Source organism: Eurosta solidaginis, chromosome 5 (assembly GCF_040869045.1).
Source record: "Eurosta solidaginis isolate ZX-2024a chromosome 5, ASM4086904v1, whole genome shotgun sequence".
NCBI lineage: Eukaryota > Metazoa > Arthropoda > Insecta > Diptera > Tephritidae > Eurosta > Eurosta solidaginis.
In genome coordinates, this window is record NC_090323.1 from 237,878,673 (window position 1) to 237,950,761 (window position 72,089).

The window sequence follows — 72,089 nt, forward strand, 5'->3', positions numbered from 1 at the left end:
TAATTCACAGTAAAAAGCGGGGGTGCTTGATATTGAATGTTACAATCATTCTATTGGCAACTATCTGAGAGGAAAGGTATGAAATGTAGTCAAATGCACCCCACGTTTTTTACTCTGAATTAAATTATTCTGTTAATAACTTAAATTTTATTATAATTTTATTTTGAGGTGATTAACTATAAACGATTGTTTGACCTTCTACTATTGTTATATAAACTCTTTTTAATTGAAATTTATTTTCTACTTTTTAGTTCGGTTTGCTATAAAAGCGTGTTTTTTTTAGTTTTTTTTAACTATTATTTATTTTTAATTTTTTAGTTAAAATAATTTTAATAGTTTTAGTCGAGAGTGATGAAACCTCGAAATGCCACGGTCCATGGATGAATCCAACCCCACGGCACCGAAAAGGGCCAAGACGCAGGAAGGCTGTACGCGGTCTTTCGTCGAAATTGCCAAGGGTCGGCAGATCAAACCTATGGCCATTCAAAGTGGTAATAAGGCCAATTGACCTTATGGCCGGTGATCTTATGTCACCACACCATCATATTAATGCATTGTCATCGAGCCTTGATATGTGTGCAAAGTTTCAATCAAACTTATGGCCATTCAAAGTGGTAATAAGGCCAATTGACCTTATGGACGTTGACCTTATGTCAACACACCATCATATTAATGCATTGTCATAGAGCCTTGATATGTGTGCAAAGTTTCAATCAAACTTATGGCCATCCAAAGTGGTAATAAGGCCAATTGACCTTATGGCCGTTGACCTTATGTCAACACACCATCATATTAATGCATTGTCATAGAGCCTTGATATGTGTGCAAAGTTTCAATCAAACCTATGGCCATTCAAAGTGGTAATAAGGCCAATTGACCTTATGGCCGTTGACCTTATGTCAACACACCATCATATTAATGCATTGTCATCGAGCCTTGATATGTGTGCAAAGTTTCAATCAAACTTATGGCCATTCAAAGTGGTAATAAGGCCAATTGACCTTATGGCCGGTGATCTTATGTCACCACACCATCATATTAATGCATTGTCATCGAGCCTTGATACGTGTGCAAAGTTTCAATCAAACTTATGGCCATTCAAAGTGGTAATAAGTCCAATTGACCTTATGGCCGGTGATCTTATGTCACCACACCATCATATTAATGCATTGTCATCGAGCCTTGATATGTGTGCAAAGTTTCAATCAAACTTATGGCCATTCAAAGTGGTTATAAGGCCAATTGACCTTATGGACGTTGACCTTATGTCAACACACCATCATATTAATGCATTGTCATCGGTTCTTGATACGTATGCAAAGTTTCAAATTAATCAGACTTCTAGAAACCGGTGAAAATTAAGCTCAAAAATTCCGCTACATACAGGCCAAGCTAATAAAAGCGTGTTAAAAAGGAAACAAAACACTTACAACAAAAAAGCGTATGGACGAAATATTGGAAATACTTCACATTTTTGGTGTCAAAAGAAAGTGAACAAAATAACATTCCACTAATATTATTTTTCGCATTTCTCTGTGTTACACAGACTGTGTAGGTTCTCCCATAGATGCTCGATGGGTTGAGGTCCACTGACTGCAGGGGGTGATCTTACTGCTTAGGGCCCTTGCTCTATAACAGTTCTATGGCAAATTTCGCAGTGTTTTTAGATCATTGTCCTGCTGAAACACCCATGATTTATCCAAACTCAATTTTTCGGCACTTGGACTCAACCCAATCTTTAAAATGTTCAAATTGTTTAATTTATTCATGGAACTGGATATAATATTGGGTTTCGCCAAGTGAGCTAGTTATTGTTCCAAATATTTTTATTGATTTTTTCTTCCCTGACACTTAAAGTTTGGTTGCTACAAGTATAAAGCTAAAAATACATTCCAAAATAATATGTGCTAATACTGTGTTTTAAGGCGGCTCTTGGGGCCCTCGGGTCATCAAACCTGGTTGGGCAGTGTAGGGAGAGCGCCATGATTCTGGCGAGCCGGCAGCTCGCTACTCTGATATGGGTGCCGGGGCATCGAAACATACAGGGTAACGAGATGGTGGATGAGCTGGCATGGCGTGGAGCGGCTCTTGATGTCTCAGGAGCGAAGGAGGTCCTTGCACCCCTGGGACTCACCAAGGGTAGCATTTCCCAGCACTGGTTGAGCGAGGCCAAAAATGTATGGAAGCCGTGGCGGTCTTGTAGAGTTTCCAAGAGCTTGTGGCCATTATATAACGAAAAACGATCTATAGCTGTCCTTAAGATGAGCAGAAGGGATATATCCAGAGTAGTTGCGGTGCTCACGAGGCATTGGACAATTGGAGTACATGCGGCACGGATGGGACTGGAACACAATACCTCCTGTCGCAGCTGCAAGGGTCCGAAGGCGGAGGAAACGGTTGAGTATCCGCTGTACGAATACCCAGCATACTGTCGAAGCAGAATAAAGTTTATTGGAAAGCCTTTTTTCGAAACCCTCCCAGAACTGAAAGATGTTGGAGTCAATTGGGACTCGCCAATCCAACCAACTATTTTTTTAGCAAAGTTTAATCGTTTTATTTGGTTGGGTTTGAATATGAGAAGTTTTTTTCGGTGGAACTTGCCCATGTAGACCGTTTGCATATAACTCCCGCCACACCTTATGTTTCTGAAATATTTTTCCGCACTTTCTGAAAAATTTTTTATAACACTTCCCACAACTGACCTTATTTCAGCACTTCTTGGACTGCCTAATTTGCAGAAAATTTCTAGTTTTCCTTACTTTTTATACTCAGTTGAGCAGAGCCCACAGAGTATATTAACTTTGATTGGATAACGGTTGGTTGTACAGGTATAAAGGAATCGAGATAGATATCATCAGGATCGAAAAAAAATTTGATTGAGCCATGTCCGTCCGTCCGTCCGTTAACACGATAACTTGAGTAAATTTTGAGGTATCTTGATGACATTTGGTATGAAGGTTCCTGAGCACTCATCTCAGATCGCTATTTAAAATGAACGATATCGGACAATAACCACGCCCACTTTTTCGATATCGAAAATTTCGAAAAATCGAAAAACTGCGATAATTCATTACCAAAGACGGACAAAGCGATGAAAATTGGTAGGTGAGTTGAACTTATGACGCCAAATAGAAAATTAGTAAAATTTTGGACAATGGGCGTGGCACAGCCCACTTTTAAAAGAAGGTAAATTAAAAATTTTGCAAGCTGTAATTTGGCAGCCGTTGAAGATATCATGATGAAATTTGGCAGGAACGTTACTCCTATTACTATATGTATGCTTAATAAAAATTAGCAAAATCGGAGAACGACCACGCCCACTTAAAAAAAATTTTTTTTTTAAGAAAAATTTTGACAAAAAATTTAATATCTTTACAGTATATAAGTAAATTATGTCAACATACAACTCCAGTAATGATATGGTGCAACAAAATACAAAAATAAAAGAAAATTTCAAAATGGGCGTGGCTCCGCCCTTTTTCTTTTAATTTGTCTAGGATACTTTTAATGCCATAAGTCGAACAAAAATTTACCAATCCTTGTGAAATTTGGTAAGGACATAGCTTCTATGACGGTAACTGTTTTCTGTGAAAATGGGTGAAATAGGTTGAAACCACGCCCAGTTTTCAGTCGACCGTATGTCCTTCCGCTCGGCCGTTAACACGATAACTTGAGCAAAAATCGATATATCTTTACTAAACTCAGTTCACGTACTTATCCGAACTCACTTTTTCGATATCGAAAATTACGAAAAATGAAAAAAATGCCATAATTCTATACCAAATACGAAAAAACGAATGAAACATGGAATTTGGATTGGTTTATTGACGCAAAATATAACTTTAGAAAAAACTGTGTAAAATGGGTGTGACACCTACTATATTAATTAGAAGAAAATGAAAAAGTTCTGCAGGGCGAAATAAAAACCCTTGAAATCTTGGCAGGAATACTGTTCGTGGTATTACATATATAGATAAATTAGCGGTATCCAATAGATGAAGTTCTGGGCCACCCTGGTCCACATTTTGGTCGATATCTGGAAAACGCCTTCACATATACAACTAAGGGCCACTCCCTTTTAAAAAGGCTCACTAACACCTTTCATTTGATACCCATATCGTACAAACAAATTCTAGAGTCAACCCTGATCCACCTTTATTGCGATATCCCTAAATGGCGTCCACCTATAGAACTATGGCCCACTCCCTCATAAAATACTCTTTAATGCCTTTCATTTGATACCCATGTCATACAAACACATTCCAGTGTTTCCCTCGGTTCATTTTCCTACACGGTTATTTTCCCTTATGTTGTCACCATAGCTCTCAACTGAGTATGTAATGTTCGGTTACACCGAACTTAACCTTCCTTACTTGTTTTCTTTCTAATTATTATTGTTGTCACTTTAATAATATTAATATCACTAATTTGGTGCAAATTTTTTCCTCCGTAATGATATTTTATCACAATTCCGCGGAAAATATTCTTTCGCCAATATAACCAAAGATCGCGACTACCAAAACACTTCAAACGGTTCATTTAAGTCGCTTGCCAACCAAAGTCGGCATCTATGCTAGGGTTGTAATGATTTCTTTCCTTGCAAACACATGAACCCCAATTTTTACACTCTCTTTTGACACCAAATATATGAAGTATTTCTGATTTTTCAACCATAGCCTTAATTGTTGTAAGAGTTTTGTTTTTGTTTTTCCAATAATTAAACAGAATTACATTTCTAAAAATATAAAATCTTCTATTGTGTCACTTAGGAAAACCTTAAAAGGAGCCAATATTTTTACATTAGATATGTGTACACTTTCTTCTGACACTCATTGTATGTGAGGCGTAACTGCCCCTTCAGCTGACACTTGAGTTAATAATAACACAGTGTTATAAAAAAAGACAAAAGTATTAGTGCCGGGGAAGTGTTGCTATTTTGCTCGTTCTGGGTAAAAAATTTTCTAAACGTTTTGAGGTACGAGTAAAGACCTGGAGGACCTTTTTAAAATGTCGAACTTTTTATTGTTAACAATAGAAATCCAACGATGGTTCTAAATTAACGAAAAAGGTCGTGTCTGCTGCTTATTCACAAATAAGTAGATACTAAAGGCTGCCAGATTGCTGCAGTGTCTTTCAGATGGAAATTGTAGCCATGAAGAAAGCTCAAAGTACTTCAACAAAGATTGTCGTGGAAATACAGAGAAGCTTGGGAGAGACTACGCGGAAGCCAGAACATACATCTTTACTTGGTTTCCGGTCATAAAGGAATATAAGGTAACGAAAAGGCCGATGAGTTGGCAAAGGAGGGTGCATAACTTTATGAATCAAAAGGAGATATGATCCATTAAGCTGGAAAGTCGTGAGCAGAGGGGTGGGGCTATCATGTTCAAATCCAACATTAGACTCACAAAGTAGCTTACATCAATATGTAGCTTACATCTCTAAAAGAGAAGACCTAAGGCTCACTAACTAAACACTGCCTCCTGGTGTAACATGCTTAAGAGTTAGATCTCGTTAGTAACAGCAGTTTCTGTCCTGAGCTCGCTAGGTAAGGGCTCACTACTAGCGGCGGCAGAGTTCACCCCTATTTTCCGGCAGCAATCGTGTAGGCAACAGACTCTTAGTCTCTACCACCGTTTGCCAGCACAGAATATATATGTTTGCGTCATCCGCCCAATGCAGCTCCTGCTTTGGACGGTGCCACTTTCCTAGATGTTCTGGTCTCCGCGACGGCAACCCCCCGACGGGCTTCATTGCGCCATGTTGACAGGCCGCAAACCCTAATTGCGAGAGCGGAAATGGAGGCGGTCTTGCGTTTATCATATACCACTCAGTGCAATATCATATATTTGATCTCGACATCGGCCGCATGGAGAGTGTCTTAGAACGTCACGGCCTATCTGTCCGAGAAGACATCTACATCCCTCCTGCCACCTGTTGCCCCAGTGGATACCGCCCTGATATCAGAGCCTTACTCACTGGCGATAATCGCATTATTTTCGGCGACTTCAATGCTCATCACGATCTATGGCATTCAAACCTGCAGGCGGACACCAGGGGTAAACTGTTGGCGGATCAAATAGAAGAAACTACGTTCTGCACAATAAACGGAGTCGTCCCCACTCGTATGGTAGAAAGCGGTCACAGTTCGCCAGATATATCAATCGTGAGCGCAGGACTCGTAAACGACCACCTGCCTATACTTATTTCGCTCGAGCGTACTGCCGACTTCATCGTCACCGAAAAACGCACTTTGATAAACTTTAAAAAAGGAAAGTGGGATGAGTACAAACCCTTTACAGACAGTCGCTTTGCTGCCCTCACTATTCCGACTGATGCGCGCCAAGGGGAGCGTGCTTTCCGTAAAGTCATTGGATCCGCCTCGGCTCGCTGTATTCCCGCCGAAAGAATTCCCGAAATTCGGCCTCATTTTCTGGCGGAGGACGCAAATTTAGCGAGAGAACGTGACCTTATAAGATAGCTCGATCCCGGCGATCCCCAAATAAGGGATATAAACCAACGCATCCGATTGCTTGTGGATGAACACAAGGGGGCGAAATGGGAGGAGCACCTAAGTAGTTGTAACCTCTCTGCCGGTGTTGGTAAGCTTTGGTCCACCGTAAAGTCCCTATCGAATCCCTATATAGGAAAAGAGCGTTTCAAATATTTAGCACATGTCTTCAACCTGTCCCTTTCCACCTCTGTTATTCCCGAAAAATGGAAATTGGCCAAGGTGGTCCCGCTACTAAAGCCTGGGAAACCAGCTAACATAGAATATCCATATCGCCCGATATCTCTCCTATAGCCAGTAGCCAAGACACTTGAAGACATTTTGCTCCCCTATTTCAAAGCAAATTTGCAACTAGCCTGTCATCAGCATGACTATGCCATTAGCACCCAGATAAATAGCGGTTTAAATCAAAACCCTCACCATAGAACAGTACTCGTTGCGCTAGGCCAGCAAAAGCTTTTGATACGGTCAACCATTCCACCTTACTGCAAGTCCTGGAAGGGTCTACCCTTCCCCCAAGTCTTAAAAGGTGGACCGCAAATTATCTGGATGGTCGGCAGGCATCAGTGCAATAGAAATGAAACATCAAAACCAAGAAGAATTAAACAGGGGGTGCCACAGGGTGGTGTCCTATCCCCACTTTCGTTTAACTTCTACATATCAAAGTTACCTTCGCCACCAGAAGGAGTTACTATCGTTTCCTACGCCGATGACTGCACAATAATGGCCACAGGCCCAGACCCACAGGTCGATGAGCTTTGCAACAAAATCAAGGGCTACCTCCCTGATCTCTCCAGTTTTCACTCCTCGCGAAACCTAACATTATCACCGACTAAATCATCGGCGACCTTGTTTACAACATGGACGTCCCAGATGTCGATCATTTTGAACGTCCACGTCAATGGCACTACGCTACCGACTGTCTTACACTCCAAAATCTTGGGTGGGACGTTTGTTTGGATCTACATTTTGGTGAGCATGCAGCCGTAATATTCAGAGCCGTAATAAAATCCTCAAAACTTTTGCTGGCAGTACTTGGGGAAAAGATAAAGAAACGCTCATTACCACTTACAAAGCAATTGGCCAGCCGATTGCATGATACGCGTCCCTGATATGGTCGCCAAGCCTTAAGACTACTCACTGGAAGAATCTACAGGCCTGCCAAAATACTGCCCTCAGAACCGCCACGGCTTGTCTTCTTATGTCCCCATTAGGGGGAGAAATGAAATGCTAACCAAACAGTTCCTGTTGAATACCCGGAAACCTGGCCATCCCAATAGACATCTGTTTTATCAGCTAACACCGCCCAGGAGCTTAAGGGGTCATCTCCGTAAGCATTATGAGGCAATGCGGCACCTGAGGCACAGCCGTATGAAGTCAAAAAACACAAGCAGGTCCTCAGTGAACTCGACAAACAGGTCGGACCTTTATGCCAGGAATTTCCGGTTGAATCCTGTACTCAAAGAACAATACCCAAAACTTGCAGAAGAGGAACGTACACTCCCTAGGGAAGCGCGAGCCACTCAAGCTCAACTTCGATCTGGATACTGTAAGAGGTTAAACTCTTACCTATTTGGAATCAACCCCGACATACAAAACATATGTCCTGCTCGTAACGTATCCCCGCATGACACCAATCATCTCTTAAACTGTATTGTGGAACCAACGCCTCTAACACCTCTCTCATTATGGTCCCATCCCTGTTGAAACAGCAAGTTTCCTTGGAATTAGAGGATATTGATGACAATTTGTGATCGGTGCATTGGATGGGGCGTAGCACTGCTACAACAACAACAACAAGAGCGGCGGCGGCAGAGTTGCAGGTCTCGAGGCAGCTGTTAAGCTATTCCCATGAAAACTTCTAATATTTGCCAAAGGGACGGAGTTATCTTTAACGTAAGTCCTGGCAGGGCCGCAGAAAGCCGAGCCGGTCCCCTGGGACAGTTCGCGTTTACGGGCCCCACTAAGAAATAAACTCAATCCAGTAAAAACAAGTAAGGAAGGTTAAGTTCGGGTGTAACCGAACATTACATACTCAGTTGAGAACTATGGTGACAACATAAGGGAAAATAACCATGTAGGATTATGAACCGAGGGAAACCCTGGAATGTGTTTGTATGACATGTGTATCAAATGAAAGGCACTAAAGAGTATTTTATGAGGGAGTGGGCCATAGTTCTATAGGTGGACGCCTTTTCGAGATATCGCCATAAAGGTGGACCCGGGGTGACTCTAGAATGTGTTTATAGGATATGGTTATCAAATTAAAGGTATTAATGAGAGTTTTAAAAGGGAGTGGTGGTAGTTGTATATGTGAAGTCGTTTTCCAGATATCGACTAAAATGTGGACCAGGGTGACCCAGAACATCATCTGTTGGATACCGCTAATTTATTTATATATGTAATACCTGCCAAGATTTCAAGGGTTTTTTATTTCGCCCTGCAGAACTTTTTCATTTTCTTCTACTTAATATGGTAGGTGTCACACCCATTTTACAAAGTTTTTTTCTAAAGATATATTTTGCGTCAATAAACCAGTCCAATTACCATGTTTCCTTCCTTTTTTCGTATTTGGAATAGAAATAGAATTATGGCATTTTTTTTTCATTTTTCGTAATTTGCGATATCGAAAAAGTGGGCGTGGTCATAGTCGGATTTCGTTCATTTTTTATACGAAGATAAAATGCGTTCAGATAAGTACGTGAACTGAGTTTAGTAAAGATATATCGATTTTTGCTCAAGTTATCGTGTTAACGGCCGAGCGGAAGGACAGACGGACGACTGTGTATAAAAACTGGGCGTGGCTTCAACCGATTTCGCCCATTTTCACAGAAAACAGTTAACGTCATAAAATCTATGCCCCTACCAAATTTCAAAAGGATTGGTAAATTTTTGTTCGACTTATGGCATTAAAAGTATCCTAGACAAACTAAATGAAAAAGGGCGGAGCCACGCCCATTTTGAAATTTTCTTTATTTTTTGTATTTTGTTGCACCATATCATTAATAGAGTTGAATGTTGACATAATTTACTTATATACTGTAAAGATATTAAATTTTTTGTTAAAATTTTACTAAAAAAAAAAAAATTTTTAAAGTGGGCGTGGTCCTTCTCCGATTTTGCTAATTTTTATTAAGCGTACATATAGTAATAGGAGTAACGTTCCTGCCAAATTTCATCATGATATCTTCAACGACTGCCAAATTACAGCTTGCAAAATTTTTTATTTACCTTCTTTTAAAAGTGGGCGGTGCCACGCCCATTGTCCAAAATTTTACTAATTTTCTATTTTGCGTCATAAGTTCAACTCACCTACCAAGTTTAATCGCTTTATCTGTCTTTGGTAATGAATTATTGCACTTTTTCCGTTTTTCGGAATTTTCGATATCGAAAAAGTGGGCGTGGTTATAGTCCGATATCGTTCATTTTAAATAGCGATCTGAGATGAGTGCTCAGGAATCTACATACCAAACTTCATCAAGATACCTCAATATTTACTCAAGTTGTCGTGTTAACGGACGGACGGACGAACGGACATACCTCAATCAAATTTTTTTTCGATACTGATGATTTTGATATATGGAAGTCTATATTGTCACGGATATTAGCATCCCTAAGCTATACCATCACTAAGGCGATGCTAAGCGATGTTTACGTCAATAATCAAATCATGTATACACATATATAAGGCAGCCGAGAGATGTCACACACAGATGCATTTACTTATACGCCTATGTGTGTGCGAGAGACTGTAAACTACAAACTCACATACATCTGAGAGACGCTGAAAAGTAGAAAATTGTAAACAAGTAGAAACTATATGAGAACTATAAACACTCGAAATAGTTGGTAAGTTTTGGAAATAGAAGAGCCTAGATGTATGCAGCGTAAACTATAAAAGCGGCACAAGCGAGTAAAATGTAATTCAGTTTGATTTGAGTTGTCAAGCAGTTGCGATTAAGACGATATCTAGCGAGCAATAGCAGTATCATTTTGAATAGTAGAGTTTCATTGAGCTATCAATCAGTGTGGTTATTAAGCAAGCTATTCGTTGCACAGTTTGTTATTGTGAAGTACTTTAATAAAGGCCATTTTGCATTATTACAAATTTGAGTTATTTATTCAACAGTTTAGTGATTCGAACTTAGCAGAGGATTGCAAATAAGAGGATTTGCAAGCAAATTCGTTACAATTATCAAACTGAATTACATTTTACTCGCTTGTGCCGCTTTTATAGTTTACGCTGCATACAGCTAGGCTCTTCTATTTCCAGAACTTACCAACTATTTCGAGTGTTTATAGTTCTCATATAGTTTCTACTTGTTTACAATTTTCTACTTTTCAGCGTCTCTCAGATGTATGTGAGTTTGTAGTTTACAGTCTCTCGCACACACATAGGCGTATAAGTAAATGCATCTGTGTGTGACATCTCTCGGCTGCCTTATATATGTGTATACATGATTTGATTATTGACGTAAACATCGCTTAGCATCGCCTTAGTGATGGTATAGCTTAGGGATGCTAATATCTGTGACAATATCTATCTCGATTCCTTTACACCTGTACAACCAACCGTTATCCAACCAAACTTAATATACTATGTGAGCTCTGCTCAACTGAGTATAAAAATACTTGATTCCTTTCTTATATCAGCCTAATTGTTTAAACAAAAGTAACATTTTTACCATGTGTGTGATTGTTCGGTGTCAACTCTGCGCGCTAATTGCTTTTGAGTGAGGGATGATGCGACACATACATATATATGTACATAGCATTCGCTGCGTTATTTAACTTCGGGGGAAGGTTTATAGGCATGTATGAATGTACATATGTATGTATTTTCATATCATATCAGCTTGACATATGTATGTACATACATGTTTATGCGTTGTTGCCAAGTTAATGCAACATAAATGGTTAAGAAGGCATACATCTATTGAAAAATACTCTTTCGTTAAAAATATTGAACATTTCCTTAAAATTCTTAAACAAAAGTTAAATTTTTTGGTATTTTGCATGTATCACTACTATCACTACATATTTTAAAACAAAGTCGACTTTGCTGTCCCATGTCCCTTTGAATGCTTAAACCTTTAAAACTACGCAACGGATTTTCATGCGCTTTTTTTTAATAGAATGATTGAAGTTTGTAGATTGTATAATAACATCCATTAAATAGTGGAGAAATACTGTTATTTTTGAAGTTTCTAATGTGATGTATATATGTACATATGTATGTATATAAGAGAAAGTGGTGTTAGTTACATTATTTATAACTCAAGAACGGATGAACAGATTTGGCTGAAAATTGGTGGAGGGGTAGCTTAGAACCAGGAGACAGACATAGGATACTTTTTATCCCGTCCAGGATAAGGTATTGAGATCAAAACGTGGACCTGGGTAATCCTGGGATATGTTTGTTCAATGTGGGCATCAAATGGAAGCTGTTTATGAGTACTTTGATACGGGGTATTTTTCGTACCCGCTGGTGACTAGGGTCTCGAGATATAGGCCAAAATGTGGACCCGGGTACTCATAGAATGTGTTTATAGACTATGGATAACAAATGAAAGCTGTTGATGAGTGCTTTAAAGTAATTTTCATTGTGATATTCGATTTAGTCGCAAAACTGATAAATATCCATAGGACATACGTCCTATTCGATTTGCCTGAAATTTGGTATATAAATTTGCCTATATTAGTATTTACGATCCTTTTTTCGGGGAAGTAGACCAGAGACGGGCTGGGAATGAGATTAGGACTAGGATAGGGACTGAGACTCGGAGTGGGACTAGAACTCGGAATGGGACTGGAACAAAATACATACCACCCTCTGGGACTGGCAATAAAGGATGAAGAAGATTGGGAAAAAGGAAAGGAAAAGAGGGAAGGATAAGGAGACTGAGAAAGAGATATAGTGAGACGAAAATAGAGATAGATGAAGCGAAAAAGACGGAGGGAGGAGTGAATAAAATGATTAAGAAGAAATGAAGAGGGGAGGGCAGAATTAGAGAGAAAAAGCTTATTAAAATGTATGCAGATAGACCAAATTTAGGGCAGAACAACGTCTGACGGGTCTGCTAGTTTCATATAAAATAAGATTTACTGGAGCACTTACATAAATGAAATGTTAGATTTCATTGTTTGACCTATGCTTCAATACCTTTCAAATCCGTTACTGTTTCTGAACTCAGATTCAAAAGCTTGATTTCATCAATAGCTCTCTTGAGAATTTCCCATCTCTGAGGGCTTGCGCTAAAGATATAATACAATTTCTGCATAATACCGAAAAATGGGATGACTTCTGCACAACATTCAGCAGGGGGTGTCACTTTTTTTTGTATTGACTGTAATGAAGTATATAATACTAATCTACCTAGTAATTTCTTATAACACAACGGAGTTTTACTAATTTTTAATTTTTCTTGGTTTTTTACGTTCTAGGATGGGAACTTTTTTTTAAATATATGTAATAAATATATGTAAAACCTTCCGGGCCCCAGGGCAATTGCCCTGGCTGCCCCCCCCCCCCCCCTCTCCTGGGCCCTGCGTCCTGGTACCTAGTTGGGTTTGGAAATTGGTCCTGATTAGTTTGTTTATAGCCGTAAATATTTCGTTGATAATTTTTTATTAGTTGAGTATAGATAACCTTTTATTGAAAACTTAAATATTTAATAAATTGCCTTTGATTATAATGGAAATGAAATGGTGCTATCTTATACACAAATAAATTATTTTGTTATAAAACGAACGTGGAAATTATTTAAATATACAACCCATCTACATACCAACATACATATACATATGTATCTATGTATGTGTATATGCATGCATGAATGCTTTTGCCTCGGCTGAAATAGGTCGGAACTATCAAATCTAGCAAATTATTATATTTAAAGACACATTCCCCCGCTACACGCAAAAAGTTTAGTAATTTACCAAAATTTTTGCTTTTAAATAAATACAATAATTTTCAACGTTTCTTACCACCACAGCATTTCTCCATGTACAATTTGCTATAACGACTGCGAAATGGATGAGGTCACAACACGTTCGTGCACGTTGTAAGAGTAACAAAGTTTTAATGATGACGATGAGAAGCTTAATGATGGCGATAAAGCTCACACTAGACAAACTCCAAATTACTAATACAAGAAGCAGCAGAGATGATTGCACACATTGCCAACAGCTAACGGGCATATCTACATACATACAAACAAAATAGTACTACTTCCACACAATAATGCCATACCAACTGTGGCTACACTCCATAATGATGGTAATTATCCCTCGTTTTTCCAACAATTTCGGCAATTTGCAATGCGTTGCGAAAAAACAGCTAAAGTAAAGAGTAAAGTTTACAACTCAACCCTCTGTCAGTCAACGCCCTACGCCTGCATCGTCATTGCGGCTGCAAATGTTTTACTGCTGCTATTCAACCACGCCTACTCAATAAGAATTCATGTTTGTCGACATTTTAACCGCAACAAGCACGCCCAGCAAAATTGTGCGCTCGCTCTGACACATTGAATGTTAGAAAGAGAGAGCACTACTTGTATTCTCCATCTTTGAAATAAACGTTTGCTTACGCTGGCATACGTGCGCGCGTGTGTTTATGTGAGAGAGCGAAATCAAACAGAGAGCAAACAACGGTAGAGCGCTCATGCAATTGTTAGTTTACTAGTGGTGTAAGATGCGGCATGCGGTTGAATGTGTGTGTGTGTGTGTGTGTGTGATGCGTTTCAGCCGTGGTCGTTGAAGAGTATAGACATCGCAGCAATCAGTCGCTGATTACATTCAATTATCACATTGAGGTATATGATTCGCATACATTGAGCCCTATCGCACAGTTGGTAACGTACACTCGTCAAAGTAAATTGTATAAATGTGTAGAGCGCAGAAATTTCTTGTCTTTATTGTAGGATACGAAAAATAAATAAAAACACTAATTGATCAATTATAAAGTGATAAGAACAAGATTGCGAAAAAAGAAATATATTTAAGAATTCGAATTGAAAAAATAAAAAGAATCTATGTGTGTTAATAGTAAGAAAAAAATTGTGCTGAAAAATTAACCAAGTGTTGGTGAATACAAAAAAAAAAAAAAAAACTAAATTGAGCTCGAAATTTTTAATTAAAACGAGATTTAGTAAGCAACAAAAAAAACATAAAAATGTCGAGCGTTCAAGTGTCGCAGCCGCCTACTTTAACACAGCAGCAACATCAACAACAACAACAACAACAGCAGCAACAACAACAAATTTCACATTTTCTCAATCATATTGCTGCGGCACAACAACAACAACAACAACTAAACTCCTCACCCCAACGCAACGATTATCATAACGATAATAACACAAGCTCAATCCTTTCGCCACTTTCACCTGCACGCTCAAGTTCAAGTCATTCATCAAACTCACCGCGTTCAACAACGGACTCACCATCTAATGGCTATACCAACAGTGCTAGTCCTTCCCAAACTGAAAGTCCTCAAGCTGTCTTACATTTACCACCCACCGCATCAAGTGCTGGTTTGCCGCTTATCGTCCCTCCAATACCCACATTACCGCACCTAACATCCTCGGCAGCGTCAAACAGTTTGCGTGATCAACGCATATTTCCACCGTCCGTTACACAAGCAACATTGCCACCGCCTCCAACAGCATCACAAACAATTTCAGCGCCGCCACGTTTGTATGACGCGTTCACATCAAATGCATTACCCGTCGGACATCCCGCTTTGGTTAATAGTTGCTATCCCATGCCTCACTTGCCACTAACAAATGTTATGTTAGCACAACAAAATGGCACCACAACGCCACCAGTCCCCACCGCGGCAACTCAGAGCCAACCGAAAAAATCTTTTTGTATTGATGCGTTGTTGGCTAAAAATCAAAATAATAATGAAACTTTGGATAATAGTGGGGCGAAAACATTTTCAGAGGATCGTTTAGCGGCTTTGCATTATGCGCGTGAAAATGTGGAGCTGAATCAAGCAATTGCCGCCGGCATAAGTGAACAGGAGGCGTTGCAGCGAATAAGAGAATCCGGCGATTATGGCACACCAAGTCCCGATGGCATGTCGAGGTGAGTAGGTTGGGATATTTTATTTACGTCAGGGATTTGTAAAAAAAATTTTATCAGTAGGGTCTGAATAGAGTTCTCTAATAAGCAAAATGGCTTGACATATTTACCCACATTGTTAGGACATAGTTTTCAAAGCCATAGATGTCCAAGATATTGGGTTCGAAGCCAACAGCAACTTATTAGCTTCAAAAAGGTTTTGTAGATCTTTCCGAACAAATCCTTTTTCCATCTACCATGGAAGTCAACTAACGATAGGGCAAAGTAACAGTTTCGACGGCACATTTTTCGATACTACGCCTGCGCATCAGGTCTCTCTCCAATTAACTAGCTAAACGGCGGCAGCCGATGGGAATATTTATTTTTTTGCACTGGCTCAGCTTTTACCCGTGGAAACATGGCTGAGAGGCAATTTAAAAATCGTTAAAATTGTGGGTGCCAATCCTCGAATAACACCTTTTTTCTGATGAAGACCACGTAAACTTTTTAAAGACATTGATTTCAGGGCATGTATCTGAAATATCCAGAGTCTTTCAAGAGGAGGTACAGTTGCCCGGCTAATTGATTTCTCGTAATGGAAGAGGTTGATATCACTGCCCAGCTATTAAAGCGATTAAAATACTCCCGTGGAAGGAACTCCTGTCATAAGATGAGACTTAAATCCACAACCAGCAGTCAGGTTATTACCAGAAAGTATCGGAGAGTACCGAACTCAATCGTGCATTGGACTGTCCATATCCGGAAAACTCATTAGGCCTTCGGAGAGTATTTGTGCATTTAAAACCACAACAACAACCACTACCATTTAGGAAGCACGATAGCCTGGTCAAGTCAGAACGATTACACAGCATTGAGACGTTTACTGCTGTGGCTATGGAGGAGGAGTGTAATTCGGAGTTGTGGTGTTTGGTTTTGTAGTGGGAAATAATTTTTTCTGTTAAGTGCTTTTGTTCACGGTTGTGAACGAGCGTTTCGCCACGATCCCTATAATGACTAGGTTTTTCAATTTTTCAGTACAACATTTACTTATACCTGAGCAACAATAGACGATGCGGGCCAAGGGACGATTGCCACCAACATGCTTGACCACTCCATCAAAATCGTGCTTGACCACTCCAACCAAATCGATCACTTCGGAGCGGACATGTATAGCCTAGTGGGTCCTGAATGTTTGTCTCAGACTTCTGCCTTGTTTCAGCCAAGATACGCAACCGACTCTGTGCACTGAAAGAGCTGCAGGCAGTAACCCAATGCAAGTTTGAAGTTAAAAAGCTGATCTGGAAACAGACAGCTGATGATTACTCCACTCCGGCCCTACAGATCACAGCCATCTTTTATCTAGACGGCAGAGTGTGCTTGAGTTGTGAAGAGAACACTTTTTCTTATTGCTATGTAGCGAGGGAGAGAGTGGCGGAAACCACGGACGGAGAGTGGGCAGTGACTACATGAGAGTTCTTTTCACGGTCTTTTTCAAAATTTTGGCCAATCGAAAGTCTGCTTCGTGATAGATTTACAAGGTCTGAAGATATGCGCGTACTGAGAGAGGCAATTCATAACTTACTTGGCGGATCGACTTGTTCCCTTCCGACTGTGAATGGCATCTGCTAAGACAGATTAGTCAGCTCAGACGCTTTTCATGGTAGAAATATATACGAAAGTTTTTCGAAACCACTGCCGAAAGGCGACACCGTTAACAGATATTTTCTAAAGTATTTTGATGTTAGTAGTTCCGTCATTTCAGTGGGAGATCTTTGATTAAAGTCCAGCATGTCAAAGCTACACACCGCGACCACAATTTATAGCTCAAAACTACACCTTTTTTTTCAAAAAAAAAAAAAAAAAATTGACAGAGGTGGGACTTATAAAAAGAACCGGGAGAATTAAAAGAGTTTAGAACAGAATTGATCTTATACAGAGCTTTTATTAAAAGCAGACATTGCTTGAACATTCTCTTTGAGTCTTGCCATCAGTCACCCCTAGTTACGTATTTCTGTGTTTTGTTCTGGGCTATGTTGATATCTTGCGGTCTCTGTGGTGGGTGTAAGCGTGCTCTGTCTACCACAACGAAGGTCATGGGCTCAAATCTCGGGCAAAGCAATATTAACATGTAAAGGTGTCTAAGTGCGGGTGTAACCGAACATTATATACTCAGCGTGAGCTTCAATTGTACATTTCATTTCAGATAAATTATTTTTCTACATAACACGTGGCACCGCCCGTTAAAAAAAAATCTCTCCCCATTTCCTCTTGCAATAAAACTTGATAAGTGAAATATCATTGATTCAAAACAATTTTTTACTAAGTTATAGCTTATTATTCTAGTCTATGACCCTTTCAAAAATCTTTTATATAAAAGTGGGTGTGGTCTTTAACCGATCTTGTCGATTTTTCCTAGAAATATTTCCTGCTATAGGAAAAATTTGTGTACCGAATTTTATTACGATCCGTTAATTTTTCGTCGAGTTATGGCTCCCGAAACATAGAAAATTGCTTAGTCATAAAAGGGGCGGTGCCACGCCTATTTTTTTAAATTTGAGCTTTTTCCCATTTATTGTTATAAATCCACTTGGGAAGTGAATTGCCATTGATATAAAGCTCTTTTTTGCAAAGATATAGCTTATTTTATTCGTCCACGATCCTTTTTAAAATCTTTTATATAAAAGTGGGCGTGGTCCTTAAGCGATTTCGTTAATTTTTCTTCAAATCATTCCTTATTGTAAAGGCAACCTCTCTGCCGAGTTTTGTTACGATAGGTTTAACGATTTTTGATTTATGATTAATAATATTTGTAAAATTGATTTTATCATAAGTGGGCGGTGCCACGCCCATTTTGAAAGATTTTCCAAATTTTTATCAAGAGTCTCAATATCAGTCCACGTGTCGAACTTCAACATTCTAGGTGTATTATTTACTAAATAATCAGGTTTTTTGTGTTTTCCAAAATTTTATATATATAAAAAGTGGGCGTGGTTAACATCCGATATCGCTCATTTTCAATACCAATCTATTCTGGGTCCAGATAAGCCAGTGTTCCAAATTTGGTAAAGATATCTCAATAGTTACTCAAGTGATCGTGCTAACGGACGGACGGACGGACATGGCTCAATCAAATTTTTTTTCGATACTGATGATTTTGATATATGGAAGTCTATATCTATTTCGATTCCTTTATACCTGTACAACCAACCGTTATCCAATCAAAGTTAATATACTCTGTGTGCAAAGCACGCTGAGTATAAAAATATAGCAAAACGTTCTTTCTTTTCTTTATGAAAAATAGTTTTTCTAAGTGAAGACGCCCCTCGGCAGTGGTTTGGCAAACAAACCATGAAAAGCTTCTCAGTGAAAACTCAATTGCTTGCAGATGCCGTTCGGAGTCGGCATCAAACATATAGGTCCCGTCCCGCCAATTTGTAGGGAAAATAGAAAAATAGCACGACGTCAATCACAATGCCACCAAGTTTTGAGGTGTCTATTGTGGACGGAACCCCCGGGGGAAAGAGGAATCCCTATTGTAACCCCGACTCGGACGTCTGGTTCACGATTGGATCAAAATTTAATGACGGAATAACGGGGGCAGGCATTTTTGGGCTAAACTTCAAGAAATATATGCAATAGAAATTTACAATAGAGAATGTCTATGAAGGGGCTTATCCTCGAGGAGTATCCCCATTATGTCAGGAAGCCAGGCAGCTTTGTGTGCCTTGCATTCATACGCACTTACTTCTTAGCTGGTGGATGAATGCATTTTGTTAGGATGATCCCTGGGCATCAGGGACATGAAAGTAATGCACAGGAAGACCACCTAGCAAAGCGCAGAACAAAGGCAGGCCAAGTTATTTCTACTCCCAGCAACGAGAATATCAGCCAAGCTCATAAACCTAAGCAGAGAGCACCTACGAACTCTCACTGAGTACTATACAGGACATTGTAGTTCACGCCATCACCTAAGTAAATTAAATCTACATATCCGACAAAAGAAACTGTCTCTTTTGTGAGTTGGAGAACGCGTCGCTCTACCGAGGCAGAGACACTCCCATCTGGTGGCGTGACTCTTAATTCCTTCGTGATATGGGGTAAAAAGCCTGAAGAAGTACTTATTTACAATAAAAGCCTACACATACAGTACTAGGCTGAAAGGTCAAGCACAATAGATCTAAATAACGGTCGTAGTGCATCGAGGCTTAATTACAATAATAGTAACTTACTTACTTGGCGGCCACCGTGGTGTGATGGTAGCGTGCTCCGCCTACCACACCGGATGCCCTGGGTTCACACCCCGGGCAAAGCAACATCAAAATTTTAGGTTTTTCAAATTAGAAGAAAATTTTTCTAAGCGGGGTCGCCCCTCGGCAGTGTCTGGCAAGCGCTCCGAGTGTATTTCTGCCATGAAAAGCTCTCAGTGAAAACTCATCTGCCTTGCAGATGCCGTTCGGAGTCGGCATAAAACATGAAGGTCCCGTCCGGCCAATTTGTAGGGAAAATCAAGAGGAGCACGACGCAAATTGGAAGAGAAGCTCGGCCTTAGATCTCTTCGGAGGTTATCGCGCCTTACATTTATTTTTATTTAACTTACTTACTTAAAATGACATATCGTTAAAAATTATGTCCTTCTATAGTTATCAGCTTGATAGTAAGTCTTTTTTTTATAATTTACCACACCACACACCTAATAGTAGTCTCTGCTAAGAGTTATTCATCTTTCAATTTCTGATTCCAGTTGGTAACTAGAAATATTAAGACTCAATGGCTTACATTGAATTATTAACAGATTAAATCATTGAATTTGTAATCATAATAATGATATAACAAATCAATGATAACATAATCAATAGCGCAACGACGTGCTCTGCGTCAGCGTCAAATACTTGTATGTGTGTCCTATATACATATGTATACACATTAGAGCGGGTCAAATTTTTTGCCCATCAGGAGTATAGCAAAAACGTAATCTACAGATGATTCTAAGAAAAATTGTTGAAGACACCATAGCTCTAAGTCCGATTTCGAGGTCCCCACTTTTGCAATATAGATATTTTGCATTTGGCCAAAAAATCTTCATAGCTTCTGGTAGAATTATAGGAAAAATATCGTATTGGGCTTATTTTAAAGGTATTTTACGTACATTTCAGAATCTATATATAGTGTTTAGTCTTGAACACATCGGCAACGTGCAATAGATAGAACAATAACAGACACAGTGGAGCAAACGAAATTTTCTTAGCAAAAATAAAAACATAAAAATTTTAACATCGGACAAAGGTAAAAAAACGGTGGCAATGAAAATTGACGAATATAATGAAAAAATTACAAATATTTTAAATGACAAAAATACGTATAGAATTCTAAACAAAGATCCCACATCAGGATTACAAGCTAGGAACAATAATCTAGTCGAAAAGCTGTTTAAAAGGGAACTTGTAACAAAGGCCGAAAGAAGCAAACTTACATCTAATACGTCGTTACCGCCAGAATTTATGGCTTAACCCAAAACACATAAGGAAGGATTACTACTTAGACCGATATGTTCGGCAATCGGATTGCCATCGTACGGATTATGTAAATATATTACGGATATACTCAAAAATTTAACAGCGAACTCCATATATAATATACGAAACACGCTAGATTTTAAAGAAAGAGTAAATAATGCCTACATAGGTGATGACGAAAAACTTATATCATTTGACATTATTTCTCTATTCCCGAGTATACCTATACAATTAGCACTTGACGTTATTTTAGAAAAATGGACAATAATACAAGAACACACAATGATATCAAAGCAATTATTTATGGAAATAGTAAAATTCTGTATTCAGGAAAGTAGATATTTTAAATACAACGACACTATATATACGCAAATAAAAGGCATGCCAATGGGATCACCTGCTTCGCCAGTGATTGCAGACATAATAATGGAAAAACTTTTGGAAAACACATTGGAAAAATTGGGATGCAAACCAAGATTGCTTACAAAGTATGTCGATGACTTGTTTGCAATAGTAAGTGAAAAGGAGGTACAAAACACTTTAAACGCGCTAAACTCTTTCAACAAAAGTATACAATTCACCATAGAACTAGAACAAGATGGAAAATTACCCTATCTGGATTCAATGATAAACAAGTAGGGAAATGTACTCAAATTAAAGTGGTACAATAAACCGACGGCATCAGGATGAATCGTCAACTTTTTTTTTAACACCCAAAGGCGATGATACGAAATACAGCAATGGGCTGTATTCGAAGGATGTTACAAACGTCAGATGAGATGTACCACAATCAAATAGAAAAAGAAATATTTGTGTTACTAAGGAATAACGATTTCCCCGATAAAACTATTAAAAGCTTATTAAATAAATTAAAACACCAAAACCAAAAGCAAAAATCCGAAAACCCAGTAATTTTCAAATCAGTTATTTATGTACCTCAACTCTCTGAACGACTCGCGACATCAGATTGTTACAATAAAGAAAATATTAAAATAGCACACAAACCAATAAATACCTTGAAAAACTTTCTCAAAAAACAAAATCTAAAATACCCGAAATATACACCAAATTTTGAAGAAACAAAGCTACTCCAGCAAGGACAACATTAGAGCAAACGTTTCACTCTAGAAATGTTACATATCGTCGACAAAGATACAAACATTAGGCTCAATTATAAGACAGATATAGCGAACTGCGCGCACAGCTACAAATATTTACTTTCCAACAAGACAGTACACAGCTCCACGTCAGACAGAGCAGACGTGTAAATAAATGCAATGTTTGTACATATATTTTGTTCAATTTTATAATTTTTAATATGTACAATTGTCAATGTTTTATTTATATTATAATATAGTAGTTAAAAGTTCATTTTAGGCTAATTTCTCATAATTTAAGCTTGATATCTCTAATAAAATGCATAAACACTATAGATATTAATACAGATTCTGAAATGTCCGTAAAACACCTTTAAAGTAAGCCCAATATGATATTTTTCCTATAATTCTATCAGAAGCTATGAAGATATTTTGACCAAACCCTACATTCAAATGCAAAATATCTATTTTGCAAAAGTGGTGACCGCGAAATCGGATTTAGAGCTATGGTGTCTTCAGCAATTTTTCTAAGAATCATCTGTAGATTACGTTTTTGCTATACTCCTGATGCTTAAAAATTCATCCATACAATTTGAACCGCTCTAATGCGCATATATATGTAAATACATGTTAGGTTATTTTATATACACCATTACAAGGCAATCTCAAAATAACACTCAAATATGCGCTTCTTAACAAAATTAAACCACAATTTATAAAAATAATCAACCAATTGAAAAATGATTTAAAGTTGACAAATCGCTTTAAGTCGATAAGAGCCAATTAGCTTTTAATTCATTTTTACATGTAAACAAAGTCGTACAAATAAGTAATGATATGCTTAATATGGTGATGGAGTGAAATGCTCCTTAAAGTGTTTACATTATTATTAAATACACTCATTCATTTAAAGGTACTCTTAGTGCAAATTGATGGAATTGATTAATATTTTTCCTTATTAATATTTCTCTTAATTTTCACACTCATGAAATTTTACGAAATATTAATTAATTTTTAATGTCAGTTATTTCAAGTGGATCTTATTTATTGATATAAGAAATCATTTATTGATATAGTTTGACATCGGTAATGACATTTAAGTTTCGAGTGCAAAGTGAAATTTTAAATTTTGATACAGTTATTTTGAAATATAAATATATTTAATAATAAAAATAAAATAAAAAAATTTTAAGCACTTCTTTTATATAAATGGACAAAAATCAGCGGAAAATGTCTCCTTATATAAAGACATATTCTTGCTAAACTTTGATTTTGTAAATTTTGACAAAGAAATTGCAAGAATATTTATGAGAAGTAAAAATATAAAAGTGGAGCGCACATTACTTGGAATGGAAAGTTGGTAGGAAAGGAGATATTATTAGTCAATCAATTGCGCTCCACCTTTATATCTTTACTTCTCATAAATATTTTTGCAATTTCTATGTCAAAATTAAAAAATCAAAGTTTAACAAGAATATGTCTTTATATAAGGAGATATTTTTCGCTGATTTTTGTCCATTTATATAAAGAAAGAGCTAAAATGTTTTTATTTTATTTTTATTTTCTCCTTTTCTTACATTTTCTTGGTGTCTTATCCTATCTGTGAAATTTTACGCTTTTAGCTCAATGAGAACTTACATAAAAATCAATCCCAAAATTCCCTCCGTTCCGTTTGATTTCTCTAAATATCTCAGCCCGTGCGCCCCCTAGCGAAACTTTTTGTATTGTGTCATCGACCTCTGAATTAAGCTCTAAATTTTTAGCCTCTAGCTCATCGAGAAGTTACTTAAAACCCGGTTTCAAATTTCCAAATTATTATCTAATTTTTTCAATCCGTGCGCCACCTAACAGAATTTTTACTACTTTTGTTCCTTTGTCATGGTGTCTTAACCTGTCTCTCAGGTTTCATGTTTGTAGCTCTTTGAGAAGTTACTTTAAAATCGATCTCAAAACACCAAATTTCCAAATTCTTATCTAAATATTTCGATCCGTACGACAACTAACGGAATTTTTTTTCTTAAATTCTCTCGGCGTCTTATCCTATCTGTGAAGTCGTACTATTTTTCTAAATATATCATCCCTTGCGCCCCCTAGCGAATCTTTTTGTTCGTGTCATCGGCTGTCATCGACCTCTGAATTAAGTTTGAAATTTCAAGTCTCTAGCTCATGGAGAAGTTACTTAAAAGTTGGTTTGAAAATTTTGAAAATTCTTATCTAAGTATTTCAATCCGTGCGCCACCTAACGGATTTTTTGCCTTTTGTTGCATTGTCATTGTTCTAACCTATGTTTAAAGTTTCACGTTTGTAGCTCAAATTTCCGCTAATTTACCGTTTTTTACAATTAGTGGCAGTGGCGTAACTATACCATCGGCGGCCTGTGACAAATTCTTTTGATAGGACCCTATCAATAAAAGTCGTCACGTTGTATTCAGTTTAATTTTAATAAACTTCGAGATTTTCAGCGTACTCAATTATTGTATATGTCCCACTTATGGCCATAGGCCCCCTTTCGTAGCCAAGAGAGAATGGTGTGTAGTCCATGCTAGCCCATTGCGGAAACTGGAATGCATTTACAATGAAATAAAAATAACAATTTAATGTCCATTTAAGTATTCATTAAGAAGAATGTCTTTTTTTTTTTTAAGAATTCTGTTCCGCAAAAGTTTCTATAACATCATCAAAGTTTAAAGATAGATCTATACAATTTTAAACAGAATAGCCAAGTTACATAACATGTTTTGCTCATATAAGATGGTTTTAATCAATTTTAGTTTTGAAAACGATCGCTCAACACTAGCTGTAGTCACAGGAATTGTGAAAAATAACAGTAATGCAGTGCATACTTCAGGAAAGCTGCAAGACAAAATTACTTTTTATTATTAATAAATCAGAAAGGTCTCTAATACACGACGAATGTTCTATTTCTTTACCTTTCACTATCTTTTTTATATAACTCTACAAATTCTAGATCTTTTTTTTATAGATCAGTGTCATTTAAAACTTCTAAATTGGAAGGCTGCAAAACACTGGAATTTGAAACAATTTCATTTATTGGAATGAAACGCAATTTCTGTTGGTTTATGTTCAATACTCGATAAAATATGTTCACTTTGAAAAAATCTTTCCGGATCTTGCAGACGCTCAACTTCGCAAATCTCAACAAAAGAACGTTTTACCATCCTCTGGCGTGTTTTAGAAAATTCAGGGGTGATGGACCATTTCGCTTCCATTAATAAATTTTCAAATTCATCTCGATACCTTTCCAATTCTTCTAGACAAATTTTTAAACGTTTTAAAACATTTGTAAGATCGGTGGCTTTAGACTGAAGTGCTTTAGAGTCTGCATCGGTAGTAAGTAAGATCTTTCAAAGGAAAACCAATAACATAACAAAATTGTAGTTTTCGATTTTCTTTTTGAGTGAAACCGCTTAATTTTTTTTCATGTGATTTGCAATTTTTCGTTAGCCAAAAACGACATCAAAACGTCCTGCCCATCTAGTAGGGTTTATTGTTTTTAATGTTATTGAATTTTGGATAAAAAATTTGATAAAATATTTCATCTTTTGATACCATGCCCAAAAAAATTATAAATTTGTTGAATTGTTTGAAAAAAAATCATGCATATCAATAACCTCTCTCACGTAACGACTATATCTATAACAAGTAAGGAAGGCTAAGTTCGGATGTAACCGAACATTACATACTCAGCTGAGAGCTTTGAGACAAAATAAGGGAAAATCAGCATTTAGCAAAATGAACCGAGGGTAACCCTGAAATGTGTTTGTATGACATGTGTATCAAATAAAAGGTGTTAATGATTATTTAAAACGTAGTGGGCCTTAGTTCTATAGGTGGACGCCTTTTCGAGATATCGCCATAAAGGTGGACCAGGGGTGACTCTAGAATGTGTTTGTCCGATATGGGTATCAAATTAAAAGTATTAATAAGGGTTTTAAAAGAGAGCAGCCCTTAGTTGTATATGTGAAAGAGTTTTCGAGATATCGACCAAAATGTGGACCAGGGTGACCTAGAACATCTTTTGTCGGGTACCGCTAATTTATTTATATATGTCATACCTGCCAAGATTCCAAGGGCTTTTGATTTCGCCCTGGAGAACTTTTTCATTTTCTTCTACTTAATATATTATATATATATATATTAATATATATATTAATATGTTAGATGTCACACCCAGTTTACAAAGTTTTATCTAAAGTTAAATTTTACGTCAATAAACCAATCCAAATACCATGTTTCATCTCTTTTTTCATATTTGGTACAGAATTATGGCATTTTTTTATTTTTGCGTAATTTTCGATATTGCAAAAGTGGGCGTGGTCATAGTCGAATTTCGGCCATATTTTATACCAAGATAAAGTGACTTCAGATAAGTACGTGAACTAAGTTTAGTTAAGATATATCGTTTTTTGCTCAAGTTATCGTGTTAACGGCCGAGCGGAAGGACAGAAGGTCGACTGTGTTTAAAAACTGGGCGTGGCTTCAACCGATTTCGCCCATTTTCACAGAAAACAGTTACCGTCATAGAATCTATGCACCTACCAAATTGGAATTCACAAGGATTGGAAAATCTGTGTTCGACTTATGCCCTTAAAAGTATTTTATACGAATTAAATGAAAAAGGGCGGAGCCACGCCCATTTTGAAATTTTGTTTTATTTTTGTATTTTGTTGCACCATATCATTACTGGAGTTGAATGTTGGCATAATTTACTTATATACTGTAAAGATTTTAAATTTTTTGTTAAAATTTGGCTTTAAAAATTTTTTCGTCATCCGATTTTACTAATTTTTATTTAGCGCACATATAGTAATAGGAGTAACGTGCCTGCCAAACTTCATCATGATATCTTCAACGACTGCGAAATTACAGCTTGCAAAACTTTTAAATTACCTTCTTTTAAAAGTGGGCGGTGCCACGCCCATTGTCCTAAGGTTTAATAATTTTCCATTTTGCGTCATAAGGTCAACGAACCTACCAAGTTTTATCGCTTTATCCGTCTTTGGTAATGAATTATCGCACTTTTACGGTTTTTCGAAATTTTCGATATCGAAAAAGTGGGCGTGGTTGCAGTCCGATTTCGTTCATTTTAAATAGCGATCTGAGATGAGCGCCCAGAAACCTACATACCAAATTTCATCAAGATACCTCAAAATTTACTCAAGTTATCGTGTTTACAGGCGGAAGGGCGGACGGACGGACAGACGTATATGGCTAAATGAATTTCTTTTTTCACTCAGATCATTTTGATATATAGAAGTCTATATCTATCTCGATTAGTTTATGCCGTTACGGATTACCGTTATGCGAACAAAGTTAATATACTCTGTGAACTCTGCTCAGCTGAGTATAAAAATTAAACAATATCGTTTTGTTTAGTTTGGTTGAAAAGCTTAACTATTAACTTGAAATTGTGTTATGTTCTTTAGTTGTCTCACTTTGGATTTTAAGCAGAAATTAAAAAAATACACTTTTCAAATAAAATACTCAGGTATAATGTAAACAAAAATTTTCGAGCTCGCGGCCTTTTGGCCGGGGCTCTCTTGGCCCGGGGCCCATGACATTTTGCCATCCCTGCCACCCCATTGTTACGCCACTGTTTACATAGGTCCCGTCACGCCAATTTGAAAATTGAAGAAAAATCTAATTGACTAGTTTTCGAAATGCAAGTGGAAGAAACTGCGCAGTACTGCTTGCCCAGGCACTGAATTTGAATTAGTCTTGATCTTCCAGTAGCGTACATATCAAAATCATGAATGATGATAGATAGATAAATATTTTTTAACAATTTTGTGATCTGTAGTGCTTTTCTGTAATTTTATTCGATCGACCATGAATTGAAGTGATTGATTTGATATCATCATTACGTCGTACTCATTTGAAAAAGCAATCATAAATTTTTAATTACTCGATTTGACGTCACTATAATTAACAACCTTGTCAATTTTTTTTACAGAATAGAGCTACTGGCATGTTGTTTGAAAATAGATAGATATTTCCGGGACCACACATCCGATTGTAATTCCAAGTGAAGTTATTATCTCCAAACCCTTATGGATGGGAAGATGGTGAGAGCCTCCACACTCTTAACTAAACCAAGTGAACCTTTTCCCCAATTTATGGGGTGTTATGTCAAGAGCTTGCCGTCGTGGTTTGGTGGTACCGTGCTTTTTTTACCACACCGAAGGTCCTGGGTTCAATTCCTGGGCAATCCAACTTTGAAAGTTAAGAAAAACGTTTTTTTAATTGGAGAAAAGTATTTTTTTATAACTGGGGGTCACCCATCGGCATTGCTTTGTCAAACATTACGAGTGTATTTCTGTCTTGCAGATAACGTTCGGAGTCGGCATGAAAAATTCAGCCAATTCATAGGAATATTTACGGACGTAATCGGGCCAAGTGTGAAGTTATTACTATTTTTTTTTATGTCAATATGGAGTAGCTAAACTTCGATATCCTCTTCCAACGACATTCGACGGTTTCTTTGTTGCTAAAACACCACGGGGAAAATTTGTACCTACAGTCAGGGGAAATCAAAGTCGGACGTTGCGAGGATTGATAAACTGCACTTTTAATACCGAAAATTTCTCAATTAAAACTTTAGCAAACTTGTCCCTAGTAGATGTACGAGACTCTTCTATTAAATATAATAGTTAGGTTAGGTTGAACTGTCCGGCCAATAAAGACCTCACGTAGACTGAATGTGTCCATAGTGTTACCAGAAATGGTTTGATGACCAAACGGAAGAACCCCTATCAGGTACTAGGACTTATGTTATAGAATAACTCTGCTCTCTTGGCAAATACTAGAACTTTTCTAGGACCTAGCTCAATTGCTGTCTAGAGATCTGGCAACTCTGCCGCCACTTGTAACTAGAGCCTTGACCTGGCGAGCGCAGGACACGAACACAGAACGTGCTCAACTGTTTCTCAGCTCGCTCTTCCTACACCTGCTGTTACTGACGAGACCTAACTTATAAGCATGTGACGCCAGAAGGCAGTGCCCAGTTGGTATGCCCATCGCGTCTTCTCTCTTCAGAGATATGGGCCACTTTGTGAGTCTAATATCGTAGGCTTTCCACATGATCTTGGAAATTTTGCAGCCCCGTTTTTTTTTCCACGTCCTTCCTGCATTCTCCAAGATTGATTCTTAGCCATTCTATAAAGCCGGTCATCTGCAGCATAACAGGGAATATCCCATCTGAACGCGGCGATTGGAACTTGGCAGAAGTTTTTATTGCTCATTCAAATTTAGTATTCGTCATCAATCCTGGCACCTCTCACTCCGTATTAGGATTGTAGACGTGGTTACATAACTCTTGCGCATCATCAATAAATAAAATACTTATTGCAGTTTTTGCGGCGATTTTAACTATAGAAATTTGGTTAAAATTTTTATATTACCACAAATTCCTTATCAGAGTCATTTCTTTTATTTCAGATCAGAATCTCCAACATCTTCACATCGTTCTAGTCCGCCCATTAGTCCTGGCTGTGAGGATCAGCATCATATCGGCCTACCAATGGACTTCCATCATGAATTTAAGAAGCCTGTCCCTCCACATAGTCCAATTAGACCTCAAGACTTTCCACTGTACGCTGGCGGTCATCCATACCAACTATTGGCTCAAGGAGGATCAGCATTTCACCGTCCATTAGATCCAACCGGTAAACCTATACCTGTAAGTATATCTAAAATTTGAATTAAAAACAAACTGTAGTTTGTAAATAGAAATTATGCTAAGTATTTGTTAGTAATTTTTGACGAGAAATTGGAAATAGAAGAAGTTCTATGAAAGATGAAAGATCCTTTCTGTGATGCCGACGGCTAGTAGGGGGAGGTATACCGCTGATATATATGAGCTTTGTGTAGACATGGCCATAATGCAACGAATAAAAGTCCACAGGCTTCGTTGGCTCTGTTATGGTTTGAGAATAAATAAAAGATGCTCCGGTTCAGAAAGTACTCCTGTCTCTATCCTTATTTGGCAGAGGAAGGAAAGACCTCCTCTCTATAATTGTGGGATTTGTGGCAGTAGCGGATCGTGAGTTTGGTTGTGGGGGGGGGGGGGGGAATGGTATCACAAAGTTTCATAAATTTTGATTTATTTTTTTAAAGTGGTATTCATGTATAAATTCTCGACCTTTGGGGGGGGGGGGTGTTCCCTATTTGGCCCCCCCCCCTAGGTCCCCGCCTGATTTATAGTAAGAGTTGAAGACCCTTTGTGCTTGCAAATGCAACGGCTAAAAGCGCTTAGGCAGCTAAGTGCCATTAAATGACAAACGATAATTGAAAAGGACTATCTGTGAATGATTGGTTGGTGTGCCGTGGTTGACGTAATGAAAGGAATAAGTGTGCATCCGCTCCAACTGTATCCGTCAAGTACAAATAAAATGTTTATTATACCCCTCGGGATATTTATCTTTGAGTTCCAAGATACTCACGAAAAAGGGGCTTAAAATAAATTTCTTCTATTATGGTTTTGTCCGATCCGGAATATTGCAGCTGCAATATAAGATATTGTAACGATTTTTCTACAAATCCTCTTATTTGCCCTTTTGTTAAGTTCGAATCACTAAACTGTTGAATAAATAACTCCAATATTGAATAATGGAAAAATGGCCTTCATTAAAGTACTTCACAATAAAACTTATACTTTGCTACTCGCTGCCTTAATAACCAAACTGATAGATAACTCAAATAAAACTCTACTATTGGCCGCCAGATCGCGTGCTTAATCAAACTGATTGATAGCTCAACTCAAACTGAATTACAGCGCCTCTACATCTGCCGCCTTTTATACTCTTTGGTTTCCTCGTTCGCCTCTTCTAGACGCTTCCAGAATCTACTAGTCCAGTATCTCTCAAACTTCTCAGCTGTAACTACAATTGCACGATTTTATAGCTTCTCTCATACCCCATGTTTGTATGTGTGAGCGACACTTCCACAATTATAATTGCATACATTTAAGAGCATCTCAAATAAGATGTCTGCATATGGTTGTGCCTTGCTTCTCAGCTGCGTGTACCTACATATGTGTAGACATAATGATTGATTCGTTTATGTAGATACATAATGATTGAATTATTGATGTGAATTTTTGTAGTTTACAGTCTCTCGCGCACACATAGGCGTAAATGCATCTGTGTGTGACATCTCTCGGCTGCCTTATACATATATGTGTATACATGATTTGATTATTGACTGCTTAGCATGGATGGCCTTAGTGATGGTATAGCTAAGTGATGGTATAGCTAAGTGATGCTAATATCCGTGACAATATTATATTACATACAACACTCAATAAATGTCAGGGATTTCCAAGCCTTTTGATCTTTATAAAAATACAGAAAGAAATTCACGACACGGTCTCATTTTCTCTTTGTACAAGACGATGTCGTAAGGATAGAATGAGATGCCGTTTGCTTAAAAAAAAAACGAGCGGTGCTTATGGCGTTCCGAGCCTCTTAAAGGCACGATCTTAGCTCGTGAGCTTTACTAAGCATTCCTATACATTTAGGTGCTCGTGGTTACACACAGACAATATTCCAGTGCTATTGAGTCATACCAGTTATTTTGTTGGTAACGATATTATTCGGAAACTTTTGCATGCAAAATTCGAGTGGATATAAGAATTGCATGTTAAATCTTCACGGGTGTAAAGAATGTTACCAAAATAGAAACAACAGTGGTTGGAAGCGTGATAGATTGGCCTTCCACTCATGTAACTTGAACCTACTTAAACTGCAGGATAAAAGGCCAGATGAAATGCGGATGGAGTTGGATGAGAAAATGGAAATCTTTTATAATAGAAATGGTATTCAATCTTTGAGAATGGCACATGACCATTCAGAAAAGTGTAATTACGAAGGGAATTGAGAACGAGGTACTCTTCCAATTTGTGTGGCGCTCCGTTTTAATTTTTCCTACAAATTAGCGGGATGGGGTCTACATGTTTTACGCCGACTTTCTAATTGAAGAAACATGTTTATAATTTTTTTATATTGCCTTGCCGTGAGTTGAGCCCAGGGTCTTCGGTGTGGTAGTTCGCTATATCTTCCATATCCAACAGTATAATAAACGCAGATATGAGGGAGATGAGTAGCAAATGAATAGGTAGATGGAAAAGAGATTGGTGAGATGAGGTAGCGAAGTAGGAGGAGAAGAAGATAAAGATGAAGAGGGAAAATAAGAAGGAAAGGAAAAAGTAGTAGGAAATGTAAGGAAGAGAAATATTAACAAGGATAATAGCTGTTAAAGAAGGGATAGTGGAAGGTAGTAGGAACAGGGGGCGGGGAAGACAGAATACAGGAAGAAAAAAGAAGGGAAGGCAGTGGGAGTGGACTGAATAGGAAGGGTGAGGGAAAACAATGGATGATTAGAACAAAAAAATGGGGTTACACTGACCCACCTGTTGTTGTTGTTGTAGCAGTGCTTCGCCCCATTCAATAGGTTGGCCCACTCACAAATTGTCATAAATATCCTCTAACGGGAGTCCGAGGAAGCTTACTGTTTCAAAAGGCGTGGACCAGAGTGATGAGGCGTTGGATCCACATTACAATTGAAAAGATGGTTGGTGTCATGTGGAGACGTTACAAGCAGGACATTATGTATGTCGGGGTTGATTCTGGCTATGTAAGAGTGCACGGAGATGACTTCTTAAATCTCTAGAAAGCGGTGCCCGAGCGGCGAATGCCGAGATTTCTGGGTATTCAACAGAAACTATTTGTTCAGCATTTCAGTTCTCACCCTTGTGGGGAGTATTTTCTCCACACTGTGAAGATGGTGTTCTGGGGACATAGGAAGACAACCCATAGCGATCCTGAGAGCGGTATTTTAACAGGCCTGCAGTTTGTTTCAGTGTGGATGCCTCAGGCTCGGCAACAATATTGGGGACGCGTTGCATGCAAGCGGCCGGCCAATTGTTTTGTAAGTGGTAATGAGCATTCCTTTTTCTTTACCCTAAGTGGTGACTGCAAAATATTTGGGGATGTTTTTATGGCTCTGGATTTTAGGTACAATAGCGGATGCATGCTCGATAAAGTGTAGATCCTGATCAAACGTGACACCCTGTGTTTTTGGATGAAAGACAGTGCGTAGCGGATTGCCATCGACTTGGATGTAGTACACTATGCTATACTGGGTTGCATAAAATGATAAAGAAGTTTAGTGCATTGAAAAGGAAAAGGATGGAGGTGGAGAAGAGGAATCGGAAAGGAAGTGTATGAGGCGGGGGGAAACGAACTTCGGGAAGTGGGGGAAGAAGAGAAACCAGGAAAGGAAAACGGGATAAATAAGAGCGCAGTTAAAGAGACTGAAAGGGAGGAATGGAAAGAGTTAGGGCAGAAGTAAAACTGCAAAGAAAAAAAGCGGTAGAGTGATATTTGCTTAAATGAAGGCAGGGTTTCCTTGTTCAATATAAATCTATCAAACTATTGCGCACAATAGCTAACATAAGATCTACACTTCATCATCTCTTTACAGTTATCCATGGGCCACACATTCATGCCTTCTCACCTTCAATTCGAATTTTTGGCTCGTGCTGGTATGCTGCATCATCGCATTCCCGAATTGGCCGCATATCCACATCATGCCATTTTGGGTAAAACACGCCGTCCTCGCACCGCCTTCACATCACAACAGCTGCTCGAACTCGAAAAGCAATTCAAACAAAATAAATATTTATCCCGTCCGAAACGTTTCGAAGTGGCCAGTGGTTTGATGCTATCTGAAACGCAGGTGAAAATTTGGTTCCAAAACAGACGTATGAAATGGAAACGTTCAAAGAAGGCACAACAGGAAGCGAAGGAACGTGCCAAACATCAGCAACAACAACAACAACAACAGAATGCAAGTAGCAACAGTTAGTTATTGAATGATAAATTTGTATTGCGAAATCGCGTACACAAATTGAGCCATTACAGCAAATATACAAAGTATGAATCTAGCAGCAGCATTGCCACGGAAAACAACAACACCAAGTGCAGATTTGATAATTATAATTCTAGTCAAGTACGCGCAACGAGCAGCGAATTGGGCGCTTTGTAAGGTATCCCGATGACTTGGCGCTACTCTGATATGAACTATTCGTATTTGTTGGCTGATTTGCTTTTGGCTATTTGCTGAGAAAGCTGGTTTTAGTGGTTGCGGTTAGTGCCTCTTTTGCCCAACTGCACTTTTGGTGCGTGCATTGGCACTTGGCGTTACTTTGTTGTTGTTTGCTTTGTAATTATATATATATGATTTGATTAGGCCAAGATGTGCCCATGTGAATATGCTGATATCGGTTGTTAAGGACGAGTATTTGCCTATGTTAGCGATTAAATGGAGAACTAAATTGTACAGAGTTGGGCATAAGTCTGAAAGAGCAAAACAGTAGAGGAGAACGCCAAAAAATATTTCGAAGCCTCACATCCGAAATGTACATATAATACTATGTTCAAACAGAAAAATAAATTGAGGAAATTTCGATTTGAATTGAGTGCTGTTCATACAACTCCCCTGCAAAAACGCTCGCGTCAATCCACGTCATTTGACTGGTCATTTTACAGTCATAGGTTATATTCATAGTCACATTTGCATGGGCGTGGGTAAGTTTTGTGACCAAATTTTTTGTAGGGTCGATTTAGCTTACACAATAGTAATTTGATAGCTGGTTGGCTCATCTCTACAGCAAGAACATACCTTTGTTCAGACTGTCAAAATGAACACGCACATTATTAGGCGAATGAAATGGAATGAAAACATAAAACTTTGAAATTTTTGTGTGTTGTAAGAAAACGTGTTCAATGTTTTGGTTTCATTTTGAGTTTGCCATCTTCCTTTGACAATCTCTACTCCAGTGAAATGAAGGACATAAAATCAGCTGATGAGATGAGCCAACCATATAGTTCAGCCATGCGTAATTGACGTTTAAATATACTCAATAAACACACTTTGCATTGTTGCATTTGCAGTTTGAAACAATTTATTACGCAATTTTTTTTAAATTGGCAATTTATTATTACAATTTATTATATGAAAAATTGCGTAATAAATTGCCCAAATAGTATAAATTGCCAATTTGGTGTGTGTTTGAACCTAGTATAAGGCAGAGGGAGCGTGGCATTGAGTTCAAAGAGTCGTGTTTACTCACCGTTAATATTTTGATTGATTGAGTTGTTAAGAATGTTTCCAAATGCTGTGTAATGTGCAAAATGCCCATCGTTTATTATACCTTTCATGAAAATGAAATGGCATATTAATTCCGTCACGAAACCCAAAATTGTAAGTCCTCAAAGGAAAATAGATAGACCTACCATTAAGTATACCGAAATAATCAGGATGAAGAGCTGAGTTGATTTAGCCATGTCCGTCTGTCCGTCTGTCTGTTTTTATGCAAACTAGTCCCTCAATTTATGAGATATCTTGATAAAATTTGGTGAGCGGGTGTATTTGGGTGTCCGATTAGACATTTGTCGGGACCGGCCGGATCGGACCACTATAGCATATATCCTCCATACAACCGATTTTTCAGAAAAAGAGGATTTTTGCCATATCTTACTAAATTTAACAGATTGAAGCTTCAAACTTCACCATATAATTTCGTATATTGCACATATTGTTGCCTGAAAAAATTGATGAGTTCGGTCGTATATATAGTATATATCCCCCACAACCGATTGTTCAGATAAGAAACTTTTCGTAATTACTGCCCTATTTTAAGAGCTAAAGGCTTCAAATTTCAACGAATGCTTACGTATATAGCATATATTGTTGTCTCAAAAAAGCATAGAGATCGGTTGTATATATAGTATATATCTCATACAACCGATTGTTCAGATAAGAAACTTTTCGCAATTTCTACCCCATTTTAACAGCTATAAACTTCAAATTTCACCGATTGCTTACGTATATAGTATATATTGTTGTGTCAAAAAATCATAGAGATCGGTGATATATATAATATATATATGATGGTATATATAGTATATATATAGTATATATATATATTTTTTTTTTGCGATCTCGGCCCCATTTTAACAGCTATAAGCTTCAAATTTCACCGATTGCTTACGTATATAGCATATATTGTTGTCTAAAAAAATCATAGAGATCGGTTGTATATATATTATATACCCCATATAAACTCTAATTTTTGCCCCCTTTTTACGGCTAGAAGCTTCAAAATTCATCAAATTTCATCAAATAGTTAATATATGATTGTTGAAATACGTGATTCGTAGTCATAGTTTTTACACGCAGACCACAAAAAACCTGAGACTTTGCATCCTCACACAAAGTACCTACCTGTTTTTTATTTTATATTTATCTTAAAAATCGTTTAGGTATGTAGATCTGTTCACTATATATTTCTTATCTTATACAACCGATTATTCGGAGATTACGAACGGGATAAGATTATTGTTCAGCCCCATTCATGAAAGGTATGAAGGCTTCGGCACAGCCGAAGACAGTCCCGTTCTTATTTGTTTTTTATTTTTTTGGAAGTAAGTTGGAAGTAGGCATTTCGATACGAACAACAAATTGCATTGTGTGATACGACAAATTAATACTGTTTATTTAAGAAAGTTGTATTATGTAAATAAACTCAAAAATATTTGTAAGTATAGCTGTATATTGTTTTGCAATTGTAATTACGTAAATGTAGAAAATTTTATTAAAAAAACCAAATATAGAAATACGAAAAAGGATGTAACGTTTTTTTACTTTAACACGCTTAGGCCCGGTTTTTCTGTACAAGTTCAACTCAGTTTGTCAGTTAAACCACGCTTAAATTATTCTGCAGTTCCTCAGTCTACTTCAACTAAGTTTAAGCTGAGATTAAACGGCCGATCTGGCAGGGTTAACCTCTAGTTAACCTATCAATTATTTTCGTTCGCTGGAAATGGCGCCGAATATACCCAACAAGCGTTGGTTCTTGAGTACCATTACAGCTGATGTTGATAAATAGGCATACTTCTAAAATCTCAAGAGTTGTTTCGAGACAGTGGCTCAACTTGAGAACCATAGCGTAATCTGCAAAAGAAAAAAAATTGTTTATAAAGCATATGTTGAAAAATGATAGTTCCCATATTGTGGTTCTCTAATTGGATTCAAGTGTAAAATTCCAATACAACAGTATTTTCACGAAAATGAAATAAAATATATATGATTAAATTTTGATAATTTACGTTTCATTACACTCAGAGAAAAAATCGTTCTAAAACGAACGAAACAAGATCAAAATTAAAAAAATTCGCCAACAAAAGTCTGTTAAGTACGTTTTTTCTTAACTCGTGACCGATGGGCTTGTTTTAAGAACGGTTTTTCCAAGCACACCGTTCGTATTTATGACCAGTTTGGTATTGATGTGTGAACCTTCTGTGCTCATTTCAATCACTACTTGGGCTTGATTGAATATATTTCGTTCTCACGTTTCGAGAACGATTTGGGGTCGATTTAACATTTTTTGGTTTCGATTCAAGAACGGTTCGTGCTTCATTTTTGGTGAGAGGGGAAAGTATTTTTTTCAACAGGTACCCATTTATTATTATTAATAATAATGTTTTTGTCGTACATAAAAAATATTTATAACAAAAAAAATTTTACTAAACCGTTTTTGTTTCAAAATGCTATAACTTTTTCAAAAATTGACCGTTTGGGTTCTTTTTTTTTAATTTTTTTAAATGTAATTCTCGGAAAAAATACAAATAAATTTTTAAAGTGTTTTTTTTTTTTTAATTTTTCAGTTTTTCGAGATTTTTCGAATTTCGCCCATATTTTTTCTCATAAAAAACTTCAATCAATTCTGCAGTCATCCCCACTAATCCCGGAGTGGGCCGATTTTTTTTTTTATATTTTTTTTTATTTAATTGAAAAAAAAATTTTCAAAAATAAAAATTTTTTTTATCAATTTTATTTATATAAAAAAAATGTAAAAAAATGATTTTTAAGTATTCTCTTCTTTATATATTATGGTAATCTACGATTCAAATAACCAGGATTAATGACTGACAGCGAAAGCGAGTCATTTTAATAGTAGATTACCATAATAATACAAATTTAAAAAAAAAAGATCCCAAACGGTCGATTTTTGAAAAAGTTATAGCATTTTGAAAACAAAAACGGTGTTTTTTTTTAAATTCATAACTTTTTTTGAGTTGGATGAAAAAATTTGAAAAAATTTTGAAAAACGTCTTTCGTAAGCTAGAAAAAGAAGAAAAAAAACTTTCAAAATTGGTTCAAAATTGGTCGAAATGGGATGGAATACCCCATATATACTTAAAGCATTTCATAACGAGTTTGAGAATTACCTGTGCATATGTGAATGAAACTGAATGAAAAATAAGAGTTAAAAAAAAGATGCAAAAATTGTTTTAAAAAAATTTAGAGTTTGACGGTCATCGAACTCGCGCCACACGATCGCAACCGCAACATCATAGCCGCTGGGCAACTACAACTGCTTAATAGCGTGTGCCAAATGTTGTATTCAACATTGTGTTGCACACGAATTGTACCGTTGATATTTTCTTGAACTTAATTTAAGAACATTGCTCTCATTAATAGAACATTCGTTCTTATTTTAAGACCAGACGTTCTCTTTTCAAGAACATGGTTCTTAGTTCAAGAACAAGGTTATTGTTTTGAGAACAGGTCGTTCGTTTTTCAAGAACAAAAAAGTAAGAACATGAAAAGCTTGAATTGAGCCCGGTGGTGTTGGATTTTAGAACGGCATTCTCTGAGTGTACTGCTATCAATTAGGTGTATATTTCTCACAATAAATAGCTATTGGATTTTTATATTTTTTTCAACTTCACCTGGAGAAACATGCTGAATATTCATTTGAGAACGGTACGTTTCTCAAAATCTCTCAAAGTTTGGATAATAGTTTGGAAATGCTATGATGTTGGAGATAAACTCGAGAACTATAAATTTTACAAAATTTCTCAAAGGCAGGATAGTTATTGGAGAATGAAGTTGGATTTCAACCTGAGATGTACATGGTTTAAGAATAACTAGATATTGATATTGGATATCACTTCCGGAACTAGGTATATATTTCGCTGGGGAAATATCTTCTAAATGTTTGTTGGGTAAACAAAATCCAGCTGTTGTCGAATCTACAAATTATCTAGATAATAAAAAATCAATGTTGCCGTACAAAAAGTCAATCCCAAAGGCGGTATTAAACTGTGGCTAAAAAATTGCTCAGTATTTTAACTGGAGTTTGAATTTGACTAGAGTTTAAGCAAACTTAGTTTAGGCTTAGCTGAACCTACTAAAGAGCTGACAAAACCTGTTAGTTGGAAAAACATTGACATCTGTGGTTCAGTTAACTGATGATTGTTGTTGTAAGAACCAAGTGGGACCAAATCGTCCTCTCTCAGCCTCTCCCAACTTAGCGCAACTTTCCCCATTCCTTGTAAATTCGTATGTCGGCTGGAATACTTTCCGAGTCGGTGCGTCTTCTTCCATTCGTTACACTATCTTCATGTATGCGTAAAGCATCATAATCATACCTCTTTTGGTAGTCGCCGTTATCGTGGCGGACCGGACCATACATCCACAGAAGATCTCTTCCCTCGAATACAAAATATATCCTCATGGCTCTCTACAGCGTTGATGATTCCGAGCCATACATACGGACAGGTATAATAAGCGACTTGTAGGCCGTCATTTTTGTTGTCGAGAGAGAATTTTAGTATTTATTTGCCTTACCAGTTCACAGTAGCAGATGTTGGTAAGACCTTTTTTCCGTTTGAATTCTAAACTAACATTTTTTTCACTGTTGATTCTGGTTTCCAGATAGACGGAGGGTGTTCTCCTTCACAAACACTGCAAGATCTACGTGTTAGCTAATTCAGAGAAGACCTTAAGGCCGCGTTGCTTATATTTTATTGGTTTAGGTGTGCTGAGCGGTAAGTTTTTTCCAGTGTTAGGCTAGCGAAGTCGCACAATAGGTAAGGCGACTCCCTGAACTCTGCAACGAATCGCACTAGTTTCTTACTCTGTTCCTCGTAGTTCTTTCAATTGACAATTATAGCATTGTGATGTACTTCGAAATGTCAATTGGCTCTCTTTGAAAATCTTTGTACGCGTTCTTGACTAGTTCAGCAGTAGTTGGTTCTGAAATAGTAGCAACTTCGTACTAAAGCGCTATTGATACAAGTATGGTTGCCAACTGTCCCACTCTGCATTCGAGTATCACTAGTTAGGAGGAAGTCATTTAACCTGTAGTATGAAACTGTCGGTGTGCGTGTTGTCTCCCATTTTCTCTGCCTCAGGAGGCAATTGCTCCATGCATGTTCTTAACCAACTCTTCGCATTTGTGTTTCAAGAGCTTGGCGGTTAGTCCATCGTTTCCCGGCAACGTTTTATTCTTTTACCGGAATATTGACTTCATTCCTTCATAATGATCGGTTGACAGAAACTATATTCTGTTATCACGGATTGGCGTATAGAGTTCGTCTCCTCTCTTTCTATATAGCAATGGAGAGAAGAGCTCCGCAACCTTAAAACGTCTTATACTTCAGTTACCAGGTCGCCATCATCACTTCTGCCGTCATTCGCCTGATTTTTTGATAAAATTTCTACGGATAATCAAGCTCCTCGCACACTTGTCATCAGTTTTTCCTCCTAAGCAGGTGTCTTACTTCTCTCTTCACGTCACGATAATGCTCTAAATAACGGTGCGTTGCTGCGCTGGTACGCACAGATTTAGTAGGCAGCGTCCTTCTTTCTTCGTCGTACCCGTTGTTTCTTTTTTTCGCTGGAGCCTTATGATGTCCGCACCTGCGGTAGGTAGTGTGAGAAAAATGTGCTACCACTGATTGGTTACGTCGTCAGGCTGAATATTTATCTCAGTGCTCTCATTACCTGTCTGTTTCGTGAGTAGTTTCTCGATGTAAGATTTTGCTTGTGTTATTACGCTTACTTTGTTCGCAGCAATTGCCACGACGTAATTGTGCGAGTCGATATTTGCATCTAGCAGAGTACGTTCATCCAGAGCACTAGATATGATCGGTTTGGTTTTGTGTTCTTTGATCAGGGCACATCCAAATACCTTGACATGCTGAAACCTCTATGCTGAAACCTTGTGTGATACCACAGATGGCTATGAGTTTTCCGACTGGAAGGCCAAATACCCTTTTCATGCTTACATTTGCTGCAAAGAACCCAAACAATATTTTGATATCAAAATGGTCGCATTGATAACATTTATTTTATGGTTAATCGTAAAAGGAGTCCTTCATCTGTAGGTGCGGGCCTAATGTTATATCGAAGTAGCCCGATACAGAAGGTACGGAACGTTCGTTCGCAGCCGTTAACAACAGTTTTTGGCGGTTAAGTCTCTCCAGCATAAAATAAACACCATAGGCGCGACTTACTCTTTCCTCTTCTTGACCCCTGGATGGACGTCGCAAGGCCATAATATCCTCGTGCCTTGCCCCGTTCACCGGATTTCCCGTATGGCGGTTATGTCAGCCTTTGCATTCGCAAGAACATCAACCAGTTAGGTATCAGTACCTGCAATGTGTGGGTATTCCAGGTATACGCTTTCAAATCATAATCGGTAAACCATTTCCGTGGTTGTCGTCAGAAAAAAGTTTTCATTAGTGATAGTACCTCATGGTGAACAATCACTTTACACCTCAGTGAGACCTTAGTAAGAGGTAAGAGTCGGGTTGGAGCATGGGCGTTTTACTGCGAGTGCTTTTCCAGCGGAAGGTACAGCAACACCTGTTTACACTCAAACGTTACACACAAGATTCTGAGGTGGCTGATACTCGATAGTGTAGTACTATTGACGTAGATATCTTATTGTTGTATCATCTGCTAAGTGTACATCGTGAGTAAAATGGGCGTGAATTAGGCTGATGACAGAAGCAACTTTTAAGCAGAACTCACTTTATAAGGACCATGTCCTTCGCCGTTGTTGTGAAGTCTCTTGGCATATGTTTGATACATCGCTGATGATTGATGCTGAACACGTTTCAGGTATACTCTGACTGAAGTACGACTGATTTGATTTTACCACGTCGAACCTTTTACGTAACGATAGTTGGGTTTGTACACTGAAGCTTTACATAAATAGTTCACACGTTGACACATTAAATACCGTGAATGTCAAATACGACATCATCAAACGTCGTCATCCTGATGGAAGAATGTAAAATGGACTTTGTTGTCACTCGTCATATGGCCACTTTAGCACGTAATTCATGCAATAACCTTAAGTGACACTCAAAATACAGTTTAAATGTGAATGAGAATAAAGGAATATAGAACAACAATAAACATTGGCAAATGCGACCAACAGCACGCAAAGAAAATATTTTGGTGGCAGCTTCGCTACATCATCAAGGACCCGTTAAAGTGGAACATCAATCTTTTGTATGTATAAACGAGCGTTGTTGATGTACTGTTACTATTGCTTCTGATGTTAATATTGAATTGTAGTTAGATAATCATTAGCGATATTGTCACATCATCACACATCTTATACAATGTGAAATGAACCCTGCAGGAAAAGATTTGCGAACAGGCAAAATGACAAGACTTTCTGTAATATGTGCAGATAAAGCTGAAATCTGAAAAGAAGCGGTAAAGATGGGTTTGATGGTGAATGAGGACAAAACGAAGTACTTGCTGTCATCGAGCAAAGAGTCAGCGCATATGCGCCTTGGCAACCACGCTACTGTTGGCAGCCATAATTTCGAAATAGTAAAAGACTTCGTTTATTTGGGAACCAGCTTCAAAACTAGCAACAACATCAGCACTGAAATCCAGCGAAGAATCAATCTTGCCAATAAATGCTACTTTGGACTAGGTAGGCAATGGAAAAGTAAAGCCCTCTCTCGGCGAACGAAAATCATACTCTACAAGTCACTTATCGTACCCGTCCTGCTATATGGGGCAGAAGCATGGACAATGACAACAGCAGATGAAGCGGCTTTGGGAGTGTTCGAGATAAAAGTTCTTCGAAAGATTTATGGACCTCTATGCGTTGGCGATGCGAGTACCGAAGAAGATTTAATGATGAGCTGTACGAGCTATACGCAGACATCAACATAGTCCAGCGAATTAAAACGCAGCGGCTGCGCTGGCTAGGCCATGTTATGCGAATGAAAGATGATGCTCCGGCCAAGAAAGTGTTTCCATCGGAATCCGCCTATGGAAGGAGAGGTAGAGGGCGGCCCCCACTTCGTTGGAAGGACCAGGTGGAAAACGATTTCAACTCCCTTGGTGTGACCAATTGGTGCCGGTTGGCGGAGCTAAGGAGCGACTGGCGTGCCTTGTTGGACGACCATAACCGTTTAGACGGTTAAGCGCCAATTAAGTAAGTAAGTAAATCGGAAATCATTCATTTATCAATAAGAAGACAGCCGTAGGAACCAGTACTCGGAATCTTCATTGCGTTCTTATAGGTAACAACCGATACCGTCAAGTTATTTTTTTGTTATAGATAATTATCGATAGCGAAATACTGTCGCCAAGTTATCGGTTTCTCATTGGATTTTACCGGCTTTTTATCGATGGGTTTCAGATATGCGTTCGAGTTTTATGGGTATTGGTTATAAAAATCCGATGAGTCATGGAGAAAAAGATCATAGCATTCTGATAAAAAATTGGTATAGATACCTTTTAAAAGAAATCGAAACATTTTTGATAACAAATCGATAGCTTATCGCTGACAAATCAATAACTTTTTGATAACACGAAGGTAACTAAGTAATAACACTCCGATAACAAATGAAAAAATTTTCGATAACAAATCGATAACCTTTTCATAAATAATCGATAGCTTACCGATTGCTCTTTGGTGAAAAACTGATATCGATAACACGACAATAAAAATTAACAAAAAATCGAAAACTTTTCGAAAACAAATTGATAACTTTTTGATAATACATATACCAATTTCGATAACAAATCGATACATTTTCGATAGCAAAGCGATAATAAATATAATCATTGTTAACTTTGATAAAAAATTGATAACACGCCATCCGGTTTCGGTTCGAGCTTCGGATTTGACTTCTTATATTTCCTTTCGCTCCTCTCGGATCTCTCCGAGCCGTTCGAAACATAACGAGGTTTCAGACAAGGTGACCGCCTATCATGCGATTTCTTTAATTTGATGCTGGGGAAAATAATACAAGCTACTGAACTTAGCCGCTCTGAAATTACTGGCGTATGCTGACGAAATTGACATCAGCGTCCGTAAGTTCTGCTTTCTTAAAACTGGAAAAAGAAGCAGGAAAGGTGGGTTTGATGGTGAACAGAACTATGTAAGTCCCAGCTGTCATCAAGCAAAGAGTCAACGCATTTGCGCCTTGGCAACCACGCCACGAAATAGTAAAATACTTCGTTTATTTGTGAACCAGCAACAGAAACAAAATCATCAGCTCTGAAATTCAGCGAAAAATCACAAGTCACTTATCACACCCGTATTGCTATATGATGCATAAGCATGCATCATGCCAACATAAGATCAAGCGACACTGGGAGTGCTCGAGAGAAAAGTTCTTCGAAAGATTTACCGACCTCTACGCGTTAGCCACGGTGAATACCGAAGAAGCGCTTTACGCCGACATCAACATAGTCCGACGAATTAAAACGCAGTGGCTACACTTGCTAGGCCATGCTATGTGAATGAAAGGTGATGCTCCGACTAAGAAAGCATTTTTTATCGGAACCCGCTTACAGAAGCGGAGGAAGAGGGAGGCCTCCCCTCCGCTGGAAGGACCGGGTGGGTTAAACGGCTTAAATGAACTGGGTGTGATCAATTGGCGCCAGTTTAAGCAACGAGACTGGCGCGCCTTGTTGAACGGCAATAACCGTTTAAAGTTCACTGAAAGAAAAAGACTGGTAAAATCATCCGAAATTTCTGTAAATTTTTATCCATCGCAACAAGATGTTGAATCAACTGCGCACAAATCGTTGATTCGTAATTGACCGTTTTAGTAGTCAAATGAACAAAAAAGAAGTTGTTGCGACAGCTTCGTACGAAAGTACCTATGTTGCGGCATTTGCAAAGCAGATGAGTTTTCACTGAGATCTTTTCATGGCAGAAATATACTCAGAGTGCTTGCCGAACAGTGCCGAGGAGCGACCCCGCTTAGGAAAATTTTCTTTTTTCTCAGTTCTAAAATTTTTATGTTGCTTTGGCCGGGGTGTGAATCCAGGGTCTTCGGTGTGGTAGGCGGAGCACGCTACCATCACACCACGGCGGCCGCCATATACATACGTAAATATGTGCATACATATAGTACACAGCATACATAAGTACAAAGTAGAGAGGGCAGTGAGCGTAAAATTCTCTTTGAAATTTGCTCATATATTGACTGTTGATCGCTGTTGAAATGACCAGTGAGATCAGTTGTGTTAACAAAAAATCAGTTATATTGTTTAGGAGTCAGTCAATTTTACACAATTTTGTTAACTTAAGAGCGACAGTTTCTCTTCTGTTGAAATGACTAAACTAATTTGTTTGCTTGACAGAGAACTCGGTCGAATTAACCATAATTCGATCAATTTCACCGAATCTCCGTTAAGTCAAGAACAACAGAACCGATTTGTTGTTTTTACTAGCACCATTTCTTTCAGTGTAAACGGTTAAGAGCCAATTAAGTAAGTAAGCTGATTTTTTGAGATGCGAGTTCAATAACTTTCCTATTGGGATACAAGTAGGTATACGACGGTGTCCCACAGGTGATGTTTTATTTACGATATAAAAATATGTACTGTCATCATTACAGAACAAAAGTTCACTTCCCATACTCCTTTTATATGCAACATTTGTGGCATCAAAAAATCTCCTTTGTTTTGATTTGTCCACAATTTTTGTTTAGTGCCAACTGCTGAGGTGAGACCGCGACAATAAACGAAAGAGGAATGATTGAGTGCCATTCAGTTATAATGACAATTTAAATAGTATGTAATAATGATGATTGATTTCAGTGTTGTTAATAATGTTTAAAATTAAAGCATTATTTGTCAGGTAATTTTGTCACAATTATTCACGACCGCATGTTACTTCACGAGCTAAAGGGAGGGTTGGCAGTAAGTGCTTGCAAATAAATCAAATAAAAAATTGAACAGATTAGATAAATTGAAAATGCGCATATGTACGTATGTATGTACATATTTATGTTATAATGATGAAAACAAATTTAACATTCATGAGCATAAAAGTGCAAGCCGTAAATGTGACATACGTTGTTTGCCTTTACAAACATATGCACATCCAAACAAACCCCAGTTAAATAGTATTATTACCTTATAAGTGCGTTAGTATGTATGTTTGTATGTATTTATTGTGTATTTTATTATTTTATTGTTGATGACAAATGTTATTTGGCGCATCTGTTGCAAATTAAATTGAGGTTAACATTCACTGACTCTATGGGTTGCAACAAACGCAGCAGGCTCGATAATATCCTGTGCTGCTGCGCACTTTCCGTTTTTAGAAAACACAACAAACGCAAATAAAAATTGATTCAATTGCGACTTCTAACACCAGCAGCAGCATTACAGTCAACGAATTACCACCACCATCAAACGGTTCTAACGTATGTAAACGGATTAGTATAAATGTTGATCGGGTACTCACCATGGGTTGTCGAGGGGTGTTGCTTTGATTCCACATTGGCAAGTGAACTGGTGCGTGTTGACATGAAAGCAGAGGCAAAACAAAAAAACAAGAGGGAACGGCGGCTAACCCATGGGGGAATCGAATACTGTATACCCGGTTGTGGTTATTATTTCGAATGAGAATATATGCATAACAATTTCTTTCTTGCGGATGATGCCCTACTAGAAATACATAAGTGAATCGGACTTAACGGTAGCTAAGAGTAAAATGCAAGAAGATCCAAATTACTATATAGGTGGCTTTGAAGTAATAAGCTAAAATTAAATGTTAACAAAACAAACTTTATGATCATATCCAAAACGATTAATAAAGATTCGCCGAACATTGATCTAGAAATTATGAATACAAAAATTGAGGAGGTACAAATATTTAAGTATTTAAGGGTACAGATTGACAGCAAGTTAAACTTTAACGATCACATTGAATATATAGTTGCTAAAATTGCCAAGAAAATTGAATTCTGGAAGAGATCATGTAAATATATAAGAAAAAAATATAAACTGAAAGTCTACCGATCCATAATTGAGCCGCACTTTATATACTGTCCAACAATATCTTTATTGCTACTGATGCACAAGTAGATAAATTGCAGGCTATGCAAAATAAAGCTATAAGATGTGTCCTTCAGCTGCCATACGACACTCCAATAAAAACTATGGTCGAAATACTTAAATGGCTCAATGTAAGACAGCTTTTATTTTATCACAGTATGAAATTTTTGTTTAATATGAAGACTGGTATATTGCCTGAGTACTTGAGTGATAAACTAATTTATGTTAATGAAACCGACATTTACGTAGTCAGAGAAAAGAATAATTTTAGACTTCCTCTCTTCAAAACAGAACTGGACAAGCAAATATATTTCATAAAGGCTTAAAAAGTTTTAACGAACTTCCGACTTATATCAAAAATAATAATAATTTGAAAACATTCAAGAAAAGTTTGCTAGAGCACTGTAAAACTCTCCCGCTAAGGTAAACAAGTTCTAATGTCCTTATTTCTTTGGATTTTTCATGTACGGACACATGGTGGGGTATGCACAACCAGTTAAGCCTTAAGCTGCCGAATGATGAATCGAAAATGGATCGCCCGGCAGGAAAGAATTCATACATAAATTATGTCAGAAAAGGAGGGATTGGGGACGAAACCTCGAAATCGCAGTCTCAGGCCGACAGTTTTGGAAACACGTTCTTTCCAACCTTCAAATTAATAAGCCGCAAAAATGAACAATTTAATTAATAATTAAGTAACGAAAATAAGGCTAAACATAAGTTGGAACAGGGAGGATTGGAAACACGTCACACATATATGCCGAATGTCGAACATACTGAACACCCAAGTGTGCGCTTCCAAAGCAAAACATGTTATATTATCTAGCGCTTATTATACCTTTCATGAAATGGAAATGGAATATTAACTTTGTCATGAATCTTAAAATTGTAAGTCCTTAAAGGGAAATAGATATGTAGACCCAACAATAAATATACCGAAATGACTAGAATGATGAGCTGAGTTAATTTAGTTATGTCCGTCTGTCCGCTTGTCTGTTTGTATGCAAACTAGTACCTCTTTGTAAAATTTGGTGAGCGCGTATATTTAAGTGTCCGATTAGACATTTGTCGGAAACGACCGGATCGCATCACTGTAGCATATATCCCCCAAACAACCGAATTTATTATATGCTTTCCTATATTGCACATATTGTTGTCTGAAAAAATGGATGAGATCGGTCGTATATATAGCACATATACCCCACAACCGATTGTTCAGATAAGAGGTTTTTCGTAGTTTCTGCCCATTTTAACAGCTAAAAGCTTCAAATTTCACCGATTGCTTACGTATATAGCATATATTGTTGTCTGAAAATTTCGAAGAGATCGATCGTATATATAGCATATGTCCTCTACAACCGATTGTGCAGACGGTGGCGATGCTGCGCAGTGCGCACATTTTCCTCACAACCAAACATTGGTTGAGCAAGGAGCCGGCCAAATTTTTGTCAACAATTTTACAACGAAAACTGCTAGAGCGCAACAACTTCGTAGGAACCACACTTGGATCAAAAACGTCGGAACCTGGACGCAGCTACAAAAAAGGGTTTAAAAAATTTGTAACATGGAAATCCACCCTGAAGCCATCCAAAAGCAGGATGGGCATTCGCTTGCTTTGACGATGGTTATTATGGTGCATAAAGACGTTTCATCCCCAAAGTTGAAGTAGATATATTTGTGTTTTCCTTTGCAATTCACGTTCTTTTTATGGAGTGAGTTGCGCTTTGGACCTGCGCGCTCTCTGCCCGAGAGTCGATTCCACCCGGAGTGAATGTCCTTTAAGACTTACATTCGATTATCAGTAAAAATTTACTTGTACTCCAACTCTTGTGTATTCGAAGGTATCTCTTAATTCGTATGGCAGGTGAGCTTATACGGCGGTGTGATATCTCCCAAAAAAAAAAAAAAAGGTTGTCCATATTCCCTTGATTGTGGCAATACAAGTCTGAAATTACAGAAGCGTTTTAAAAGAAACTGATTGAAATATATGAAGGTACCGATTATTGACAATTCAGAAAGAACTATTTATCTCACTGCGGGGTAGTACCTTTTTGATGCTTGTTACCGGAACGTACCGGATCTGCATCCGGCAAAGGACCGTCAACATCGATAACACTCCCCAAGGCCTTCGGGGAGTATGCTTATCGCTAAAACAACAACTAGGTGAATGCTGTGCTGACAGCTCTGTACTTTGTTGGCTAGCAGTCGCGGATGCTTGTGCAACATTAAATCAAATGGTAACAGGTGTGTATTTACTCTAGACTCCATAGAGCCTTTATAAAGTTTACGAGAGTAGCTCATCAATGCTGGTGCCAGTGTTCAAATTTCCCTTTCGAAGCTAAGGGTCCTACGTCTTGATGCGGGCTCTCAAAGGCTTCCACCAAGACAGATTACACTATATATATAGCCCCTGCCCGAAAAAACTTGTGGATGACATCCAATTTCTATATGCTTTAATTTCCAGTGATATTTGAATAGTTTTCAGTGACTTTTATTACGACCTCAACTTGCAGTTCGTGGTTCTAACCTAACTAAAGCTAGCACAACTGGGTATAAAAAACTGCTTTACTGTATTTATTGTGTTTATTAAGCGTTTTAGGCATCAACGGCAATTATGAAATTAGTTTTTGTTATTGTGTGTAGTTTTTTTTGTTTTTTGTTGCCGTTCGGTAACACCCCTACAATGCTATGCTGCAAAATAGGCAGATTTGAAATGCCAACAAAGCGCTGATCTCCATGTCAACACAGATGATCACATTCGTCGCACAATTGCCAGGGCCAAACACCTAAACCTTTGCTTTGCGAAAGAATTGAGTTCGGTGTAGGTCCTTATTCATATGAGAATTGAGTTGATGACGTGCCAAAACTGCTCTATTTACATTTGTGATTGCTGATTTGCGCCTTTGAATAACAATAAGTCGGCCAAAATATTTTAAAATGTAGCGTTTTGATAATTTTATTGTTATTTGCCAATTTATAATTTATTAGGGTTACATATTTACTTACAGTTGGTGGACATATTGCAACATTTAAAACGCATTTGAGCAATCCATAGAGGTAACTTGTTTTGTGGATTAAATATGAGCTTCCTAATTAAAATTTGCTTGAAATATTGCAGGAACATAACTTCGCAGTGGGGGCGGTGGCTGTATGAGGCCACAAAGTCAGTGGACATGGGCAGGCTGCAGGACGGGGTATTGTCGCTTCTGCTGTGGACGGTTCGATGTAGGCCCTTCAAACTTACGGCGTACGCAGAGGACGTGTCAGTTTTTATAAGTGGAAGTGCCTTCCAAAAATCAGCTCGTTGATGGCCCCATCCATTGGCGCCACGGGTAGGTATCAAATGTTGGTTACTAGGTCCAGGCCTGAGCTAGGAGATGTGACCCTGTACGAGAAATCGTGAGCCAAATAATATCTAGGACTCATTCTAAACAGTAAATTGTCGTGAAAACTCAACTTAGAGGAGAGAGTGAAGAAGGCCTCCAAGGCACTTTATGCAAGTAAAAGAAATCTGGAGTGTATTTGAGGTCTACCGCCCACTTTCTCTTATTGGGTATTTAAAGCGATTTCAAGGCCCATCCTATACTATGGAGTCCTTGTTTCGTGGAGGGCCACTTAAAAGCGAACATACTTCAAAAAATTAGAGGGCGTATGCAAGCTATCAATGCTTAGCATAACGAGAGCCCTGAATTTGTACATTCCATCTATAGACCTTCAACTTTACCTAACATATTGATTAGGAAATTTATACAAGTTTATGAATTCAGCATGAACAGTAAGTAATCCCAGCACGCTAAGTTTAAAATAATTTCTAAAACATCGATAGGAGACCATAGGGATAATAATCCCTAAAATTTGTTGGCTCACGTCTGGCACAAGGATATCCCACGCAACGTCAGGCTGCTCTCTACATTTGCTGTCTGTTTCAAACAGGTGGGATTCGAGTTAGTTTAGAAAACGCTAGGCTCTACCTCTTGCCGTGTGTTAGTTCTTTCTGACCCGTTGTTGACTCCAAGCGCTCAGCGGAGCTATTCAGGTCTACAATTGCACATTTATTCATGGTTATTGGAGTGATAACACAGAACTGCCATGCGGTACGTCTTAACATGCTCGAAAGTCCCACCTGCACTACCTCTATGGAGGACGACGAGGTGCAAGCATCTAATGACTTTGCCGGGACTCGCTTTATTGCTGGAATTCATCAATACATAGCATACAAGTGTCCAAATGCGAGATTATTTAACTGGACAGCTGCCACTCAACCTATCGTAGTGGTCTTCCTTCCCATTGAAAAATCAATATGTTTTTGTTTGCCTAACGATTTTGTAGTTCAGCCTAATGCTATTGCTCGTATGCATTTTGCTGTAGAGAAATATGGATTTGCAAGGCACTTTGAAGGACTAGAATTTACTGGGATATCTTCTTTCCAGCCACGAGAATTTCACCAAGGTTTTGCGGTTTCGGAGCGCTCCGGGCCTGTTTGCGGTTTTTTGAAATATTTTTTGACAGAAATAAAATTTGGAATTTCCGCTTTCGATATCGTGGTCCTGGGATCAAGCGCGTCTTTTGACACCTCTCCCGATATTTTTGGACGAGTTTTAGCAGTTGTACCCTAAAGTAAACAATTACCGTAATTAGTTTCTGACTCAATATTGTGGCGAATATTAGCATCACTATGCTGTTAGTAAATAATCACATCAACCAAAACAGCAAGTCACACCTATGTACAAGGTAACGAAGAATATTCCATACACATGCCCAGCATTTTTAAGCAGAGATAATTTCACATACATACATATATGTAGCCGGCAGCTAAGAGCAGAAGTTGTTACTCACACATACACACGCATATGGAAAGAAGAAGAAAAACATAAGCTACAGATATACATGTATAAGCTAAATAACCAAGCATGATATACAACTGTTCCAGAAGGGGTGAACGAGGTACCCGAGAGTATATAAGCAGCGCAAGCTGAGTAATAAATTTGATTTAAACACAGTTAATCAGAATCACCAAAACTCATAACATTATGTTTCTTAGTTCACAATTTAATGTTTAATTTTCCTTATAATCTGGTCGTTTTTGATCATACCGGGTGGCTGATGAAAGCCGCTACCAAAAAAAAATTAAATAACTTTTTTTCTATTTAATGAATCTGGTTAATTTTTTTTTTATTAATCTGCAAACAAAAATGGATAACTGGGACACTGAAACAAGAATTTGGATTGTCCGCCGCTATAACGCACTGGAGTCCGTAGTTTCGGTTCAAAGAGAGTATAGGCGCACGTTTGGCGGCAATCCTCCGAGCAGATGGACCATAATGAGACTTGTAAACAATTTTGCCGAGCATGGGGCAGTCAACAGAAGACCTTACCATCGAAACCTTTCAGTTCAGAGGAAACAATCGCTGCTGTAGCTGCTGCCATACAAAACAATCCATGTGTTTCGACCAGAAGTTTATCTGCTCAAATGGGTGTAAGCAGACAGTAATTACAGTCAATTATGCACAAAGATTTGGACTTATTCCCATATAAAATTCAAATGGCCAACAAACTGAACGCTGCTAACTTGCCGATTCGCTTGGAATTTTGCCAGAAGATGCATCAAATGGTGGAAGAGGATGGAAACATGTTGAACTGTCTTTTCATGTCTGACGAGGCCCATTTCGATTTAAACGGCAAGATAAACAAACAAAATTGTCGAATATGGAGTGCTTCCAACCCACAGATACTCCATGAGACGGAATTGCATCCACTTCGTGTCACAGTGTGGAGTGCAGTTTCATCACGCTGCATTATCGGGCCCTACTTCTTCGAAGAAAACGGTCACACCGTTACGGTTGCTGGAGACCGTTACTTGAGCATGTTGAGAGAGTTTTTCTATCCAGAATTACGCCGAATGAGAATTGAGATGGTGCAAGTCCTCACATAGCCCGACCTGTTATGACAGAATTGCGACGAAAATTTCCCAATAAGCTGATATCCAGAAACTCCACATTCCGTTGGCCACCCAGGTCGCCTGACCTTACTGCACCTGACTTTTTCTTGTGGGGTTATTGCAAACAGGAAGTCTACAAAGCAAAACCAACAAATTTGAATGAACTAAGGCAATCCATTCGGGAAACAATTGCGGCTATTCCTGTCTCAACTCTCCAAGCAGTACTGAACAACTTTTTGGTAAGATGCCGCATATGCATCAACGAGCAGGGGGGCATTTAAAGTCCATTATGTTTAAAACTAATTAAGCTATATTTAATAAAATTGAATGAGCTTTAACATAAATAAAAGAAAAATGAATTCCATACACTGAAAAAAAAATTATTAGAGTTTCTTAATGCAGCAAAATTCATCAGCCACCCTGTATAAAAACAACTTGCTCTGATAAAACTAGAAAAATATATATTAATATGTACGCAGATTCGAACAAGACTATGCATACCCAACTACATATGTACAACCAATTCGATTTTCCATTAATAAATTCATTAAATAAGCGTACATAGCAAACCAAATCGATTCATCAAAATTCATAATTCATTTAAACTCCGCAATTTGCTTGTTTACACAATCCATCTGTCGCATTTTATTAATGTTTGAAAAAACCCCACCCTCCGAATTTTGTATCGTTTTTCGCTTTTCCGATAAAAATAATATCGAAGCTATTTAATGTTTTTGGTGGAAAATGAAGGAGGGCAAACAAGCAGGCCAAATGGTGAAAGTTTGCAATGAGAGCAAACAAGTGCCGTTAGATTGATTTCGATATAATTGTTCGCAAATTTTGCAATCAAAATTCTCTAATATCTTCGCTAATTGTCATTGCCGCTGACAATTATAACCCATGCACCCCACCCTTTTACACATACATATGTATAAGTAGGTGCTTTAGCTGTAATCTTTAGCTGTAGTAGTTGAAAAAGATAACGTTAAATCGTGGCGGCCGCCGTGGTGTGGTGTGTGAGGTTGACACTACTCGCCTACATGTACAGATTTAAATAAAATTTCAAGGGGAAATTAGTTTGTATAACTGTGAAAAGACTAAATTCTGGAAGAAGCATGCTTAAACTGCACTTACTAAATATATGCATATATTGATAAGCAGATGGCGATCAAAGCAATAATCTCACACAGTATCCTATCAAGAAGTGTCCTGAGATGCAAATAAAAATTGGAGAAAAATGCTACAATGTTAGACTCACAAAGTTGCTTATATCTCTTAAGAAAAAGATCTAAGATTTACGATGGGCATATTAATTGGACACAACCTTCTGATGTCACAAGGTTATAAGTTAGGCCTCATCAGGAATAGACATAGGAAGTGCGAGGTGCAGGAAGAAATGGCTAATCACGTTCTGTGTTCGTGTCTTTCTTCCGCAGGATCAAGGATCCAGGGGCGGCATAGTTGCCAGATCTCGAAGCAGCAGATAAGCTCGATCTTAGAATACTTCTAGTATTTGTCAAGAGAACGGAGTAATTTTATAACGTATTGTAACGAATTTTGCGGAGTTCGTGATAATTATGCACCTTCGCTGAACTGTCGAATAAATAACTCTAATATACAGTACTGCAAAATGATGTTTATTTAGGTTACTTTGGGAGTAGTACTTCACAATTCTACTTCACAACTAATAGCGAGTTTAAATGAAACTGATTAGTTATTTCTCGGCTTGCGCTGCTTTTATACTCTCTGCTGCCTCGTTCGCATATTTATCCTAAGATCTGTAGTTTTTACGAACATGGAACAGTTGTATCGCATACTAACTTACTCTTAGCTGATGACTACATGTGTGTATGTCAGATTTCTCTTCACTTCGAGATGGAGGTTATGTGTGTGGACTATTTTTCGTTGCTTTGTAATTGTGGCTGCTTGCTTTAGTGTGTACATGTACATAAGTGTGGCTGCCTGCGGCATTTGTTGCTGTGATTATTTACTAACAGCATAGTGATGCCTACATTCGCCACAGAACGTATGTCCTGGTACCTGATTGGGATTTTTCAGTTCGGTCGTTAAATATATCTTGGTAACACTCACCTAATTAACCTAACCTAATGTCTACATTCATAACGTTCGATAAAATATCGATTACAAAGGAACAGCTAAATCATTTGATTAAAAGTGTTTTCCGTTTTCTATCGAGTGATTTTTAGCTATTCGGTGACAAAAGAATTCGGCTTGTGCGTGCCGTGACTGTACGTGGCTAAGCGCATTAGCCGTTTGCCTTTTAAGCTCTTCCATTGATTTCAACCGAATTTCACAGTTACACAGTCTCACTGATGAATGTCATGAATGGAATTCGGAAATTGTCACCATATGCGCCAACACGCAATAATTCACCAGCAAATAATCCAAACAATTGACCACGTTCGCTAATGCCAGGGGTGTTACATACACTAATTCTATTGACATGCCCGTCGGCAAAGTTGCTGGTGGCTGATGTTCATATATTTTTTTCATTCTGATGCTGCTATAAGGGGGATGATGGTAAAGCGACTTGGTGTATGATGGGATGCATGGTGGCAAAATAAATGCACTTGCCTGAAAGTATTGTTCAGTTTACAGATTGTCCTAATTGAATTTGTTCAATCAAGATCAAGTGCGTTCCCGCCCATCGATAAATTTTATTAATTGTTGTAGTTATAGGAAAAGTTTGGACGTTTATTGAAATTATAAAACCTTATGTTTAGGTAATTAACGAAAATTTGGTAAAGATTTATAGTAAATGCTAATTTGTTCATGTCTGGAATTTGTATTGTAAGTAAATTTTTTGCAAAAATTTAGAAATGAAACTGAAATCAGAATTTAGTAATATCATCCCAACGACTCCTCTATTTACTTAATGCTAGTGACATTCGCTGCGAAGATAATATTCCCGATCGGGTAGCCTGAGTTCATACGTAAAAATGCTCAGCAGTTCCCTACTACCTATGCAAGTTGCGAAGATAATGTAACGAATTTTGGGGGGATTCCCATTAATTCACTTCACAACTAATCGCATGTTTAAATCAAACTGATTAGTTATTCCTCAGCTTGCGCTGCTTTTATACTCTCTGTTACCTCGTTCGCATATTTCTCCTAAGGTCTAGACTTTTCATGAACATGGAGCAGTTGTATCGCATACTTGGTTATTTAGCTATATGTGTGTGTATGTGTAAGTATCAACTTCGGATAATGACTACATGTGTGTGTGTGTGAGAGATATCTCTTCACTTCGAGCTGCTGGTTATGTTTGTGGAATATTCTTGGTTGCCTTGTACATAGTAAGTGTAGCTGCATGTCGTTTTTGTTGTTGTGATTATTTACTAACAGCATAGTAATGTCAACATTCGTCACAATAATAAAGGCTTAAACAGATACAATACGTCGCTTACTTGGCATAAAAAACTGATAGCAGAGTTGGCTGTGTTAATTTTAGTAGTAAACCCTAGATAGGCTACGCATCAGTCGCCGCTTCCGTTATAATTTGACATTTTTCTACTTTTGACATACTTCAACCACGTCACATACAAATGTTGCACTTTACTTTTTGCCATTTATAGTACACGTCTGTGAAAAAATATTTAAACTGAGCGATGATAGTTGAGCAACTATTATTATTTTGATACTAAAATCTACAAGTTTACGGTCAAAAAAAGGTGTTTATGTTAGTCGTTATGGGTCTCAGTTTACTCCACCACGTACGTTCTGTCAGTGGGAAGTGGCATGCGTCGCACCGGTGACGAACTGTATCTGTCTAAGCCATAAACGAACGAATTGAAACTATCAAGTTCGAAACCCATGTCTGGTACCCAGTCTTCAGCGACAACTATGCTTTAGTAAACCTTTGTGAGAAGTTCGATAGTGGGCTTTACTGACCACTCCACTACAGCTACTGAAATTGAACTTGAGTTTGAGGAATGGAACCAAAAGTCGTAATTTTCAATCAGTTTCAACATATCGGCCTACACGTACTCTTGGCAGGAACACACTAAGAAAAAACACCTACTTGAAATGAGGAAAATGTTTCCTAACCCAATTTTCTTTACATTGACTAAAATTTCGATTTAATGAGTAAGCCCGGTTTTTCAGTGTGAGTTTAAACTACAGTTAAAGTTGACTAGAGTTTAACCTTGCCACTTTGTTCGATAACATAAAAATCTGCTGCGCATCTCAGCTTAAGCGGCCGAAGTGGCAGGGTTATACTATTTTCACACAGACGGCTTATTGAATAATAAAGGCAGTTTTCTACATTAAGACGCTTATTGAGCTCAATCTTCCCTACAAAATTCGAATCTATAATTATTTCATTAGTAGCTAATCGAATGCCTAATGAAGTCAAAAGCACAATGCAACTCTGTTCGCCGCGTTCCACTTCTTAGTTTTTGGAGTGTTCAGTGCTTAAAAATGTCATTTGTCAAAGTAAATGTCACTGCCTGCATGGCGGAACGATACAAGGTGGTCGCATCGAACAGCTGATTATAACCGTTTTTATTTGATTTGATACATCAACTACCGGCGCAGTACGATTTTGACATTTATCCATCGAATTTACAAGTACATGGAATTTTTTTTGTTTGTAGGTATGTCACCATGCTGCCACCTTGTATCGTTCCGCCATGATTGTCTGTCATATAGCATTGTCATTTTATTCGCTTGACATTTCATCCTTCATACTAATCGAGCAGTTACTTCTGTGTGAAAGCAAAAAATTTACGATTTCATTAGAAGGTGAAATGAGATCATTAAGTTTCTGTGTGAAAACAGTATTAAATTCTAGTCAACTTTAACTGTAGTTTCAACTCACACTGAAAAACTGGGCATACGAATTTCATATCTTTGTGTAAAGCTTTTCATTAATTCGGTGGAAAAATGCTCTTAAATTTCTCCAATCAAGACTACTTGACTGAATATTTCTCACAATGTTTACTAGGGCGGATAATTTTACTCGGGTAATGAGATACCGGAGTACTCGGGTGGCGGAAAACTATTATGACGCTTAATAACGTTATCCTTCCAGTTCAGCTGTTTGTCTAGAACTACGCTTGGATTTCGGCTTTATCAGCTAGATTAAGGCTCACACTATTTAGGTCCAATTGGTTTAACGGTGGTATTTCGTACCGTTTAGTGTATAAGACTCCACTTATCGGAATTGAAACCTATAAAACTCTCGGAATGTTATCTGCATCAGGTCACAAAAGTTTGAGGGAATTTGCCCCTGTATGCAAAGGCTAGATCATCAGCATATGCCACAATCTTGTATCTCCTAAATATTTTCGTTTCCTTGAAAATTTGATCAATCAGTTTCACCAGGAGCTTTCTCACATCCACGTTCGTAAGATAATATTCCTTTTCGACCATGGATGAATCAATATCATAAACGAGACTGTGAAGGGTAGCGCATATTAACAGCCATATATGAGGTTGCTATCAATAGTGGTAGTAAGGAAGTTAGAAGCTAGCTATCCGCTCGAGGGTCTTGAGTACGAAGAACGAAAGACTGAGTGTCAAATATGTGCTGGTATAGGTACCGTCAGGTCTTTGAAAGTAAGCACCGTGCCCTTGCTGTGTCGTTAACACTTTCGACCCTGTGCTAGAAGTTTCTTCACGAAGTTCTCTTCGTTGTCTCAAGGTCCCTTCAAGGGTATTAGATAGTGCTTATATACTTCAATGTAGCGGTGGTCTTAGAATTAGTGTTCTTACGAACATGCGTCTTTGTAATTTTTACTAGTAAAAGTTGGTTCAAAACCTACATTGCCAACCACCAGTGTTTAAGTGACTTAAACCATGAACCTTTTTCCTTCGTTTATTTCATTAGCCATTGATTGCGCTTGTAATTCTCAACTGGTTATGGAAACATTTTACAGAAATAGTTCAAAATTTTTATCCCAAAGGGTGGTTTTTCAAAGCAAAATAAGGTGGCTCAACCCGCAGCCAATTCTTTAGAGCCCCAGTGCTCACCCCAATGAATACATAAAAGGTGTTACAGGTGCAATAAAATAACATACAGTCCACTAAAATAACAAATAATATAATTATAAAAAAAAAAAAAAAAAAAAAAAACAATTCACCCGCCGAATCACAAAAACTTAGACAACCAGGCTAGTTCTTGAAAGGTAGTCGAAAAGTGACTCACCGCGGGCTTTGCTATCGAAACTTCCCAAATGTACGAGGTGTGCATTTGCGTCCGTTTCGATGAATAAGTGGCCCTCGCTAAGATCAGCCACCATATCTTTCATCATTTCGCGGAGGAGGTTCTTATAATAAGACATGTTTACAGAAGCCAGCGTTAAATATGTACTTTTGTTTACCAAACTGGCTGCTGTGACGTCGCCATTGCTATTATTAGGTAAGAGAAAAATGGTTGTATGACCTAGAAGCTTTAATGTGGTCATAATAAATCGTTCCCGGAATGGTCGGGTCCATATCCCGCAAAGGACCATCAACATCGATAACACTACTCAAAATCTTTGGGGTGTGTCTTTTTCGCTACAAAACAACTATGACCACAGCAACGTCGCCTCTGCTAATGAAAGCGGCAGAGGATTCTTTATACATGTGAAGGTTTATCCGGAGTACCCTCAACATGAGCTTGATCAAATTCCCCAACCACCCCACCATGGTGTCGGGATCCTCTACAATAAATTGCTCAGAGCACCTGTCGTGTCCACCGAAGTAAGGTTTGCGTCGCCACGGTATACGTGCATTGCTCTGTTTAAGCAGCTCGATAGCCTATTTGAGGGCTGAAGCATTCCGCCTCCTGGGTACTATTGCGCCCCTGACACTCCTGTCCTGCGACGGAAGAGTAAGCTCATGACATCCAGTATCTTAATAATTCTCTGTGGTCCTTCAGAAACCGCTGGATCTCATGCCCCAGCTCTTGGTCTAGCCGGGATGACCTTCTATTCGATTTTCGTCCTAAGATATAATGGTACCAGCCTTTCGGCTGCTGCCTTTTGCATCACAATAGTTCTCCTACCCACACAAGCAATGACCTTGATTTGGCTCTGGTAGAATTTTGCGCTAGGACCACGCCGTTGACTACCTGGTGTCTCCATCAGTACGTCCAGGCATTACCGATTTCGCTCCGGTCGTACGGTCACTGATGTTTAGGGTTGGCATCACGACCATTTCCACGGTGCAGAATTCCTATAAGGATCCACGAAATATTCCAAATATAATACAAAAACGATTCTTTATTTGTCCCGAGAAAATTGTCGAAAAAGTCCCGAAAAGATAACGAGGGAGTCCCACAAATGATCCCGATAGCCACACCGACATTTTTGGAAGATGGTTTTGAAATATAATAGTGCCTAATTTATCCAATATCGATCCGAAGAGAGTCTCAACTTCATCTCGAGATAGTCCCGAAACATTTCCCGGAAATATCTCGAAGTCATCTTAAAATAACCCAAAATTTATTAAGAGGCGCCAGTAGGGAGAGGGAAGAAGCAACTGGCGCGCCTTGTTGGACGGCCATAACCGTTTAAACGGTTTAGCCCCAATTAATTAAGTATGTAAGTATTCAAGAGGGCACACGTAGATATGGCTCTCTTAACATTAAAAACAAAAGCAAATCTCTTACATTGCTATGAATGTATTTATGTATGTATGTATGTATGTATATTTATTTATTCAATTATTTAGATATGCCTGCATAAGTTTGCTGTGCCCGCCGCAAGCATTTCAGCCAATTAGAGGCGATAAGGCAATAATAAATTGAAATTCACTCTCTTGCCCCTAGGGACGCACCGATCAAGCAGCAGCAAACACTTACTTAGATTCACACCTCGTTTCCGGCAAAAACAATTGCAATGCGAGCACCGGCGGCCACGGACAAGGACACAAACACAGACACGGCAGGAAATGTGTGATAATTTCTAACAGTTGGTTTTTGTTTACGTTGTGGTTATGGTTAGAGAGGCGGCTGGCAGGCAAAGAAGATTCACAGCAAATTAGCGTTATTTAAGGGTTGATTAAGCACATCAATTGGTGGCAACTGTGCCTAATTTGCGCTGAGTACCCCGTACCCCAAAGTAAGTTGAAAACTTTTATGTTTGGTTGGTTTACGAAATTGTGGCATTTTGGAAATATTCGCTTTTGTTGTATTTGTTTCATGAATGTGTGACTATTGTATGCCGGAAACTTTGCTCGGGTCTATTTATCTTTCTTCACATTAATTATGTTAAACATTTTTAAATATTGTCATCACGTGCTAACGGTATTCTTTCGAATTTAACAATGGATTTGAGTAAGAGAAACTTTGAAGGGTGCATTTACTCCACTTTGTTGTTGATTACCGGTTTGGCAAGGCAATTATGCAAATTAGGGCTAATACGTTTTAATTTAAGCGGATTACAATCTAATGTTTTTGTTTGTTTGTCATTTGTGTTTGTCTTTTATGATTTTGAATATAACATAGATTTGTAATGTGTTGACGAGGGATTATCGCTAACAAATTTAACATATGACTTAACAGAAACGTTAATGAGTTTATTTAAAAAAAAACAAATATATGACTTAAAGATGAGCACAAAGATTAGATTAAGGGTTAGCTGGTAGCTGCCCTGATAGGGGAAGCTCACTTGGACAACAACAGCCATCTTCATCAGAGTTGTACCGATGCGAGCTAAAAGATCCGCTTGACAGTTGCCCGAGATATCCTATGGCCCAAGAGTCAGATAGTCTTAAGCTTTAAGGACTGGAGAAATATACAAGCGAAGACGATTTCTAGAGCCTGTCATAAGAGGCAAATAAAATACTAGATTCAAGGGGCTGTGTAGCGCAACCTTTCATGTTGCCAGCGCAATATACAGCTTCTCCAAACCCAATTGTCAACCTCACTTATCCGCGGCGAATTCTGTTTTACTAACAGACGAAGCTCCTCATGGAACTTGGGGGTGGGGAGGAAGGGATGGCCTGTAGGTTTATGTGGCCATATAAATCGTTCCCGAGATGGTCGGGCTAGCACCTTTATGGTGCTGTGTTGCCGGAGCGTACCGGATCTGTATCCGGCAAAGGACCATCACATCGATAACACTCCCCAAAGCCTTCGGGGAGCAGCCTTATCGCTACAACAACAACAAAACCAACAACATTTCTAGAGAATTAGTTAGTCCAGGAGTTACGTGAATTTACTTCAATGTTGAAGAAAAATAGTCCTTAGTTGAGTAAACCCGGCTTAATGGTGTATCTGTCGGTTACAAAAAGATTATTTCAGCTGTCCTTCGCTGTGGCCGGCACCTTGACGCGGTACGGGGACTCACGTCGCTCTCACCGAATATTTAAAGAAGAGATGTTCCAACCTTCTTCATCTGCATGGCCTGCGCTTCGTGCGAGCGATAACCAAGAACTGTTTTTTGGAATGGTAGACTGAAAAGAAACTCTGAAGGGTGGTGGCTAAACTCGGTTCGTCTTTTATGAGCGACAAGGAAGGAGTGCAGGTGGTCAGATTCGCAGTAAAGGTGGTGAGATGGTGAGTAACCCCAGTGGGTTAGGGGATCAGAATATACCCGCGGTAGGTATGCCTATCGTAAGAGGCGACTAAAATACCAGATTCAAGGGCCTGTGTAGCGCAACCTTTCAGGTTGCCAGCGCAATATATAGCTTCTCCAAACCCAATTGTCAACCTCACCTATCCGCGGCGAATCCTGTTTCACTAACAGACGAGGCTCTGGCGACCCCAAGCTCCTCATGGAACTTGGGGGCAGGGAGGGAGGGAATGGCCTGAAGGTTTAACGTGGCCACATAAATCGTTCCCGAGATGGTCGGGCTAGCACCTTAATGGTGCTATGGTACCGGAGCGTACCGGATTTGTATCCGGCAAAGGACCGTCACACCGATAACACTCCCCAAACCTTCGGGGAGCAACCTTATCGCTACAACAACAACAACAACATGGTGAGCGAGAAGGCCGTACAGGCCGTGAAGAAGTAATTTCACAGTTTAACGATTTCCAGGGCTACCGAGGATGAGCAATTATCACTGGTGAGCAACGACGATGAAGTGGACTCTGAGGCTGAGAGCGTATTGATTTCCTAAACAGTGGGAAGGTCATTACAATCGACACAGGCAGCTCAAATGAAAAGAGCACTGGAGCTTCAATGTAATCGAAGCATCTGCAGGTAAATCAATCGTGGCCGACTTTAAGATCAGATATCGTGCAGAGGTGTAGAGTCTCGCTGGCTGTCTGAAATTTTGAAGTAATACATACTACCTGATTCCCTAATTCGATACCAACTTATCTGCATGGAGTACTTCAACAACTTATCGATAGGGAGCTTGGTACAAACCAGCAATTAGATATGAGAAAGATAATGAGTTCTTTGCCTTTGTGAACATTGTGATTTTTTGAGTTGATCGGAAAAGCCTCCAAACAAAGCAACAATATTACTTTTGTTACGTTCCAATGAAGCGTGATCCAGATAGGGATAGAAATTTAACATGCAAATGCAACAACAAATTGATCCATATGGTTCACATTGTTGTTGCATTCGCATTTTTAATCTCCATCCGTATCTGCATCACGTTTCATTGGAACACGAGGTTTACCACATAAGGCTCGGATAAACACCGAAGTCCAAAGTAAAATTTGCTGATGTGACCGAAGGCGTGATGAAACCACCACGCTGAAAGAAAAAGACTGGTAAAATCAACGGAAATACGGGTAAATTCAACCGAAATTTCTGTCAATTTTTATCCATTGCAACAAGATGTTGAATCAACTGCGCACAAATCGTTGATTCGTAATTGACCATTTTAGTAGTCAAATGAACAAAAAGAAGTTGTTGCGACAGCTTTGTACGAAAGTACCTATGTTGCGGCATTTGCAAGGCAGATGAGTTTCCACTGAGATCTTTTCATGGCAGAAATACATTCGGAGTGCTTGCCGAACAGTGCGGAGGGGCGACCCCGCTTAGTAAAATTTTCTTCTAATTGAAGAACCTTATTTCTAAAATTTGTATGTTGCTTTGCCCAGGGTATGAACCAGCGTTGGGGTTTTCGATACAATTGTACTTTTTTGATACAATTGGTCTCAAGAAATTACTGCAGTACTACGTTGTCATTTTTGGTACAATTTTGCCTACAGCTAATATTCTCAATTAAGTAATGTATTTTGACGGGAATAAGTTTTTTACAAAAAGGAGAGAAAGTTTTTTCAAATATACATTCATAAAGATGTTTTTTTAATAAATTAGTTTTTTATTACTAGTTCTCATGGCTGAGATACCCAGGTGCCACTAGTAGTTCTCATGTATGAACTGTCTTGCGGTACCCGGTACCCAGCCATGCGAACTAAGAAGAAAAATTATTCATGAACAGGACGGTTAAGCACGTATTTTTATTTTTGTACTAAAATAAAAAAAATAAATGTAAGGCGCGATAACCTCCGAAGAGATCTAAGGCCGAGCTTCTCTTCCAATTTGCGTCGTGCTCCTCTTGATTTTCCCTACAAATTGGCCGGACGGGACCTACATGTTTTATGCCGACTCCGAACGTCACCTGCAAGGCAGATGAGTTTTCACTGAGAGCTTTTCATGGCAGAAACACACTCGGAGCGCTTGCCAAACACTGCCGAGGGGCGACCCCGCTTAGAAAAATTTTCTTCTAATTTAAAAACCTTATTTCTAAAATTTTTGATGTTGCTTTGTACGGGGTGCGAACCCAGGGCATACGGTGTGGTAGGCGGAGCACGCTACCATCACACCACGGCGGTCACCATATACATACGTAAATATGTGCATACATATAGTACACAGCACACATAAGTACAAAGGAGAGAGCGCAGTGAGCGTAAAATTCTCTTTGAAATTTGCTCATGTATTGACTGTTGATCGCTGTTGAAATGACCAGTGAGATCAGTTGTGTTAACAAAAAAATCAGTTAGATTGATTAGGAATCTGTCAATTTTACAGAATTCTGTTAACTTAAGAGCGACAATTTCTCTTCTGTTTAAATGACTAAACTAATTTGTTCGCTTGACAAAGGACTCGGTCGAATTAACCATAATTCAATCAATTTCACCGAATCTCTGTTAAGTTAAGAACAACAGAACCGATTTTTTGATTTTACTAGCATCATTTCATTTAGTGCATAGGCCGTATTTCCACTCTTCGCCAAAAGCCCTTAAGTAAAATTTTCGGTCTCCTTAGGTAGAATGAATAGGCATTGCTTGAATGGCATTTATCTGAACTGATTTACTTATTTCCGAAATTGCTCTTTCAAACTAAATAACTTCTTCTATATGACATTTGATATAATATCTCGAGTTACTACTCTGAATTACTTGAGAGCGTGCTAAAGCTGTATTCATTGTCATTATCGGCGTTAGTCTCACGATACTGGTCCCCAAATCGCAAATTTCGTCGCCTACGTAAATTGGGCGATTATGGTTCGCTATATTTTTCTAAGGATTTTTTACAATCATAATTTAAGTGCTTTCAAATCACTGAAACTCAGTTTATTCATTACAATTCCGATTTACATATAGACAAATAAAAGTTGTACCAAAAGGGCTTACCCAAGATTTGAACACGTCTGGGAGATGATTTCACGTACATCATTTGCAAAATTCCTTGCCAAATCACTTTTTATCTTATTTCGGATAAGAAATAAAATGCAGAAATTATATTTGCATATTTTTGCAATAAATGAAATGGTTTAAAAAATGTACGTACATATGTACATTTAAGTGTAAATACACAGGGGCGTAGCTAAACTTCTGGAAAGGGGGACAAGATGTGAGTTATCAGGACTAAGTAATGGTGACCCTACTCTCTATATAATTTCCTCTAGCATAAGCTCTCTGTCAGAGGGACTTCGCTCTCTTAGAGCAGATAGTTTGGGCAATCAATGTCATTGACATTATTTCTCTTTCAAAAGCGAATCAATGTCAGTTGATAATGGTTCCATTGAATTTTTTACGCGTCACCACCTTTTGACGTCAACAAGCTTTTAAGACCAGGCTACCATATTTTCAGTAAAAGATAACAGCCCGTTCATTTCACAGTTACATAGTAAAACCAAATGCTTTGGGCAAACTAATTCTGGCCTTTATTATTCTTAATAAAATTGCTGAATTGCTGATAACCATCTTCTGCAACACTGCCCTGATAAAGAGTAGAGGTTGAAGAAAAGCGTACAAAAGTGTTGCCCTTTCAACTTTTACTCTTTATAGGAGAAAGTCCCTTGGAAGCCGATGAATAAATCCTGTACCTCATTTTATGAAAAGTTCAACTTATAGCTTTTCGGTGCTGGGACACACAACCAGTAGAAGTTCCTTGCGCTTTAGGCCTCGTTTAGTGGGAACTCACCTTAATATTTTACAATAATATGCTTTATTCTTATGCTCTAATGACATACGAAAATACCCCGAGCCTATGGTGGGGTAGTGTCCCCTTGTATTCCCATTATATGTACGCCCAAATATATATTATTTTTAACCCCTCACAAGAGCTTTGGTGCTTGCAATACGATGCTGTAGAAATGTAAAAAAATACCCAACGAGCCTTTTGATGAAATCGCAATGGATCAACTTTGGTCAGAAGTTCCCAGCCTTCTGGCGTCACTTGCTAGTCGCAGATGCAGGAAGTATGAGTTGGAGGAGGAAACGATCGAGCATGTATTCTGTTCCTGCTCACCAGGCTAAGACTCCAGCTATGAGGAGTGATGCAGCTATCAGATCTAGAAGCCGCAAGCAGCATTGCTCCTACAAAGTTTCTAGTAATTTCTAAGAGGATGAAGTTATTTTATAACATAGGTCCTGGTTTTTTATAGGGTTTATTAGTTTGATCGTTTAACAAAAGTCTGTTAACACTACGGACTCACTCAGTCTATGTGAGGTCCTCACGAACCGTGTATACGGATGGTTTCAAACTAATGGTAGGGGTTGGATCTGCTGTTTACTGTGTCGACCCAGAAGAAAAAAGAAAAGCCGGTAAGAGTACTGCAGCCTTTTTCGGGCAGAAATTATAGCAGTGAAGAAAGCAGGAGAAATTCTGGAGGAAGCGTGCTTAAGCTGCAGTCGCGTCGATATATATATTGATAGTCAAACTGCGATTAAGGCAATAATCTCACAAAGTAGTTCATCAAGAAGTGTTCTGCAATGCAAAAAAGCATTGGAAAAACTTCGCTTAGGCCGGACAATACATCTTTACTGGGATCCCGGTCATAAAGGAATAGAAGGTAACGAAAAGGCCGATGAGTTTGCAAAGGAGGGTGCAATACTCGCTGAGTCGACGATAGACGTCGCAATCTGTTTGGGAGAAATCAAAAGGCGACAGGAGTTGATTTTGATCCATGAAGCAAGAAAGGCGTGGACAAAAGCGCGGAGCTGTCAAATTTCCAAGATCATGTGCAAAGCCTACGATATTAAACTCATAAAGTGGCTCATATCTCTGAAGAGAGAACACTTAAGGCTCACAATGGGCATACTGACGGGACACTGCCTTCTGGCGTCACATGCTTATAAGTTAGGTCTCGTCAGTAACAGCAAGTATAACAAATGTCCTGGCACCTGATTGGGGTTCTTCCTTTTGGTCGTCAAACAAATTCTGGTAACGCTATGGACACATTCAGTCTATGTGATGTCTTTATTGACCGACCAGTTCAGCCTAACCTTGCACACTACTAAACGATATGACTACAAAAAGTTGTGTTACCTATGGCACGATAAGTGAAAGCAGAAAGGACTTTACTTTTAAATTACCTACGGAACTATTTTCCGTCGTCATACTCCAAATTCAATTTGGAGGCAAAACGGGTTTGGCGTTGTGCCGTCTTCAGTGTAATTTTTAGTTCTGCGCTTTTGTTGTCATTTGTCTTAGTAAACGGTTTTGTTTAGCTTGACTTGACAGGTCGGCCGCACGGCCGTTGTGAACGAATTTTGTAATTAAACTTTAAGTAACTTCCCGATAAGCTACTAGCATGAAACTTGGAAAATAGTTCAGAACTCGATGACAATGCAATAATAAGAAAAAACTCCGATAGGTGGCGCATGGATCGAAATATTAAAAAAAAATCGTATTTGTGGCCCTATTTCGTTCATATTTGGAACACATAATACATACAAGAATAGAAAGAGACCTATGAAGAAAAATCGCCGCTAGGTGACGCAAGGATCGAGATATTCAAAAAAGTCGTATTTGCGGTCTAATTTGGCTTATATTTGGAACACATAATACATACAAGAGTAGAAAGAGACCTATGAAGAAAATCGCCACTAGGTGGCGCAAGGATCGAGATATTCAAAAAAGTCGTATTTGTGGTCTGATTTGGCTCATATTTGGAACACATAATACATACATGAATAGAAAATGTCCTGTGGAAAAAATCGCTGCTAGGTGGCGCAAGGATCGAGATATTCAAAGAAATCGTATTTGTGGTCCAATTTGGTTCATATTTGGAACAAATATTATCTACACGGTAGGTGACATCAAAATATTTTGGAGTTCGAGGAGGGACAAGCATACGTGGCGCAGAGTCGAGTAAAGCCTTTGGAAGGATAATGTATTGAGCACTTAGATTGTAACAAATTGTCAAGAAATAGTCCTTGTAATAATGAGTCACCAAATGAACTAAATAGAATGAAAAATAATAGACAATTAAATAAAGACTAAAAACTTGAAAATAAAATAATTAAATAAAAATTTTAAGTTAAACGGTTTTATTGGAAACAATACTGACATGAAGTAATAAAAATACGAAAAGCTAGAAAATAATTAGGTAGGTCCTAGGTACTAGTCATCACACCCCTCATCAATCTAATTAAGTAAAAGCGTTGGACGCGTCAGTTTTCTATTGATAGTCATAAGTAAGACCAACTGAAACTTAATAAGGTTATGCTACGCCTCATATTTTTGGAAATTTTTCGCGTCCAACGCTTTTATTTAATTGTCTGATCAACGCCCTAGATTGATGAGGAGTGTGATGACTAGTAGAGATATACGCCGCCGATTAGCGACGTTTTTCGCACGCCGCCGCCAAATGCCAAAAATATCGGCGCGGCGGCGATGGCGGCGTTCGGCTCGTTACTATATTTTCTACTCTTTTAAGACTGTCTAGGCATTTATTGTTCATCTCGAAAATTGGTCCGATATGGTCGAAAGGGGTATTAAGGGATGCGCATCACTGCCAGTTATAAAACTCCAATTGCGAAATTTAACACTTTTTAACCGTTCAAAAGTTATTTGAGAAAACTGACGCTTTCAATGCCAGCTTAACACGGATTTCGCATCACCAAGTTATTAAAACAAAACATTTAAAAAAAAATTATATAATAAATTTAAATGCTCACTTCGCATAATTTTTTGAAAAATTAATAAAGTACAATGAACAATGAATTTAAATAAAGTGCCCCAAGTCGAACATATTTTCAAATTGTCCTCAAGTTGTTAAAAAATCAAGTTACCCGAAAAAGGTGCCGAATTTTATTTCTCGATTGACTGAAAGAATAAGCGAAATCAGTAATGCAAAATACTTTAGTAGGCTTCAGTGGTTTATGTCTTCAACACGTATGAGAAGGGTTTGAAAAATCATTTTATTTGCTGAACTATAAAATAGCGTCTGAAATCTTAATTTTTATTTTCACACTTCATCATTCAACACCCAAGTCTCTTGGTTTGACATTTCCTAAAGTTGGCGGCCCTATCCTCAACTAGTCCCTTGGAGTGAATCACATTGGATATAGCCTATCAACCATGTTTAAATATGACCAACACGTGACGGCTTCTGTTACAAATGTGAATACGTAGGCACATTTTTTAACCATGTCGAAATGTCCTGGTGTTCTACTAGCCTAACGTAGGGGATAGTCGAACTAGTCTGCAAACTGAAGGCGGTCATCCATAATGAGCTCTTATATCATAAGGCCGTAAACGAAGAGTATTGAGGTCAATTTATCGAACACAAAACGTCTGCAAATTTTGGTCTACATTTTAAAACCTTTATCCACGGTCCTTGTAAAGTTTCAATTATGTAGATGTCCACCATCACACATGAGTTACGCAATGATATCCACTTAGACTGCTCATGATTTCGAGGCCGGCATCCTTGGCCGAATAGTCGCTCCCTAATGTTTCAATGTGTTTTTTTGGTGTAGCTCGGAAGCATAGCGCGACAAAAACATCCGTCAGAAAGTCTTCGGAGCTACACCTAGACCTTCTAGTAAAGTAACGTCGACGAAGGTATGAGTTCGAAGTCGCAGTCCTATGGATTCTGTGCTGGCATATGGTATAAGGGCCAGGATGCGTGGTAGCGACTGGTGGTCGGGATTGCTACTATTCGCACGTCGGGAATTGGTGCTCTTAAAAACAGCCAAAAAACTGAAGGCGCCCTTTGACGCTAATCGCTAAAACGGTGCCACGAGTTTCATGACTATTAGTAGATAATTTATAGCAACCGTAGGTCGCCTTTGTGCGTGACCAGCACAAATGATTTAAAAAAATCGTGCCGACGACGGATATTAGAGTTAGCCCAGAACATATCCTTCGGTAAAACTACGCTAAAAAAGTGTGACCACTTAAAGTATTTCTCGCTCTCTCTGAAAGGAGCTCCTCCCGAAATTTTTTGGACGATCCACGAGATTTTGAGGCACAGCCCGCGGATCTTTCCGAAACGTTGATTTCCTTAAATACATATAAACAAAACCTTTTCCAATATTATTGTTTTTAAATTTTCGCTTTAAAAGCCTTCCAGATCTTCATCCACAAATGACATTCTTCCAGATCGTCAAACATACCATTGAGGTGAGCAGTATGTTTCCACATTCATTAGTTGTGGACAATGTGATACTCTGAAGTTCAGCTATGCAATTAAGAGGTTTACGCCGATCACTTTGTCGGCGCGCCAGCTATGCCGCCGCCGCCGGTATATAATAGAGCCTACGCCGCCGCCGCCGATGAAGGGACCGGCGTAAACCTCTAATGACTAGTACCTAGGACCTACCTAATTATTTTCTAGCTTTTAGTATTATTATTACTTCATGTAAGTATTGTTTTCAATAAAACCGCTTAACTTAAAATTTTTTTTTTAATTATTTTATATTATATAACCAATTATTTATTATAACTTTCATGAAAATGAAATGGTATATTAATTTCGTCACGAAACCGAAAATTGTAAGTCCTTAAAGGAAAATAGATAGACCCACCATTAAGTATACCGAAATAATCAGGTTGAAGAGCTGAGTTGATTTAGCCATGTCCGTCTGTCCGTCTGTCTGTTTGTATGCAAACTAGTCCCTCAATTTTTTAGATATCTTGATAAAATTTGGTGAGCGGGTGTATTTGGGTGTCCGATTAGACATTTGTCGGAACCGACCGGATCGGACCACTATAGAATATATCCTCCATACAACCGATTTTTTAGAAAAAGAGGATTTTTGTAATATCTTACCCAATTTAACAGATTGAAGCTTCAAACTTCACCATATACTTTCGTATATTGCACGTATTGTTGCCTGAAAAAATTGATGAGATCGGTCGTATATATAGTATATATCCCCCACAACCGATTGTTCAGATAAGGAACTTTTCGTAATGACTGCCCTATTTTAAGAGCTAGAGGCTTCAAATTTCAACGAATGCTTACGTATATAGCATATATTATTGTCTGAAAAAATCATAAATATCGGTGGTATATATAGTATATATATATAGTATATATATATATATATATATTTTCGCAAATTTTAGCCCCATTTTAACAGCTAGAAGATTCAAATTTCA

General features: G+C 38.3%; 1 protein-coding gene across 1 annotated transcript; it reads left to right on the top strand.

Moving 5' to 3' along the window:
• The first annotated feature begins 14,391 nt into the window (after positions 1-14,391).
• LOC137233861 (muscle segmentation homeobox-like) lies at positions 14,392-35,903 on the top strand. The gene is made up of 3 exons (XM_067757338.1): positions 14,392-15,598; positions 29,643-29,883; positions 33,687-35,903. The coding sequence occupies exons 1-3, from the start codon at positions 14,685-14,687 to the stop codon at positions 34,068-34,070; spliced, it is 1,539 nt and encodes a 512-aa protein (XP_067613439.1). The 5' UTR covers positions 14,392-14,684; the 3' UTR covers positions 34,071-35,903.
• The last annotated feature ends 36,186 nt before the right edge of the window (positions 35,904-72,089 follow it).

Excerpts from the sequence above, each read along its gene's own strand:
- LOC137233861 (XM_067757338.1), top strand. The coding sequence starts at position 14,685 with ATGTCGAGCGTTCAAGTGTCGCAGCCGCCTACTTTAACACAGCAGCAA. Across the intron at positions 15,599-29,642 it reads AGTCCCGATGGCATGTCGAG|ATCAGAATCTCCAACATCTT; the intron begins GTGAGTAGGTTG and ends CTTTTATTTCAG. Across the intron at positions 29,884-33,686 it reads CAACCGGTAAACCTATACCT|TTATCCATGGGCCACACATT; the intron begins GTAAGTATATCT and ends ATCTCTTTACAG.